The sequence below is a fragment of the Parasteatoda tepidariorum genome, chromosome X1 (genome assembly GCF_043381705.1).
Source record: "Parasteatoda tepidariorum isolate YZ-2023 chromosome X1, CAS_Ptep_4.0, whole genome shotgun sequence".
In the NCBI taxonomy this organism is placed as follows: Eukaryota; Metazoa; Arthropoda; class Arachnida; order Araneae; family Theridiidae; genus Parasteatoda; species Parasteatoda tepidariorum.
Window position 1 is genome coordinate 18624227 of NC_092214.1, and position 72089 is coordinate 18696315.

General features: G+C 28.0%; 2 protein-coding genes across 7 annotated transcripts in view; both read right to left on the bottom strand.

The window, feature by feature from the left end:
* Positions 1–11727: 11727 nt before the first annotated feature.
* LOC107443974 (uncharacterized) lies at positions 11728–38875 on the bottom strand. Its single transcript, XM_016058004.3, has 2 exons — positions 38773–38875; positions 11728–14537 (listed from the first exon to the last, which is right to left on the bottom strand). Exon 2 carries the CDS (start codon positions 14366–14368, stop codon positions 13907–13909), a length of 462 nt encoding a protein of 153 aa, XP_015913490.1. The 5' UTR covers positions 14369–14537; positions 38773–38875; the 3' UTR covers positions 11728–13906.
* A 14743-nt stretch (positions 38876–53618) lies between these two features.
* Positions 53619–72089, bottom strand: part of LOC107443980 (oxidative stress-induced growth inhibitor 1) — a 39830-nt gene continuing 21359 nt past the window's right edge. For 4 of the 6 annotated variants that reach the window (XM_016058013.3, XM_016058014.3, XM_071187605.1 and 1 more), the window contains 4 exons: positions 69748–69881; positions 66664–66855; positions 63565–63656; positions 53619–56915 (listed from right to left, as the gene is read on the bottom strand). In XM_016058013.3, coding sequence (XP_015913499.1) covers positions 55943–56915; positions 63565–63656; positions 66664–66855; positions 69748–69881 — 1391 coding nt within the window. In that variant the 3' untranslated portion in view covers positions 53619–55942. Of the gene's footprint in view, positions 56916–63564; positions 63657–66663; positions 66856–69747; positions 69882–71462; positions 71516–72089 lie in introns of all 6 variants that reach the window. The other 2 variants (XM_071187607.1, XM_071187606.1) reach the window with 1 other exon arrangement.

Genomic DNA, 72089 nt, shown 5'->3' on the forward strand with positions numbered 1-72089 from the left:
AAAAAACTAATTTCTGAGTAAGGTGCCAGTGAATATTTAATTTATTAAAAGAAGAAGATCTTTATAAGATCGCTCAATCCGCAAAAAAGGAAACACGAGAATAAAAATTTAAATTTCTTTAAATATGGATGAAATTCTATATATTAACTGTAACAGTGTGAACTATTTCATACTTTACTGAAAAAGAATGAAATTTTGTCATTATTTTAATTCATAAAGTGATATTATGTCTGTGCAAAAAAGGCTTCGGTAAAAATTATTTAGGTTACATAGTCTCGTACTGCTGAACAAATAATTCTACAAATCTTTAATCTTAAATATAGTATAATCTGAGTGCCATTAATTGAGAGATTTTGACTGAAGATAATTTTTTACTATTCTTCGTTACAAAAGGTAAGGATATCAAATTTAATTCTTAATTATTGTCACATCCGGAGCAAAAAATTACATTTATATCTTCACAAAAATACTTCTCTGCTTGTAAATTTTGAATTTTTTTAAATCAAAAATAGTTATAAGGATACTTTGAACTACAGACATAAAAAAATATAATTAATACTTTAACTAATGTCATTAAGTGTTGCGATGTCATTAATGTCAAATCTGCAAAATATTTTTAAATTGAACACAAATGCTATCTAAACAAGTTATAAAGTAAATTTATTTAAAAAATATCTTGCTGGCAAACATGTAAATGGAAAAAACACCCTTTAATTTAGTTGTTTTAACCTCTGTTATTAAATCAACAACGTTTGTGCATATGACATTATGTGCAGTTTATTTATTCAGATTGAATTGATAAATTGTTGCTTCTATGATACATGAATAAGAAAAATAAATTAAAATGTATGAATTCTAAGGAAATTGAAGCAAACAAGACAATTTTTTTCACATTTTTTTAAGAAAATAAATGTAATCTTGGGGGCAATTTTTTTCTCTTTTCACACAAATTAAATAAAAAGAAGGAATAGAACGATTAAAATTATTATTTAAATGTTTATTTAGTTATTATAAATTGTAGATATTTAGAGTTTGAAAAACAATTTATATAACTTTATTTAAGATTAAAAATTTCTAAGCATTTCTAAAATAAATATTAAGAATTTATAAAATATGTATTTCTTGGATTTTTAGTGCAATATTTATTGAATTTATACAATTTTTTTCTTTTTTTCAGAGGAATCAATAGCACAGAATAATTCCAAAATCTTAAATATACAACTTAAACAAACTTTTTGTAACCTTCCGAAATTCTAATTAAACATTCTTAAATATATAAAATATCAAAAAAAGCGAAAGTTAATAATAATGAATGAAACAAAACAAGAAGGGGAAAAACCTAGCATCAACTGACAAGAAGTAAAAACAATTAAAGAGACAAAGAAAATTTATGTTATTACCTTTTGATAATAATTCTATATCATTCATTAATATGTTAATTAAAAATATCTGCTTTGTAAATAGTCATTCAATCATTATTTCATGGGCCATATAGTAGATCACATCCGAAACAGAGGGTATCACATCCGCAAAGAAAACCTTGAATATTTCCCTCACAACCAAGAATTGAATAAGTAAGTAATTTTTACATAGATAACTTACTTAAACATTATTATCTAATATAAAAGAACACATTTCCCATAGTTTTTATAATTCACAGAGTTTTGAGCTTTTGTATTTACTGAATGACGTCCTTTTTATGTCACACTCGCAACTTGTGGAAATAATTTTTTTTTTTAAATAAATAAAATAACATGCAATTTTCAGATTTGTATTAATGTGCTGTAAGTGTTTTACATTGAAATCCATAAAAATATAATCTATTGCTCTAAAATCTTTTAACTAATGGCTAATTTAGCTTGTGTTAATGTCACACCAACAACTTTGGATTAGGCGTTTTGAAATCGTAAGAAAACATGCTAATTGTTTCTCTTTAAAACTAATTTTTGTACTTATCATTCCGCTCAGTTTCTTAAATAAAAATAATATATTTCAATGAAAAATGCTTCGGTCAAACTTCACAACTACTTGTTTATAGACCTGTAAATTTCCACTGTATTTTATTAAATTGTGTCGTAGTAATAAATCTCTAAACGCCTCTGTTAACGATATTATGCAAAAAATTTACATCTGATTCCATCAATTGTAAGACATGAGCTATATCTTGAAAAATACCAATAGGGAAATTTCTTACAAAATTTAAGTTTAACTTTTAACTTTTCTACTTTTTAAAAAATACACTTGTTCAAAAATATAATTCTGATAGTTTTTTTTCTTGAGTTTTTGACTGAGAGTCAAAACTATCACAATATTTACCGTGATTCTGCCTCTATGGGAGCACCAGAAAGCTTGGCAAATTTTATTGAATCACATCGATAATGATTTTGGTAAAATTTACAATAAAATATTGTTTAAGAATATGTGCTAAAATTTGGTAAGTGTGGTAAAATTTCGTAATCTTGTCAAGATACTTTGGAGCATGGCATAAAAACCATTTAGTCGGCTAAATTTATTATCAGTTTTGCATTTTTGCTAAATGCGTGATAACAAGAACCATAATTTCCGGTAAGCCATTACCACATGAATTGCTTAAATATGGTATAATTCGATTTTATTATTATAATTATGTTTTTTTTACCAGATATGTCAGCACGGTAATTTTATCAAATTTTTTTCTCCGTGTAAGGTTAGTGTTTATTTTCATTAAATAGAAATGATAGAATAACCTGTTGTTAAAATATTGCTAATTATTTCAAGACATGGTCTTTTGCTAAAAGTTTCTTAGATATGAAAGGCACAAGGACTTATTTGAATTTTTTATAAGAATCAGTTCTGTGGTTCAGTTTAGAAATGCACTCAAATCAGAATTAATTATGCTCGTTGGAGTTATGTTCTTTTGAATATCCATGTTTATATAAAGGAAATGTTTTCTTAACTATAACTTTTTTTGTAATAATTAATAATTTAATCAAATTTTAAAATTAGACTTCTCAAGAACTATTCGACCAGTTTTATTTAAATTTCGTATTTTTCCTTTTAAAATTACATTCCTTAAAATGCTGTGAAAAACTTTAATAGAAATTCTAATTAAATTTCTTCTTGTAAAAATTGTATTTAAATATAATTAATAAAATGCTTACAAATACATTGTGCAGGGAAAATAATTAATTTCCTAAGAAAATAGTTTTTTGATTGATATATTTTAAATAATAAATATAGTTCGAATAGAGCGATTAATTATTTTTACACACGCTAAACAAGCTTTGATATACGATAACTTTGATACATGTAAAACAATAAACAATAATGTGATAGGACAAGAATATAATTTTGGAATGTTTTTAATTAGAAATAAATAAATGATTATTTTGTTAATAATTGCATGAAATGGAAATTGACTCAGAGGTTATTACTCGTACAAACCGCCAATTTTGGGGTTTAACCACTGTTGTCTAAATCGCTGAAATAAATTGAAAGAAAATGCGAAAAATATTAGTTTTGAGAATTAGCATAAATGGGTTAACCGATAGTCTTTCTTTTTATAACCATATTGATTCATTGGAAAAGAGTTGCGAAAACGTTTCTCAAGCTTTCTGAGAATGAGCAGAAAATGTCAAAAAATTCTTTTTTCAAATTGGATAAAAAAAATTTTAATTTATTATGCTTAAAAGAAAAAAAATATTCCAAAAACCTAAATTTGGGAAGAAACGTTTAAACAGTTACCAATAAATAAAATTTTAAAAATGGATTTTTTAAAAATTGTTATCGAATTCTTTTTCAAATATCTTTCCTTGGGAACTATTTTTTTTCAAATTTTGGGTTTTAAATTCAAAAAATTATCTAGATCATCAAAGTTTGAAACTTTCGATGGGCCTTAAGCTGCAGATCTTTTATGGATTTTTTGAAGATATTTTGTAACTTTTGGGTTATAAGCATTTTTTAATAACATTAAAGTTTCGTAAACATTTTTTTACTATATTTATTCCAATTTTGGTATTTCATAACACGTTTTAAAATTTAAATAACAAAAGCATAGGGAATTCAATTCAATAGGCAATTGCTTTCATAGTTTTTTTGCACTATTTAACTATTTAAGAAAAATATTTAAATGATACTTTAATCATCGGAAGTAAAATATTAGTATAGCAAACCAGAGATTTATCTTTCCCTCTTGGTTTAATGGCATGAGATCTCTTGAATTGATGTTTTTTCACTAATTAGTAGATAAACAGAGTAACGCAAACAAAAGCAAAATATAGGTCACTTTCAGTTTATTTCTAAAATTTGTAATGCAATCGAAAAGCGTGACTATAAATCCAAACAAATGGTGTGGTGGTGTTCAAATAGTTCTTTTTTCTATAATGATATAGATAAGACCTTCTATAAATGATTTTTCTTCAAATATTTTTATTTTTGGCCGGGGATCAGTTTCAAACCCGAGAAATTCATCTATCAAAACATCAAGAACTTTTCAATAGACAAATTAAATCGATTTAAAACTAAATTTAACTTTTTATCAGAAAGTTGAGGAAAGCATAAAATAAATTAATTTTCTGATGTTACAAACGATCTGCAATAGATGTTACAAACGTTCCTCAAATTTACCTCATTCCCACTTTGAAACTAAGAAATTCAACCCTGGTTCCTCCTGTCCTAAGCAATTGGATTTTCAGGAAGAAGAAAAAAATTCCAGAGCATAATTGGAGGAAATTTCACTTGCTTAGTTTCAGTATTTTGAAGTGATTTGTATAGAATGTATTCTAAGTCATGTATGAAAAAAGATCTTGTGTCATATTGACTCAGCGCATTGTTTGATAATGAGACGGCGAGTCACATAATTTTGTCAAACTTTTCGTAGGATTCACCTGATACTCTACAAGTTATTGTCGATCTCTTTAAATTAGTTTGCTATTTTCAATATAAATGTATTTTCAACTAAAATTATTTTTCTGTTTTAAGCACAAACGGATATTCAATTTATATTAATTTTCTGTTTTCTGTATGATAGTGTTTTCTATTTAAACTAATTTTCTGCTTTCAATGTAAACATGTATGTCGACCGATGAGACTTTTTAACGCAAATGCCATTTTAACGCAAATGCAAATGCTGTCATTTGTGCTGATAATAATAAATCCCATTGGCCTGTTAACACATTTAGGCACAAGATAGCAAGATTCCTAATTTCCGACAAAATATTTTAAATATTATGTGAATTTCAACATACAAACGCTCGGGTAAGCTTGCTATTAAACAAGATAAAATATTTTACATTTATTTTTATGGTATCTTTGACAACTTATTAAACACGAAATGCAGCCTAATCATAGATAAACATTCTCCAATGTTTAAATATTCAATAGGAGATTGTGTTTGTTGCAAAAAATGATTGTTAAAAAGAATAGATTTTATTAAAACCCGTACTGAACTGGAAATCGCAAGTTTTTAAACATTTGCTTTCAGTTTGAATAATTGTAAACACAATAAGTCCAATTATAATCAATTTTTAGGTTTTAAGGGACCAAAAACACATCAACCAAATATTATAATTTATTATTATCAAATTAATGGAGATATTAAATTAACATTTTAAGAATGAGAAAACATATTTTCAACTGTTCTCGCAATCATATTCAGGTTTATGAAAACCTTAAATAATTTATAAAAATAATTTTAATTTTGGAAATTTCTGTATTCCACTTGTTTTTTAATAATAAATTTGAAATAAATGGATAACCTACGACATATTTTGCTCCTGTGCAGAAATTTAATTCAGCGAAACTTAGGTAAAGGGGACAACTTTGAGGTCTATCTTTTGTTTCGGACTGTTTTATATCTCAATTGCAAGATAACGTTGTAGGCTTTCCCGTTAAATTAATAAATACCATTTTACTGTAACTAAATACTATCTTGTATCTAGTTTCAGTAAATTGTTAATTAGTAACGTGGCGATGTTCACCGTACGCAAGTTTAAAAGGTTAACATGCGTAAAAGAAACTGCAGTGGGCATACTTTATTTACTATTTTAACACAAATAAATTCATTGTAAATCGGATGTGTAAAACACATGACGATATTCATAACGTCTTTTTTTCATAAAAGTGTTTCACAAAACACACTTATTACTAAGCCTAAAATATGAAGTTTGAAGTTTAATAATCTAACTAATAATAAATTCCCTAAGCTTCCTCAACGAGTTCATTCGTGTTTTAATTAACGAATACCTCGTAATCGTAAAATTACTTCCGACAAATCGTTTCTGATAATAAATTTATTTAAATCAGAATATACCAACCATTTCCAATCTAAATAATTTATAGTTATTTGAAAATAACCGCATTTTTAACGAAATGAAGTACGCGATGCAATTTCTTGAGGGTATGTTTTCCCCGGTTTCCGAGACCACATTTATGGCCAATAAGTAGTGAAATATTGTGGTATTGGACAAGCACATTTAAGATAATGTTAAGTTAGATTAAGTTATGTTAGATTCAGAAAATGTATAACTTTTTTTACTAATTTCCTCAGAACATTTTTTCCTTATAATTATTTTAATTTTATGCTTGAGTATGATAGAATTTTGGGAAATTTTTGCGATTTAGCTACTTTCGCGTAAAGAAACTTAAACTAATATTTGATCTGATAATCGGATTTTTATCGGAATCATGAAATAAAAGGCAATTTTAACTCATATCAAAAGTGAAGCGAATTTTATTCAAGGCAATATTTAACACCACTGATCGTGCATCATTTTTTATTTTAAATATTTATTTGATTTGAAAAGTTTGTTTTTATTAAATTAAAATGAGAATTGATTTGTGTACAAATTCATGAAAAATCAAAATTTTAATCACTATACGAAATTTTTAAAAAAGAAAATATTGTCAATTATTTTGTTTATTTGAACTCAAAATCATTTTATAATATGCGTGTAAAATACCTATGTGATTTCTTTTCTTTCTGCAAATTAGCCTCAGTTTTAGTGTTTTGCGGGAACTGAGATTACCTTAGCAATCAATCGTTTTGTAATGCTCACTCAAATTGGCTAATTAATTAATGTAGATGATAATTTCTGTTAGGAAATCGGATACAAAATATATTTTCGCAGGATAAACAAAAGTGATAATTGGTTTTCTGTCGCTCAAAATATAAGGAAAGTCTGAAATCAACCGTTCATTAGTTAAAATAGAAAAACAATCGAATGGTTAAAGACACTTAATGCTTAATGTAATTTTTATGTTTTGCGTTTTTCACTCTCGTTTATTCAAAGTTGATACGATGCGAAACATCATTTTTAACAATTAAGGTCAAACTCGTTTATTACAAGATCTGATTGAACGAGATCCCGATCTTACGATCTAAAAAATCTATCGATAGGGGGAGATTCAAATTTTAATTTCAAATTCAATCAAATACCAGTGACCTTGGAAGGGGTGGGAAAGGCTGGAGATCAGCCGAAGAGCCAGATTAGGGGGGCTATGACTTACTTGAAAAATATATTTATCTATATATTTATTTTTTTAGTTAGATATTCAAATATATTCATTTTTTAATTAGATATACAAAGTTGATACGATGCGAAATATCAATTTTAACAATTAAAGTCAAACTTGTTTATTGCAAGATCTGATTAAACGAGATCCCGATCTTACGACCTAAAAATTCTATCGATAGGGGAGATTCAAATTTTAATTTCAAATTCAAAATCTATCGATAGGGGAGATTCAAATTTTAATTTCAAATTCAATCAAATACCAGGGACCTCGGAAGGGGTAGGAAAGGTGGGAGATCAACAGAAGAGCCAGGTTAGGGGGCTATTACTTGCTTGAAAAATATATTTATATGTATATATTTATATTTTTAATTAGATATTCTTAGATTAACTTTCCACATGGTTAAAATTCAATGAGTAAAAGTTTTACTAAGGATGGAAAGAACATCATGCAGCAGAAAGGGACACTGAATAGAAAGAGTTTCACATTTTCCAATGGGTTAGGTGGGCTATAAGTTTAACGCAATATTCTCAAAGGACCGTGGTGGCTCAGGGGATAGAGCGTCGTCCTTCCAATGAGGTGAACCGGGTGGTACGAATCCCAGCGAGGGCTGGTCAATAAGAGTTCTGCATCTGACTTGCATATACCGCAATGCTGACGTAAAATATTCTCAGTGGTAGACGGATCGTGGGTAAGAGTCCCCTTGCCGTTAGGCTTACTGAGGGAAGTTTTCGTGGTTTTCCACTCCATGAAACTTAAAGGAGATTTAGTTCCATCAAAAAGTCCTCCTAGAAGGCAAATTTCTCCTAATACTTGATCCAGGAGTTCTCTTATCTTCTGAATTAGGTTCAAAATTACAAAGCTATGGAGTTGAACATGAGTTCTCAAAAACACAAAAAATTAAGTCGGCTGTTCAACGACTGTTATAAAATAGAAAATATTCTCAAAGAATGAATGCCAAAAACAGGGAAGAGGGCGTTTAGAGAATAACCTCGTAAACTCTTCATTCATTCTGTTTTATTTAGTGTGTTATGTTTTGTTAATTAATTTTACGAAAACAGAGGAATTTTTTTTTTGAAAAAAAAACATCAATTTAAAATTCAGATTCACAATAAAAAAATTTTGTTTTGTATTACTTTAATTTACTTTTTAATCAAAAAAAAAAAATGAAGAATGACTTTTTTTCGACTTTATGTTTCGATAATAGGAATTTACATTCTAATAAAAAACACAGTTGCTTAGAGAGAAGTCGAATTTAAATTTGAAATCTACGACATGAAAATATCCGTGATTTGTAGAAAAAAAACTTATGTAACAGGAAAAAAAATTGTTCTCCCCGTAAATCATTTAATATTTTCCAATTACTATGGCGATAGTCCGTTCTCTTGTAAATGCATTTTATACCAGGTCATTTTCAATTAATTTTAAAAAGTTATTTTTCAGTTAGTATACTTCATAAAAATTTTATTACAAGTTCACTTCGTAAAAAAAACTGTGATCATGAACGATTTTAGATATTGCTTGTGAATAAAGTAAGAATACGACAATAATTTTTATCGAAAATGAAATCGCAAAAATAATTGATTTTGAAGAGTCTATCAAACTGTTTGTCTGTCACTGCTTATAGCAAGAATGAATAAATGTTTATGCCTTGTATACTATATATTTCATACTATACATTTGTATGTCCTATTACATTATGCTCAATAAAAATATTACATGTAATTAATATTAATATATGACTACTTGAATTAATATTCTCATTAATTAAACTAACGGCTGTCTTTTTTAGCCTTAAATTCGTTCGTTAATTGTTATTCATCTTATTCATATGTTTATTAACTGAGTATTTAATAAACATCGAAAAAAAAGAAGATATAAAATGAAAAAAAAAAACAATTTTCTACAACGTTAGGACTACTCCGGCAAATCAAATTACTAAAAAATAAAAATCTGATTTCTTTAAAAAGAGTTTTATCAGCTCCGTTTTTAGTATCACCCGGGGAATACTATTTTATTTTAAAGAAATAATTTTTCTTTAATTAATTTGTTATGAAAGTATGGGGGGGGGTGAACTTTAACCGTTTGAATTCTCTGATTAAAACTGGCATTGAAACGTAGAAACCTTTTGTTCTACGTTTCAGTACCAGTATGAAACGTACTCTTTTCAACTGGAATACAGATTTGTTTTAAATACACTGATATTTTGTTTGTTCGAGTTCAGTGGTCAATATTACTTGCAATAATTTTGTTTGAACAAACACATTTTGTTTGAAAATATTTACACCGTCATTAAAATTTTTTTCAGCTAAAGAAATATATTTTAAAGTATTTGCAGAATATTTCAATAATTTTAGCTTCTGGAAAAAAAAAAAACTTTCTACTACTGGGTTGTTATGAATGGTGGCGTCATCTATGTTATAAAACACGAACTAAACAGATTATTACATTACTGCTTTTTTTTTTTTTTCTCTTCAGTTTGAAAAGTAAAAATTTTCTTGAGGGAAAAAAGAAATCCTCGAATGAGTTCTCTTTTTATTTAACAATTTTGTTTTGAATATTTAATTTACACTATTAAAAAATTTAGAATTCTAATTTTATTAACTTTTTTTTAAAAATATCTGTTAGCTTGATTATAGTAGTTATAATATCTTTTAGCTTGATTATAGTATACAAAGTTATTACGTTAACGGGTTACGATGGTTTTAAGAAGTCATGTCATCAAACTTGGAGTGGCATCAAACTTTTACAAATCTATTGTTAGAGAATTGTGGGAAATAAAGGCAATAAAATTTTATTTGAAAACAAGCTTCAGTTTTTTCCTTTTATTAATTACTGAAAATCCTAAAACTATGATAACTAACTTCTAATTAAAAGATAAAATTAAATGGTCAGAAATTGTTTTATAATCTTTACTCAAAATTATAATCAAGGTTTGTAGTTTGTATTTCACTTCATTGCACTAAATAACTCTTGAAAAAACCTATTTGTTTTAGCTTCTCCTAATACTTTACGCTTAGAGGGTTGAAGAAAGTTTTTTTTTCCCTCAAAAAGTAAGTTAAACTCTCCTTTTTAAACCTGACAGAATAGATTTAGATTAATATTAATTGTTAGCTATGTTTTATGCAAAAATAAGCACTGATAAGGGGGAAATGATTAATCATAAAAAATTATTTAAAAGATTTATTAAAGACAAAAAATAAGAAAAAAATAATTTTATTTAAAAATAATATATAAAAACTAATTTGTTTCTTTTATTAAATTGTTTCATAAGTTTAGGTTTCTACATTGTTCATCCCCATCAATTATTTCCTTCAAATAAATTCAGGTTCCATGAAATCGAGTTGCTGGAGGGATAATTTCTGTATTTTACTAATGTTCTTCTTTTTATCAAACTTCGTTAATAACATCATTTCTTTTTGTTATACTGCGCATGTAGTTTCCTTCAAATTTGACGCAGTATAGCTACTTCTGGCTCTTTAATTATTAAACTTTACTTTAAATCTAATTTTATGTTGTTCGTTTTCAGCAATGGTTATTGCTTCGATTTAATATAAAGCTAATACCAAAAACCAAAAGAATTACCTTTATTTTCAGCAAATTTCATTTTATAAAAGAGAATTCCCAAATCTTTCAAATTTTATGGTTTTAAATAATGGGGGTTAATATGGTCTAAAAAAAGAAAAAAATATTGAAGGTGTTTGGAGTTATAGAGAAATAAGGGATTCCACTGTGATTATTTAAAATAATAATTTAATAATTTCATTGTTCTAGTTCTGGTTGTATCCGAAACATTATTTGAAAATTATACATTCTAATAAAATGATAGTTCATTGTCAAAAATCATGAAAACAATGAAAGGAATCATGCTATGGATATTACATTAATAAAATTTTTTGACATTTACTTAATCAAAAACAATTAATAAAAAAATGAAACAGGAAATGTACAACAGAAACTACCTGTTGTATACATATTGTAAGGTTTTCAAATGATGTAAAGAGTTGTGTGAGAGAGAATAAAAAATTATCTTTTGAAAACACTCCATTTATTAAAATTTGCACATGTTGGTATGTTGGTTGATATGTTGGGAAAATGTCATAATTATATAAACATTTTCATAATGATGTCTAAACTAAACTTTAAAACAAAAGGAAACTAATTCGTATTGTGGTAAAATTGTTGCGTAAATCTACATTCTCTCATAAATAAATAATAAGTAGAAATGGTACAAACTTAAGAAAAGAAATTTATTAATAATTTATTTAAATCACACGTTTACATAAAATATACAATTAAATAAATACAATTGACTTTCACGAAGATCATATAAAAATATGGAACCACATAATAAAATAGAATAAGGTTTTCAGAGTAAACTATTTTTCTTTGAAATGAATGTTAAGTTACAAAACAGTACATAAAGATATAGATTTGTTAAAACATAGATATAGATAGTTAAACATATAGATTTGTTTTAAAATGTCCACAATATGTTTCCAATTCAAGCTCTACATTAGCTTTTGGAGAATTTTTTATTTATATTTTATTTAAATCACACTTTAAAATAAGTTTCTGGTCGATGAAAATGAATTTACTTTTCGTGAAAAACTCTTTAAATTAAATTAGAAACTTTAAGCATTTAAAATTGACAAAAAACAAAAACAGTTGAAGCTATAAAGAAAATGTGATGAATTTATTAAATTTTGGATGTTTCATTTTAAATTCATAACATTAATCAGAATATACTTCTATATTTTAGAATTATTTCAAAAATATAATTTATTTACCTCTGCAAATTATTAATTTTTACTTAAATAAAATGGGACAATACTAATTATCTATAATTCTGCGTGCGTTAAAAATATCCTTGTAGTACTTCATTCATTTAAACAAAAACTATAAAGAAATTATGATGTGTTCTATAAAATAAACGTCATCTCTATTAGATTTTTAATTTTTTGAATCTTTCAATACATTAATTATTTTATTTCCGTGTAATTACTATTTATTATAATTATTTTTTTAAACTTAAGATTGAATTCAACTAAATATAAAATTGCAATTGCTCTGAATAAAATGCATAAATTGAGAGTTTTTATACTGTACAAAATATCTACAAAGCAGTTTATTCCTTTAAATAACTATTAAAGCTTTGAAAAATGAATAATATGGCTTTTAAAATAAAAATAATGGATGCACAACTTTTATACTAATAAAGTCCTTTTTTTATCAAAGTATTAAATAAGAAATATTACAAAAATATTAATTCTATTTTATTTTTCGTCCGGAAGTATCTTAAATTACAGCTTAATATTTAAAAATAGCATGGAAGTAATTTAAATGTATTCGTTGAAATATTTTGAATTTTTTTTAATTAAAAAAAGAAGTGATTACAATCACAATGCAATCACCAAATACGTCAGTTCATTTTACAAAAAAAAAAATAAAAAATACTTTTCTTGAACATGATTTTTTAAACAAATCTAGACATAAAGAGTTATTATTATACAGATATTTTAATTTGCAGAAATACTTCAGCTTATTTATTAACAAAAAAAACATGTACTTTTAAGGAGTATGATTTCTTAAACAACATTGCTCTGCATAGAAAGAATTATTATTGTGCAAACACTTTTCTTTGTACAAATACTTCAGTTCATTTATCAAATACAAAAATTACTTTATAGAGTACGATTTCTTAAACATCATTGCTCTACTTAGGAAGAGTTATTATACTGCAGATTTTTTTTTCTCTTTCGGTGTAATTACTTCAGTTCATTTAAGAAAAAAATTGACTTTTATAAGTCACGATTCTTTAAATCACATTGTTCAACATAAGAAGAATTATTATTGTACAGACATTTATATTTGTGCAAATACTTCAGGTTCATTTAACAAAAAAATTAAGTTTTATAAAATACAACTTCTTAAAAAAACATAGATCTACATAGAAGGAACATTATTGTACAGTGTGCAGATATTTATATTTGTGCAAAGATTTCAATTCCTTAAAAAATTTGATTTTGACAGGGAACAATTTCTTTAACAGCATTGCTCTATATTGAAGAAATTATTGAGCATAATTATATTTCTGCAAATATTTTGAATTTTGCTTAATTAAAATTGAATTAATAAGGATCAAAATGTAGTTAAAAAATACTTCAGTTCATTTGACAAAATAAAATTGCATTTTATAGAGCACGATTTCTGAAATAACATTGCTCTACATAGAAACAATTATTACAAGAATAACAACTTTACATTAATGTTAAGAACAATACTTTGATCAAGAAATATTAAGAATCAAAGTGATGCATCTTTATACACTTCACGCATAGTAAATATTTCTTTTTAAAATACTGAAACATCACATATTAAACAATGGAAACACCAATAGAGTATAAAAATTAGTTCAAATAGACGTTTCACGAGAACGGTCAATCCGTTTTAACTGATCTATTGATTTCTGTTGCACCATTAACTCGTCATTATTGTTGTCATATCTTTCTTTATCTCCAGTTGACTTTTCTGTATCTCCCAATTTGGACTTTGGGAATCTGCGTTTGGATCCCAAAATATTAGGAAAAGCACAGATTTCGATATTAAATTTTGATGCTGGGAGAGAAGCTGGAGCATCATCAAAACTTGGGTTGTCTGGAACAGAATTTTCTTCATCTACTTCTTGAATTTCATCAAATGTAACAGGTTGAGTGCGATACCTGGTACGTGGACGATTGTTGCGTTTGCTACGATTTTGGCTTTTGGGGTACTCTACAATCAAATGACGATTTAATCTTGAAAGGTGCTCTGGGTAAGGAATATCCATGTCTGATCTCACATTTCCCAAAGAGTTTCTCGGTGAACTTGAGGCCATTTTTACTGAAAATTGTTTTGTCAATTATATAGGCAACGCCAGTGGTAATGCCTAAAATTCCTTCTCAAACAGGTTTTGTTAAAAAATTCGTGATATTTTCTAGTTTATAAACTTAAGCACTTGCTAGTTCAAATGAGATGAATGATTTGAATGCGAAAATTTGAAATATCTGAAAAGAAACAAAAACAATTCTTTAATATTAGAATTATTATAAGAAATTATTATACTAAACCACAACTAATGCAGTAATAAAAGATGTAATTCTGTGCTATTTATAAGGTATACGGGGCACTTTTAAAATATAGTGCAGTAAAAAAAAAACGTATCTTTATTACAACTTAACATTCTTGAAACTGTCTAAACTGAAGCTAGAAATTTAGCATTTACAAATCTTAGAACATAAAGTCAAGTCAAATGTTCAATCAGACTTAATCGGATTAAATTATAGCTGTAAAAAAATTGTGTCCTTCTGTTTATAAATTGGATAAATATCTTCCTAAATTACAGTATTTATGTTTTAAAAAGCAAAGATTTGGTGTTAATATTAAAAAATAAAGGCGCATATTAAGTAATTTTTGTTTTGACTTTGCTATAATCCTTTTAACAGAAAAAACAGAATGGCTCGAAAAAGTTCATTAAATAGTCACAGAATATGTGCTGTCACTTTTAATCAGAATTAAATGCCAATTATGGTTAAAATAAAAACGCTTTAACGAACTGAATCAAAAGTTAGAGACAAAGTATATTAAGATTAGTTTAAGAAAAACTCTTGGTATTAATTATTTGGTACTTATATATCACACAGTAACAGTTAATATTTGTATAGTTTTTTTCATTTTTTCATTTTTTTTTAGTTCAGGAAAAATTCGAACGAAAAAAGACAGTTAAAATACATAAACTTTCACGATATATTTTTTCTTCTCTCACATTTTTAAAAATTTTATTTGAATGACTTTTAATACAGAAAATATGAAGCATACTTTTCTTTTCTTACAAATAATCTTTGCGTTAGTTTAATAAAATTCTCGTAGTGCGAGGAAAATAGCATCTAAATAAACTGATTTCCCCCACGCATCATTATTCCATGACATCTTTGTTAAGGTAAAATGATGAGAGCTCTGGTAATTATTTTGGACTCAACAAATACCATTTCTAAATCCCACTATTTCTGTAATCCTAATTGCCGTTTTTATTAAGAGAGTTTACTTGATGATACGAGATCTTTTTTTTCCCTGCTGGTTAAAGCTTCAAAATCTTTGAGCTATAAAGACTAAAAGAAATAAACAACGCGAATAAAGCATAAATGAAAGTACAGAAATGGACATACTATAGTTTCGGTTCTATAAGCAATAAAATGTCTGTATACCAAATGATGGTAGAGAAGTAAAGAAATAAACGCATGCAAAGTGGTTTAAGCATTCGTGGGTTCTGGTTTCCCAAATATTGAAGTATCCGGATCCTTAGCCGACACCCTTGGTTCTATACTAGTTTTAGGACTTGAAATCTTTTAATGACTTTTTTTAAAAAAAAAAAAAAAAAATAGTCTTCACGTTGCAGACAAACAAAAATTTTATTTAGACTAAACATCTGTCTTTTCGAAGAATATTAAATCTTACTTATACCGTTTATAGTTCATTATTTAAAGTCAGTGTAAGTAAACAGTAAGAAGGAAAACGAAAGGGTTAAAAGAGGATTCTTTTAATAGACAAGAAAATGGCTGGCATTACCAAGTTTATAACGCATGTTTTAAGTAAGACTTCATATCGCGTAAGCTGGGGTCAAAATTTATGACTGTTCCTGTCTCCCTTCCGTATTATATTTGACAGATTGGAAGATGCTAAGAAAAATATAAATAAACGAGAAAATACCATCATTTTAGAAAGAAGAAATTATGCGCTGAAAGTTCAGGAAAATTTTACCTGGTTCTTGTCATATTTGGAAAATTATCTCATGCGAATCATGTTTCTAAACGCCTAACCGAAACTTTTGGTATAAATCAAAACAAAGATAAGACTGAAATCGCTTTAATAATAACATGAATGTTATTATATTTTAAAGGCAACGATGATCTAGATAAGCGGACGCTAGCTACCAGCGAGTGATCATTTCATTGAAAATGACTATCAAAAGTTCAAACCTTAGTCATTTAAAGCAACCATGTTATACTCTGACAAATAAATAAATAAATAAATAATAGAAAATACCGAGTCACTATAATACACCTCAGATGTTACTCGAAGTCATCCCTCGCTTTTCTCAAAGATATGACTTTTAATGACGTAACCATTACATGGAGAACTTTTTTTTATCTCACTTCGCAGGCGTGATAGTATTGCTTTATAACCTGGAAGTGTGGGCACTATTTGAGCCATTCTCTTGTTGAAGAAGTGCGCGGAAATGAATTCTAATCGTAGCAGGGCTGAAAGTTCTGTATTAGGTTTACCTGAAAATTCGGTCGCGAAAGAACACGCCCCATTATACAGGGATGCAGAAAGGCCTTAAAATTAGGGCATTTACCTTTAAATGTACACTGTTAGAAATTTCTGAGAAAAAATTGCCAAATAACAATTTATTGAATGGTTATTTTACCATATTTAATCAATACAGTCAAATACCCATAAATAAAATGGTAATCAAACTGTTAAGTTTATGAAAAACTGTTTATTAACTGCTTTCACCTAATACGGTTAAACAACCACAATTTTATCGCATCAACTAGAACCACCTAATGAAGCTACTTAGTTCTTTGTAACAGCGTACATATCATAGCCGAGTGGGCTTATCTGTCAATCTCATGACCGTCAGAACTGGAGTTCGAGTCCTAGTGTTGACACTGCAATATTTCCTCCATTCCGTTCAACACTTGAAGAATTTCTAGTGTCCGGCACTCTCTAATTCCCATTACCTTACGAAAAGCCGAGCTTCTATGTAAAGTTAAAAAATTATTACGTTTTTGAAAAATGCTAGTTGTAGATGGTTAAAAAACAGTATAGTTTTGGATTCATGGCTTCATAACCATATTTTTGAAAATGGTAACAAAACCATAAATGAAAAAAATTTTCTTTTCCGTAAACTTTACAGTTAATCGGATTGACAGACAGCTGCCAGTTATATTNAAAATTTTAACAGTGTATATATCAGATATACCGCTTAGTTCTGGTGGACACTTACGTTGCATGTTTGAATATGTATGAACATGGTCTGTTTTGCGCCATGCATGCTGTGTTTCTTTTAGCAAAAACAATCATTTTTATGGACACCAGCGAGGGAATGAATTAAAGTAAGTGACATTTAGTCATACAATTCAAGTATGAAATATTCTAAATCAAGAAGAAAGGCGAAAGTATTTATTTATAAGGAGCGAAAGTATTCAAGCGAAAGTATTTATTTATTAGGAAATATTTTTTTTTCTCAAATGAATGGCACTGAACTTTATTCGTTTCGCCTTAGAAGATGCCAGAGGTGCTGCTCATTCCGCGTTACCTAGTGGGCACCCGTGAACCAAAGTCACGGAGGCGAGTAACATTGCCCACGCCACACTGCCACAAACCCATTCATAGGGTGGGTCACATTCACTCATCACACACAAAAGAGGACAACACAAGAGAGAGAAACATCCATGTCCAGAGCGGGATTCGAACCCGCGGCCATTGGCTTCGCAGTCAGGCTCGCTAACCGTTTGGCCACCTGGCCGGCTTATAAGGAAATATAAAAACAGAAGACAACTATTTTCTCTAATTTTTAGACAATTATGACATCTGATATTGATACGCATAAGAATCCATTTAATCAAAAAATTGTCAAATACTTTTACACAAAGTACTAAATGTGTGCGTTTTAATTAAGTAACAGCAAACTTTTTTTTAAATAAAAAAGAGCATTACAAGAGAAATAAAAAAACTTTAAAACTTCGTTTAAGTAGTTTTTACTAAGAAAATTAAATTAAATTATCTTTAGGTCTTATGAAATGTAATCGATTTTATTTTTTAATTTCCTTTGTTGTAATTGATTCGAAACTTCCAAGGAAAGGAAGTCTTCAAAAATTGAGAGAGAATAGCTGAATATTTACATGCTTGGCCGGGTATATAAGGGTAAAAAATGTATCTCACGGAAACGTCGGGCAATTTAATTTTCGAGTCGTACTCATAACAGTACTTCCTAAACACAATTTTAAATTTATACATTCATATTTAAACAAAACCCTTATCACTAAAAAAAAAGTCGAAATTGAAATTACGAGGAACATAATTTCATATCATTCAATAAATTTTTCACTCCATTCTTTATTTTAATTCAAACATTTGGCTAGATTAGTGACAGTTTATGAATTATGAATACTCATAGTTTTTTATACCCTTTTATTTGTCCCTTAAGTATCAATTGTATGGTTATGAGTTTCTCTCATAAAAGCTTTAACTTTTAAAGAGTTTAATATCAATAAATTATTATTATTTAGAGTGTATATATATATATACTATATACTTATCTGACGAAGTCTGTTGGGCGAGCTGGGCCAGGACTTAAAAATAGCAAAACAATTTTTATTTAACCTTTGAAAAAACACAATAATAGTTTCATAATCTTATTTTGTATTTACCAAATAAAATAAGAAACGATCATATATTGTACTGCATACAAAAATTATACAGAGAATATTTTAAATCTCATATTATTTACTGTATCTCATATTATTTATTGTATTGTTACAAAATCTTCATCTCCATAGAGAGAAATAGAGTGCGTAGCGATTTTAAGAATATAAAGTTAAGGAAATTTGTTTTAAACAAATATTATTAAATAATAGCTTTTCTTAAAGTTATATTTTGATCCTCAAATTTTGCTTAACATTAGTACTTGTATAATAAAGAAGATGGCATAAATTATTGTTATACTATTTAATACATAAATGAAATGGATAACAAATTTTTTTTAGTTCTATCAAAAAATTGGATTCTCTTAATAGATTATTGGTTTAAATTAATAAGTTCAATAAGTGATACATAACTATTTTTCTCGTATATAAATTACAAATTATGTTAACCAATGGATTAAAATAGTAGACACAGTTGCAAAAATGATTGTTAACCGAATGAAAAATATCAGCATTTTACACAGTTAAGGAAAGAAAAAAGAAAAATGGGATGAAAATTATCAAAACGTGATTTATTTTTAATAGTAAGCACCGTAATTTTTGAAAATGCTTGGCGAATATTTAGTTACTACAGTTTAAATAATAACGTTCTCTTAAATCATGTTTAGTACTTAAACAAGAAATGAAATCTAATTCATACATTAAATTATTTTTTGAAAAAATTCTATCTCTTTTTCTTTTATTTACAACTTTTAAAACAAATCAAGACATTTGCATGTATCGATTTATATGTTCGAGCAATGATCAAATGTGTTGTTGTACCAAGGATATCGATGATTCGAAATTTCCGAGATCACTCTACTACATATTATGATCGAGGTTCGAAGAGTTGAAAATGCAAAATCTAGATTCCAACTCGCGGTTTCAAATAAGGTTCAGAATACGGCCGTTTTTATCAACTGTGGATGCCGTAACACAGCATCAATGTCCTCCTTCCTAGAGGTGACTCAAGAGGATACTAAAATCTCCATTCATTTTTCCTGCATAATTTTGCTTTGATTTTTTAAATCACTTACATATTTTTATATTTCATATCCGTCGTTGAACTGCCGACCCAATTTTTGGGTTTATGACTACTAATGTTCAACTCCGTAGCCTTATAATTTTGAACCAATCCCGAAGACAAGGAAACTCCCGGATCAGTACCCCCAGAGGTATTGATTTGTTATGGGAACATGCAGGACTTTGCGACTCGACAGTTTTAACATGCATCAGTCACCATTTACTACATNGCAATGATCAAATGTGTTGTTGTACCAAGGATATCGATGATTCGAAATTTCCGAGATCACTCTACTACATATTATGATCGAGGTTCGAAGAGTTGAAAATGCAAAATCTAGATTCCAACTCGCGGTTTCAAATAAGGTTCAGAATACGGCTGTTTTTAGCAACCGTGGATGCCGTAACACATCATCAATGTCCTTACGTATGTAAAATTTCGCTTCATTCTGACAACTCTTTCTAAGTGCACTAATTTTTATGCATAATGTATATAAAAATTATACATTAAAAAATTTTCAAAATTTACCTCTGTTAAAATTTTTCACGCATTTACAAATGCGTGGAATAATTGGTATTTAAAAGAAGTGGCATTCTTTATTTTTCTTTAATTGAAAAACATAATTGGGAATTTTTAAGGTTATAACGTTTCTTTTGAGTAAATATTTGAAGAATTGCCAACAAACTTTGTCTGAAACAAATAGAAATTGAGAGAGTTTAGGAATTAAAGATGATATTTCTGTCTGTCTTCTCAGTAATATTTTAGGTGTGTTTTTGAAATCTGAAATGAAAAATAATCTACAGATGCTCTAATAAATCTGCGCTTCCGTCATACTGGAGGATTTCTGCTACCGAAGTAAAAAGTGAACGAAAATGAATAGTTTACAATCATGAAAAATAAAAGCTTGTTCGACCTTTTCCCAAAACCATTCAAAATCATTGAATTCATCATCAGAAGTAGATTTTAAAGTTTGCATATGTTCTGTGTTTTTTTTCTCTATTTTTAATTACAAGCAATTTCTTCTGATTTCATAAATTTCATTAACAGGGACCTTTATTTCAATGGATCTTTCCATACATTAAGATTATTTGTCTGCTGTGAGGTAACGGATAGTAATTTAGCAGAAAAGCAAAAGTATGTTTTTTTGCTACGATCCCAACAAGCATTTCAATCTTTAGAACTGGAAAGTGAGTTTAAAAAAACTTCGAAAGGCGAAACAGCAGAAAGGTACTACTGCAATGAAGATAAATAATAATTCTTTACAAAATATTAATGAAAAATTAGGGGAAAAAAACAAACATTAGCCATATTTATGAAAAATGCATTTTTCAGGAACGCAGACGATATTTAACCAGGAAAAAAACATGAATGCAGAAGATTTTTATTCTCTATTTCATTTATTCTACTGCCAGATGTTCTCGATTTAGTTTGCTTAAGTTTCTTTTTAATTCTAATTCGTCACAAATTGTGCTGCAAATTTCATGTTCATCGCTGAGACAGTTTTTACAGTGAAGTTTGAGAGAAACAGAAAACACCGTCTTCTCTATCAGGAACAACAGGTGCAATTATTTTTTTATTTTTTTATTTTACATCTTACTCCTATTTTATTTTGATAAAAGAAGCATGTCCTATTGTTTTGCAAATCATAGGTTCTCAACCTTTTTTGGCTCACAACAATTTTCGATTCCCTCTTAAAAAACTTTTCCAATAAGCATTCATCACACAATTTATATAAAAAAAAAACATTTTAAAATTCTTTAATATTTGCAATTAAATGCACTTTTATTAGTTTTATTTGCATTATTAGCCCCAACATATCAAGAAGTCAGAAAAAGAAAAATAATTATAATTTTTACATTTAAATCTTGTTTAGACATAAATAATAACCAACCTTAAGTGCATACTGTGTAAATTTAAAATAATCTAAATCTAAACTATTATTTATTCGAATAATTTTTTTTTAAATTTCGATGAAAAACTGGTTTTTAATTATAAAAGTAACGGGGCCAAATAATACTACAAGAATAATGAACACAAAATTCTTTTTTCTGAAAGTAAATATAATTCACTTAATGTTTTAGAAGTTTTAGCTTTTTTTTATCAATAACCTCGCAATTTAATTGACACATGGAGGTTGTAGATAATTGTGGAATTAAAAGGAGAATTAAGGATTATGTTCTCCTTGCAAAAATTTTCTTTAATAAGAAATAATAATTGCTTCAGTTTTTAAAAATAAACCAATAACATTGAAAATCATGATGTTGCGTAAAGAATGCAATACATATTTCATACTTTTTTTAGAAATACTTTCATAAATACATACTTCTTTCATAGAATCTCTCTATAGCCTTGTATTAACTTAAACTATTGAAATTATAAAAAGGGCGTTTATAATTTTTATTTATTTTAAATCTTCAGCTATTTTTAAATAATAATTAAAATTAGAGATCCATAAAAAATATAAACATATAGGAAGACTTAAAAAAATTTTGGTTTTCAGATAAAAACTGGTGAATAAGCAGAGGTGTACCGGGTTATTAAATTTTACCGGATCCGGGTACCTGGTAACAATTTTATTTGTTACCCGGTACAAATAAGTTTACAATTTATAATTTTGTATTTTTTGTACAATTTATGATTTGCAAATAATTTATAATTTTGTATCGAACAAGTTGTAGTTCTAAGGAAATTTATTGCACGCCCTTAAAAATAAAATCATGTGCTTTTATTTTTAGATTTTTTAAAATAAATTTTTAAAAAAAAGTTTTTCTTCTAAAAGAAATTTCTTTGACTGATAACGAATGCAGGTTGATTGCTGTAAAGTGGGCACAACTGCTAATAGTGGACTTTATAATTAATTGATTCATTTTTTTATTTATTTAAATTTTCATTGCTATGTATTAATGTTGCTTCTGATAAACGTAAGATATTTTAAAAATATTTTAATAAAATTACGGTACATTAAACGAAAAATGTTTTATCTACCAGAGTTAAATTTTTTATTCATCCCATGACTATAAACGTAGTTTTCGTGCAATGAGATCAGTTTTAATACATTTTCTTAAACTTTTCTTTGATACTTGGAAGGAGGGATTTTTTCCTAATTACCGATATTTAAGAGTCAATAGCGGTTTTACTGTTCTTAATTACGTTTTATCTTTGATTCCTAATATTTTTGAATCTCCAAAATATAAAGTAACACCCACATCTAGCGATAAATTTGCTTTCTTTAAAAAAATAATTCTGTGAAACTATGGCGTATTTGTGTTATACTGAGAAAAATAAACACGAAAAACTTTCTTGGTAACCTTTCATGGTTCTAATTGAATCTATTGAGCTAAATTGAATTGAACTAACGAGTAAGAAATGCATTCTCCAGTTCAAATTTAGTTTTTATTCATACATGTTTATTTCAATAAAAATTTAATTCAACTTATACTGAAAATCTAATAAAATGTTTCCAAAATAGTCCTTCTTTTGTTGAGTTACTTGAAGATAAAAAGTTTTTTCTTTTGGTTTTTTAAATAAAAACTTCCTTTAATGTATTTAGCAATTTTTTTTAAAAAGATTGTCTAGGTTTCTGCTTTTATTTAGAAGTAAGAATTTAATCTTTAGTAATAGTTTTAGAATAATATATGTGTCATTTGTGAAAAAAATATTTATGTTCTGTTTGCAACTGTTGTTTACTATAGTTTTCTCAAATGTTATGCATACGGAATCTAAATAATAAAAACAAATGATTACATTCCTTCATTTGTTGAAAGCAAATTTAGTATGAGAGTAATACATATATATCTTATTTTTCAACAGTTATCTTTGAATTTTATACATTACGATTTTATTAACTTAAAATATATATCACTGTAATTTCCTATTTCTAGTTTTGACTTAATTTAACTATCTTATTAATTTAGTTAAAACATTTCTGTACATGCATGTCTTTCTCTTAAGCGTACACCTCTCTATAACGAACATATTTATCTGTCCCAAAGGTGACCACTTTATCAAAGTTTTCCTGAATTAAAATTCTGCACAAAAGAAAAATCTGTCGTACTTAAACCAGTTATTTTTACTTGATTATTCAGAAACTGATAATACATAACTACAATTATTTAAATGACTATGGTCACTGAATATGATTGTTGTTACATGGCACTAGATACCCGATAAAAAAAGACAAAATATTTATAGTTAATAGTTTCATTAAAACTTTTATTATCAGCATAAAAATAAATTCATAGCATTTTAATTTTTTAAGTTGTTGTTAATTTACGTCGCACTAGAGCTGCACAATGGGCTATTGGCGACGGTCTGGGAAACACCCCGGAGGATGATCCGAAGACATGCTAGCACAATTTTGATCCTCTGCGGAGGGGATGGCACCCCCGCCTCGGTAGCCTGACGACCTGCGCGCGAAGTCGAGCACTTTACGGTAGCACAGTTTAACGAGGACCAATACCGCACACCCTCGGTCCCTACGCAGACTGATCCAAGTGGTCACCCACCCGCACACTGACCGCAGTCAGTGATGCTTGACTTCGGTGATCTGCTGGGAACCGTGTCTTAACGATCAGTCCACTACGGGACAATTTTTGAAGTAGAGAATTTAATTCAGAAATAGAGCTTGAATCTAAGTCGTCTATCTCATAATCCTTTAAAATATTCCAAGATTCCGTTATCTGAACTAAACTTTCACTGGCATAGCCGTCAGTTAATTTGCGCTAACACTTTTGGTCTGATGCTCAGATTTTTAGTTAAAAAAAGCTGTTTAATGATACTCAAAACTAACGACACCCGAGATTGAAATTGATTGAACTCAGAAATCTGAGTTCTCTAAAATTCTATAAGGTTTCAATAAAGAGGATGAAATAATATTACGAAATCTCAGTCTTCTGAAAGTTGTATTTTCATATGGTGAAAAAATTTTCCTTCAAAACTTAAAGGTTAACTATTAGCAGAAAAGGAACTAAAAAATCAAATAGTTCTCAAAAAAAATATTACATCTAAAGATTTACATAATAACTGTTAAAAGGTAAATGCTAAATTTTTAATACTTGTTACGAAAAAAATGTAGAGGTTTTCTATTAAAGTTTAATTAAAACAATTGACTATTTGATTGAAAACTTTCTTTTAATATTTGGCACCTTTCAATACCTAATGTTAGCGTAGAATTGTTTCGAACTAGGTCTCTCACCGCATCTTAATTAAAATGCACAGATATTAATAGGTACTCATCCGGCCTATCTCTTTACTGACAGCTGTTGTAAAGAACACTTTCGGTTAGATAATTTATTTATTTCTGGATCCTCTGCAGACAAACGGAGTTTTAACTCTAAACACTGGCCTTATTTTTCTGCAGTTGACATTTCACGTTTAGTTTCTTAAAACGACTAAATGTGTGTTTCATAGAATATAATGTCAATCTAGATGTTTGGCTTCGTTCAACCTTCACAATTGACACAAAAGGTCTTTTTTGATACAAAAGAATACAGAAAAGATCAGATATGAATCTAGCAATTTTCAATCGTTTTCTTCAGAATTAGTGTTATGAGGTTCATGTTTTTTTTTCTTTCTTAAATGTAGTTAAAATAAATATTTTATTAAAATTTTAAGCGCATCAGAGAAGAATATTTGCTCAATATTTTTTTAAAAAAAATTTCTTAATAATTTTTAACAGTAAGTCGGTAAAAACTAATTATTATATACACCGTAGGAAAAATTAGCCTTGCGGTGGACACGATTTCTCAAAAGATGCACTGATTAATTTATACTTAACACACTTTTTTGGATAGACTTAACAGGGTAAGAGAATTTAAGAAAAAAATATGTATTACAGTGTTGTATGCATTATTGTATGATTTTGATGTATGTATGATTTACTGAATGTACGTATGATTTACTCAGAAGTATGATTTACTAAAAATTTAGACTATGATTAACAATCCTTTTCGCAATTACGTGATAATGTGGTTGAATTTGTCACTGTATATGACTCCTAATGATTGCAGTATTTGTGAACTACATTATAGTTCAACTCGTTACGAAATTTCTAATAGATTCATTGTTTATTTGAAACAGTCAAGAAATCTTTAACTTATTTTTTACTTTAAAACTGTAATAAATATAATAGATAATAGTTTTTTTTAATATAAAAGATAATATACCGAATAATATGTTTTAGATATTTTACAGGCATTTGTATTCATGATATGAATCAAAATCTAAAATATATTTTACAATAAGTACTTTTAAAAGTATTAAAACAAATAAATATGCAATTTTAACAATATAAATTTTTAATTACTTTTTAGAGTTAATAGGAAATACTAATTTAAGCATAAATGTTTTTATTTAAAATACACGATAAACTACTAATTTTGAATCAAATTATTATAAGCTGAATCAAGAATGAAAAACATACTTTTTTAAATTAATCATATTTTATAAACTAGGTAAAGCATTTCCGCAATAGCCTGTTGTGGATCCTGGGAGTCATAAAGGAAAAGTCTCTACAATTTCGGGACTTACGGCATGATTCTGATAATATAGTCAGCTATCTTTAATTCCAGCTTTAACTTTAATTCCTTTAACCACTAAGCCAGCGCTGGTTTCATAAACCAACTTTGGAAAATACGAAGTAAAAGTATATTATGGTAATATTTCTTTCAATTATGAGAAAAGGAGAAGCAATTTATTTATACAGATTAATTTAAATACTAATTTAATAATTAATTAATTTAAATACTAATAAAGAAATTTAAGGTCTTAAATATATCTTAATTTTTGAAGAAAAAAAACATTTCAGATTTGCTTTGAATTGTTAAAATTGTTGCTTAAAATTGTTTTTAGGTCTTACCAATTTAAACGGATAGCGCAGATTATAACATAAATGAATTCAAAACCAGTTTTTTTAATCATGCAATGGTATTTAAGTATATTGATAGTAATTTTATTAGTTATTGTTTCAGTTTTTGTTATCTTATTACTAAGCAGTATCTATTGGACATTTTGCTCATTTATACTTGTGACCATGATAAAAGATTCTCAAACTACGCTTTCAGTTTAAATTTGAACCTAGTTTTCTATAAATTTGAGACTTTTATCAAAATGTTTCAGGTAATCATAGCTTCACATTGCAGGTAAATATAAAATTTAAAAACTTTCCTTACAGTGTAATCAACGATAGCCACACTAAGAAAAAAGTATGGTCAAAACTATCACAAAAAAAAACCCTCTTAATATCCATATACAAAAAAAGCTTTGAATGAAAAAGCGAAAAACTTTGAACTTTTAAAATATTATTACTACTGCCTAACAACAAGATAATTATCCAGATAGTATATATTGTCACTGTGACGCCATGAAAAAGTAAAAAATGGTCACAATAGTCAACTGTCACAGATGTGACCGTTTTAAATTGTCCCATTGAGTTCATAATGTGACTTTCATGTTACTTCATTTTGTAATATCACATAAAAATTTCATTGGCCATTTATTGTGACTTTTGCAGGTTGGTAGTTTCACCTATATTTTACTGAGATTAAAGTCACTGAAGATCTTTCTTTCCACTTATTTGCCATTTCGCAACTTTTCTTTCTAAATTACAGGGGTATTTTTTGCGACTTATCCCACTAAAGTTAGGCCAGTCCCTTGAGTTATATTCATGTGTGATCTTTTTTAAATGGCTCCGAAGTCCTCTCCATATGATTTTGAAACAAAAAGTATTTCTGTAAACGTGTGTTTCGTAATAAATATTGTTTCCGTTCAATATTGCTCTATTTTCTTAGTCTTACAATGTCAGAAAAAAGATTTTAAATATTAATATACCCCTTGTCGAAATTACCGAACATTATTTAAATCTATTTTAATATTATCTTTTTGAATAAAGAATTTAGATGCCTTCTTCTGTTTTTAAAATAGAGGTATACATTTACATTTCTTTTAAGATTCATGTTAAAAATTTCAAATTTCATACAACTGTTATAGTCGCAAACCATCTCGATAAGATTTATTTTATTCAAAAATATTATTGCAGAGAAAAATAAAGTTTTGAGCGAACAATCCCATAAACTATGCATTTTTGTAATCTTTTAATTTTGAATAAAATTCTTTATTCTATTTGCGTACAACTAGTTTTGATTATATTTGTGCTACTAAGATTTATTTTCAGTTAGAAATGGAGACAAAATTTCATTAAAATATCAAGCACTTTGCATTGAAGTATATAGTATGTTCAGTTACTTTTAGGAATCTTAAAAAATACGTAATTTAAAATGCAAATAATAATGTGTGTAAAATTTTTAATTTATTTTCACAACTTATAAAAATGTAAATGAAGAGATCGTCGATAAGTGAAAATCATTCAAAACAATAAACATCTAATTGGCATTTGTTATCAAAAAGAAAACGATTTTAAATCAAACACGAACTACAGCTGCCACCATTTTTTAATCGTCAGCATATTTTTTTCAAGGTGTCAAATTCAGAAAGTCGATTTGTTGCTATCACTTAAAATTTAACCCATGTCGTCAGTAAAAGATATCTTACAAGATGAAATTTCAATGAATATCATTGATAAAAATTTAATCTGTTGAAAACGATTCTATATGTAACGAACTTTCATAAAATGTTATTTGTTTGCAGTTGATTTGATGATGTTTAGTTACTTAGTTGTTACGTATTGTTTGGTGAAAAAGAACAAATAACTGGATACTCTATCCCACATCTTTAAAAATGGTAGTCCCTTTTTACATTGTTCATTTCAATATATAAACGAAGAACTCATATGATAATTGTAGCAACTATGATGTCCACCAAAAATTTAATATTTCAAAAAAGTGATCACTTGTGAAGAAGATTTGATACTTTTATGGTGTGGTTCATAGCCATTGCATATTTTTCCCTTTTCGAAAAGTGTTTTGTATACAGTCGAACTCGCTTATAACGAGCTCGGATTTAACGAGAACTCGGATTTACCGAGGGAAACGAGAATATTTGGTTGGATCAATGTTAAGTCTATGGAGCAGAAGTCGCTTTTAACGAGCAAGACCCGGTTTTAGCGAGCTATATTTTTCTGTCTTGCAATCTTTTTTCTCATCTTTCTAGTCTTTCTGTCTTATCTTTTTTTCAAAATGATATGAAATGCGCGAGTTCAAAGTAAGCTGACAAACTATTTTAAATATGCAGATTAATGAAAAAAATAAATGTTTTGGTAGGAATCTTTTCCTTTATTTATCTTTCCGTTTATATTTTCTTTCCTTTAAGACTGTAGCGCAACTAGAAATATTTTGCTGGTTGGGGGGTTAGTTGTCATTAAATTAAGAAAACTATTTAATTAAATTAATTACTGCGATTAAAGTAAGTAAGTATTAATTAAATTTTAAGTCAACTCAATCATTAGACCTCCCCCCCCTCTTCTGGTTGCACGTCTGCCTTAAAGACCCGTTTATTACGAGCACTCGGATTTAACGAGTACATGCTACGGTCCCTTTGTGCTCGTTATAAACGAGTTCGACTGTACCAAGCATGTGATTTTAAGAAGTTTTGAGCTTTCGTAGTGGTTATTTCAAAAGCAGAAAGTGAGTTCTCAACTTCGTTAAATTCCGTTTTGTTCGCTGATGCAACAAAAAGTTTAAAATCATATGAAAGGGGTGAGTCCTACTTATTCTTTTTTCTTGCATAGAAGTTCTTGTAATAGAGAATAAATTAGTATTTATCATTTAAGTTTAATTAGAATAAGTTAGTGTTTTAACATTGATGATAAAAGAAAAGTTAACTTAGTTTGTTTTGAGTTCGCTTTCATTATTCACTATTCTTTGTTTATAGGTTCTTTCGTTTTTAAATACTTATTGGGTGCTTATTTTCGATTTCCAAGACAATGGCATTTCATTTGGATTACATCGTTTTAGTCTTTGTTTCATTGCTTTAACAATGCACCCTAATCAACAAAATTTTGTATGGTTTCTATTTTCTAATTAAGAATGATTAATTTTGTAAAGTAATTAATATGTTGTATGGTTTGTAATATTTTAGGCTTTTTGTTTCACTAAATAAAAAATTTTTGAACAAATAAAAAATTAAAATATTTTAAGTTTTATTTTAAATTAAAATTTTGATTTTTTAATAGCAAATGGTCCTTTGTTTAATAGAAAACGGTCGTATCTTTTTGGGTCCTTCCAAAATTATTTTAATGCTTTTATTTATAATTTTCCCTATACACAATTATTTATTTAATATTATTATAAATAAATACATTTTTATCATTCCCAAGTCAAAATTCTTGATGGTCCAACATCATTTGATATTCACCATCATCCAACATTTTCCATTATGCGTTCATGGTTTTTTATATGACAACAAACTTACAACTAAAATACTACTTTAATACTGTGATGATTAACCATCAAGAGAAGTTTGATTCTCATGGACCAACAATCCATGTTGTTCCGTGGTGGTCCATTCTGGTTGCAAGTATACATTTTCATGATGGCTCAGTGGAAATTCTTATTGGTTCCCATGAATATACCATCAAAACAATTTGCTTTTTTTATGTTGGACTATCATAAATCAGTCTGAATTCCTACTTTGGGATGATGGTTGTTCATAATCGCACCAACATTTAATTTCTAAGATATTATGAGGGAAATTCGTGATGGTACAATAATGCTCTATCCATGATGAGCATAGATGTTAAGCAATCAATGATGGTTTAATAATAATTGTTGGTTAAACAAGAATATATCATCAAAACAATTTTATTTTTTTTTATCTTGACCTATCATAAATTAGACCGAATTCCTACATTGGGGTGATGGCGGTTCATGATCGTTCCAACATTTGATTTCTAAGAAACTATGATGGAAATTTCTGATAGTCAAACATAAACAAACCATCAAAATAGGTTGCTATTCTTATGTTGGACCATCATAAATCAGTCCGAATTCCTACATTGGGGTGATGGTTACTTATGTTGTTAACCATCAAAAATATAATGGTTCATGATGGAATTATTGATGGTTACCATCAAGATTATGTTGGGTCATCAATGGAAAATCATCAAAAATTTTGACTGGGGTTATAATTATTGATTTTTAAAAATGAAATATGCTCATTAAAATGTAGTTACTGAAATCTATACATTAAAGATATAATTTTTAAATGTAGTAAGCCTATCTGTCCCTATATACGCAAATAACTATATGAAATTTGCATCTTTTAGCAAGTGGGTTTTGGATAGTAAAATATGGTAGCTTTTTATAAATACTAATTTTTTGCATTTAGAATAATTTCAATTGATGTATTTTGAAATACAGAGCTATTAAATTATATGTGAGTTAACACAATAAGAAAATGTAAATATTTCTGTAAATTCATAATAAAATTTTATTTCAGATATTAAATACTACTTAATCTTTGACTTAATTGAATTACATTTGACTGAATTACATTGAATTACTTTATCATTTATGATTGTTTTCTATATGTGTCTTCATTTAAAATGACGTTTAAACCAAGTAGACAATTGATAATAAAAATTTATTTGAAATATGAAATTGAGACTGTATGCTAGTAATTATTTATGATTGGGCTACATATCTATGCAATACATTTCGATATTTGTGCTAACTACACATGAAGTTCTTGGAGCAATTTAATGCTAAGCCACATTTTAAAATTTGTCAAGATGACATTTTAAAGAGCGTTTTTAGTGTAAAGCACCACAATTTCTATCTTTAAAATAATATGTTATTGTGAATTGAAGTTTTATTTAGTGGATGTTCTAGAAACCTGTGAAGTATTTATGTGTAAACAATGCTAAGTTACCGTTTGATGTAAAGATATCACCTTTGGAAAAAGTGTAGTTTACCGTTATGTTGCCCAAGCCCTCTGTTGAAAAGAAACATTTCACATACATTATTCTTTAAAATTATGCTCGAAAATAAATTATTTTCATTTAAATTTGATGATTTTTAATATTCACAAAATTTTTTTAAATTTTTATTAAAACAATATTTTATTCCAAATACAACAGTTATAAGTGAATTATATTGTTTAAATCATCACAGCAAGAGAAAACATTTTTGTTTATAGTCCATCTTTAAAGGCATTTATGATTAAAAATCTTATGACTCAGAAATGATTCCACCAACTTCTCTCAATTTTTTATTGTCATTTAATATTACCTAGTATAAAATGGCGCAAAAATTAATGTATCTTAAAATTCAATTTTCGCTTACCCTTATTAAAAAAATAATAAAAGCTAGGAAAAATTATTTTTTACTTGAAATTATCTTTTGGTAAACGAATTTTATAATTGTGAATTAAGTTTTTCGATTTACTTCATAACTTTTCGAAATGTAGCTAAATGCGCAGAAAGTGAAATTATTAAGGGTCTCTCTCCTCTTGAAACTATTTAGATCATGTTTTCAAGATTGCGATATTTGATGATCAAAAACCCAAATCCGCTGGGAAAATGTATGTTTAATTCAAAGAAAGTATGTTTTAGTTTCTGTAATTTAATCAATAGTTAGCACTATTTAAAAAATATATTTGACAACGCATATTTGACCACGTCCATTTGAACCATCAAGATTGGCACTTAGTCAGATCACTAGAAAAAAAGTTGTTTAAGGCTATATCGTTTTTTATTTTGCGCAATGTAAAGAACGCCAGAAAAAAAAGAACGGACCACTCTGCATAACTTTTTATCTAATGATTAGATCTTCACGTTTTTTGGACTCAATCTTAATGGTTTGTGGGGGGGGGGGGACCTCAAATATGTTAATTTATTAGTGCAGACGATATTTTAAGCTGTGAAATTTGACTTTCTCTGGATAAACATACCTTTCTTTTTTCAACGAATTCGAGTTTCTGTCCCCCTCTCCCCCTCCAATATATATATNTTCAAAATTTTTCAAGAGAGTGATCCAAAGTTTGGACCCCTTAATGTTAATTTTACTTTTTGCGCATTTCACATACCTGGAGAACTTTTTTAAACGAATTGAAAAATATTTGCACGCAATTATAAAATTCATTTATCCAAAGACAATTTATTGCAAAAATAAACTTTTGTAAGACTAGGTTGGTAGGGCGTCACCTCAATGTCCAAGGGGTCGTGAGTTCGATCAAGGCCAGCCTAAACTCCATGTGTAGTAAATGGTGCTGCTCAAAGTTTGAGAAAAATCGGTTGAAAAAGTCATATGGTTAAAATTCGATTTCTCAGGAACTACTTAACCGATTTCGCTCAGAATTTGTATCTAATTATGTAAAATTACATACTTTAAAATAATGTAAAAAACTGTATAAGTAGCAATTCAAAACTTTTCCGACTATTATTTAATAATATTATAAAAATAATAAACATTTGGTAAAATTTGCTATGGGGACAATATTTCCGCGATTGCGGCTACTCCCTGTATCTTAGGGGTCAGAATTCCTAATCCGTTGGAAAAAAAAAAGGTACGTTTATTCAGAAAAAGTAAGTTTTTTTGTCTGATTTTGTTACTTAAAGTATCCTCTGCACTATTTAATTAGCATATTTGAGGTCGCTCATTTGAATCATTCAGACTGAACATGAAGATCCGATCATTAGATCAAAAGTTATTCAGTGTGGCCCCGCTTTTTTGCGCACTGTAAACCTCATCAAAAATTTAAAAAAACAATTTTAAATTTGTTAACTGTTTCTGAAAAAAAGAAAAACCTTTTATTACGCATTTCTTATAATGACCAGCGTTGATCTGTCGATCTATATAAATTTTTTATCAATGCCACAGCTTTACAATTTTCTACTCAATCCAGAAGCATTTAAGGATTTTATCTTGGAGGATTATTCCCATTTTCGTTCGTCGCTGAAGAAAAAAGTATGGTCAAAACTACAAGAATATGGTAAAATGTACCCCGTTTCTATCTATGCGGAAGCACCAAAAATTCAGTAATTTTTCCCGAAGCACTTTGGTTATGATTTTAGCAAAATTAACGACAAAATATGGTTTTATAATTTGCGATAAAATTCGGTAAACATGGTAAAATTTGGTAATTTTATCATTATACTTTAGAGCATGGTATTAAGACCATTTATTCGCTTAAATTTATTTTTCAGTTCTGTATTTTTTGATAAGTGTGTGGTAATAAAACCTAAAATTTTTCGGAAGCTAGAATTTTCTTTAAATAGCTACCATATGCATGGAAAACTTACCAAATGAATTGTCTAAATTTCATATGTTTTAGTTTGTATTACTAGAATTATGGAATGATATTACCATACAGTACGGATATTACCATACAGTACCAGTGTTTTTTTTTCTTCTCCGTTTGAAGAGTTCACAAAGTTATCCTTAGGGCAAAGATATTTAATAGAAACACCATACATCTTATTGCATGCTACTTTTATTATATATATTTTACATGCATTAAAAATATATTTAACTTTATCTGGTGACAGTGTATATCAAGCCTGATCTGAATTTCATTGGAAAAAATGTTGCTTTGTGTCCGGTGAAAGTAAAGCAGAAATGTAAGCAATAAATGATTGTCTTAGGAGCAACTTATTTTAATGAATATTGAAATCCAAGAAAAAACTATTAACTTGATGAATCAAAAAAGAATCAACGTGTGACGTTCAACAGATTGCAGAAACGTAAGGAGAAATCTTTTGTTAATCCTCAGTATTCATATGACCTTGTCAATTCACTTTTTCCTACTTTCTATTCACGTGAAAGTATTTTTTCAAGCATTTAGTGCCTATCTTAAGGATTTGAAAGTTTTATCTCAGATATGCTAAGTGCCAATAATTAATTAAATTGCGACTCAAATATGCACTTTCTTTGAATAAATATACTTTTTTTTTTAACAGACTTAGATTATTAACCCCCAAAGTAGTTAGATATAATTCTTAGTGTAAATTACTTTACCTCCAAAACATATTAGGGCACCAAAATAATTGTCTTCTAAAATAATCTGACAAATATAGTTCCAACAGTTAGGTTGAAAGTTTGGGCACCTTCATGTTAATTTTACTTATTGCATATTTCGCATACCTCGAAAGTTTTTTTAGCGAATCAAAATTTTCGCACACAATAATAAAACTCATTTATTCAAAGATAATTCTACACTATAATTAAGTTTTAACAACCATTCATTATTTTGTTCAAAAATTGGTGATAAAAATTGAATGAAAATATAAACAAGTTTTTACATAGTTTTGAACTATGTCATTTTAAATGATTAAGTACGAAATTAGTGAAAAAGTTATAAAGATATAGAAAGTTGAAGATAGACGTTTTTAAATTTTTTTAGCTCAACTATTCCATTAATTTTATACAAATTTTGTATAATGTTGTTTATACATACAATATTTTAAATAACCATAAACTGTTTTCAATTACATAGTTTAAATAATCATATAATTACAATTACGCAGTTTAAACTTTCATCATATTTTAATAATTATAATGAATAACGATTATTTAACTATATGAGTTAAAATAATAGTTATGTGCTTACAATTACGTAGTTAAAATTTGAATAACATACCATTAAAAAAATTTATCAATAGCAAATAAAATTACAAACAATATTCATAATTATGAAGATTTGATTTTTGCATGAAGCTAACTTTGAATAACTGAGTTTTATAAGTGCCTCCGCTCTCTTGACAAAACTATTAAGACCAAATTTTTCTGGATAGTTGTTCTATTTTGTCATTTACATAGCTTAAGAAATACTTAGCTTAAGAAATACTTAGCTCTAATAAATTGACGTATTTAAGGGCAACTCTTTGAACCATAAAGATTGACTCTTAGTGCCAGAAAATCTAATCATTTGCGCAGAAGTTATTCAGGTTGATAACCTCTTTTTCAGCATACGGTAATTTTTTAGGAACCAAAGTAAGTAGTTCGAATTATTTTACATTGCTTAAGAACTATTAATTTTGCTTAAACTTAAAGCTATGCATATGCTTTTATTTATTTCATTTAAATAAATACAATTTTATAATACACTTTTACAATAAGTTATTATATTATTAAAATTTTTCTCAAAGTAAATAGAAGTTGTTTGAATGAATATTTATCTGACATTTAAAAAGTTAGCATGATTTCTTTTTTAAAAGCATCATTGTGATTTCTAATTTAGATCTCTTAATGTCGATGATAAACCATAACAGAGAATTTCGTCTGATGATAGGGGAGACCAACCCACATTTTTCAAAGTTGAATTCTAGTGAACAAAAGGTTACGTCAGAGACACACATCAAAAAGTGTCTCCTGATACGACAGTTGTGATGCTGTAGTGAGGGATTCTTTGTAAAAAGATATAAATATATCACGAGAGCTGCCAAGAAAAGATCTCTGCAACTTTGTTGACGAAATACCATTTCAATGTTTTGTTTGAAATAATCATTGGAGCAACATTTTATTTTTAAACAGTTATCAAATATTTTATTTGATCATTACGTAGTTTTTCGTGAGAGAATATCTTATTTAAAAAAATATATATGTTTTTTTAAAAAATTTGTCTATTTTTTTTTTTAAATATTTGTTTATATATTGTCATTCGAAGAATAAAATAACACAACTTATCGAATTTTTAAAATCATTTAATATACCTCTTAATTGTTTATGTTTAAATATCATTCATATCAGATGTGAGAAATGTTATCTAATTAGCTGTTACCTACAAGGAACGACACAACAGTTATGCCGGGACGCAGCCATTTATTTCTTATCAATATGGCATGCTGCTCATCTGTTGTATATTACATCACATAGTTACACATTCATAGAGATTTCTTAAAATTATGTGCATTTTTTAAACAAACTAATATAATATTAAGTTGATGTAATAAATCATAATTCATTCTAGTAATTAATCTCATTTTAACGAAACATGAAATTTTAAATCATGTAAAGATTAATTACGTTTATGTAAAAATGTAAAAATTAATTACGTATTAATTATGTTTATCTATATTTTGATTGGTAATATGAACACAATGATTTAAGTAACGATAAAACAAATACTCATCTCCCTCTATAAGTGACCCAATGTCTAATTAGGCCACTAAGGCAATGCGCCGCATGTGGTCAACTTTCACAGGTTTCAATGTATATCATATTTTAACTAACTGAGGAAGTATCACTACGCAGAGAATAGAATGGAAGAAGACCTCCCATGGATTGTTGAATCAGTAGAAGAAGATGCCATATTTAATGGATATTGAAAAACATTTATCATTTTATAACTTGGGTGCAGGAAACTGATTTGTTTTTACCTGTGTTTTACATTATTTATAATTCTATTTAAATATTTGAAATTAATTATAAGATAAAAATTGAAATAGTAACGTGCATACGGATAGCTAAGTTTTTTTAAGAAATGCAGATCAAAAAATCTAGGATCACCATTAAAATTCAAAACTAGTAAAAGGAAAATTAAATTGCGATATAAGCAGTTAAGGAAACATAATATCTTCAATACAAATGGTATATTGTGTAAATTAACACTAGATTTTTAACATAATGTTTACATGCTATATATTTGAAAAAATAAACTATATTTCAAGGTATGTAAAAAAAATATTATATTTATTAGGAATTTTTTATTAAATTTTATTTTTTCTCTTTTTAAACTTCATTTTTCTTAAAAATGCTACTTTAAACCAATAACTAAGTAAAAGCTAACAATTTTCATCAAGAAGTAATTATATGAACTAGGCATTTGTCAGCTATTATGTATAATGTTATTATGCATTAAAAAGATAAGGAAATAACTTGGCTCTATATGTTGCTAAAATTTGATAAAGTAAATAAATATTTTCATATATATTAAAAATTATTAAATTAACTTAATTTATCTAGAATATATGATGAAAGTGTAAAAATATTTCTTTCCATGGAAGCGTATAAAAAAATTCAAATGCCTGTAATACAATTTATATCTTTATATACTTTTTTAATAACATAATACATTTTAACAAATAAATCTAAAAAGTACTAGATATCAAAACTGTCTAAATAATACTTGCTAAGTTATATAATTCATTTTCTAATTATTTAAGTTTTATTTCAAAATTTTTTTTTATTTACCTTTAAATCATATTTAATTACATAAATTGTATTTATACATTATGTAATGATCTAAAATTAATATGAAAGCATAATGTTTTAATGCACTTTAAATATAATTTGCATTGAAACTTATATTTTTAATATTTTAAACATCTGAAATGAAAGTTTAATTTTAAAAACATTAATGTTAAAAAAATAGTGTGCATTAGCAAGTTTTTTATAAATTATTATAAAACATTTATAAAGGTACCAGGACGCAGATCTTTAAAGTACACTCCATTGTGAATAGTAATTATTTAGTATTGGTTAAAAATATATGCTGTTATTTAGAGAGAATTCCTTTTTTTTTTATATAGAATTAAATGTCCATATAAATGCCGAAATGCTCAATAACAGTTTTTTTATGCTCAAATTTTAGAATTACTATTGCATTATTTATTATTATTATTATTAAGTAAAAATTTTATAAACGTCTAAAAAGTAAACCATTCCTATTTAGGTAATAATTTTGAAAATGTTTCGCCGCAAAAGTTTTAAAATTTACATATTGCACAAGTTAATACAACATGCGCACATGAATTTATCATATGTTCTATTAAAAAAGGAAATTTAAATGTACTATGTGATACTCAATTTTAACAAAAAATGCTTTAATTATAAATGAATTCTGAGAAATATTAATTACCTTGTTTTGCTCTGTACGAAATCAGAAAAATTTTAAGATGCGCAAGAAGAACGTATTCTCTTTAAGAGAAAAGTAAGATGCTTTAACACACGTGGGTAGGGTTGTCAAGAATCGTTTTCGCCAAATCCACGCGATTAGACTCCTTTGAAATATTAAAACATTCGCCAAATGTTATTGCTTTAGAATTGTTTAAAGCAGTGAAATAGAAATGAATAGCAGGTTTAAAGAATGTAAAATTTTGCTTCCATGATTTGACTACGTTTTAGTTTACCCTTAGATAAAAAATTAAAGGTAAACTTAAGACGCATTTAGACAAGTACCAATAACATATGATCAAGGCACGTATTATCTTAAATAAAGGGTTTTCTAAAAGGCCAACCTTAATATATATTTTTAAAATCAAAAATGAAGATAAGAAGAGTTTAGAATTATTTTCTCCTTGAATTTTTCCATAGCACACGGGGACATAAAAACCTGATTGGTTGCGGATTAAAGGTGCTTCCAATAATCACCTCTTCTTATTGCAATTAAACAGGTTTCGTACATTAACTGTGGAGCTGTTTTTTTTCCCTTTGCTTTATTAATTTGTGTCTCTAAATTTAGTTAGGATTTTAAAAACAGATATCCTGTTGGAAAACCTTGTATAAAGGATGACTGATACATTAGGTAATTTTTCTCCTAGAAAAGAGTGTACTACATAAAATTTAGGCTTAGGAAAATATAATGATAACTATTTGCGTTTCATAGAGAGGAAAATCACGAAAACCTCCCATGGTTATCCTGGAGGCAAGGGGACTCTAACCCATGATCCGTCTACCACTAAAGATATTTTACATCAGCACTGAGATCGGTGCGAGCCGGATTCGGAATTCGTATATCGACCAGCCCTCTCTGGGATTCGAACCCGGGTCATGCCTATTGGGTTTATTGCGTGGTAGCATCAAAGAAAATAATATTTTAAATTATTTCTTAAAATTTTTTTTTCTAAATCAAGTGACTAAATTTTGATTGCTACACTGGACTTTCGAATGAACATAAAAATAACATTTCGTCTATGGAAAAGCAAACGGGACTTAATACATAAATTGTTATAATGGAAGTTTGCTGTTATGGGAGGCTGACAAGAAAAACGTAAACTGTTTTTGTATTGCTTACGGGGCTTTTTTTTATTTGTTTTTCTTTGTCACCATCAATGAATAGCCTAACAAAGTGTAAGAGAATTGCCGACAATAACTTTCCTCTTGCAAATTGGAACCTAATTCTGAAGAATCTGAAAAAAATTTTGCACTTAAATTTATGGACAAGGGCGTACAAGACCTTCTTATGACCACTAAGGACTATTTTTAGGCACCATCATGTTGGAATGGAAAGGCGACTGAATACAATTTTCAAACAATTAAAAACATGATTCATTAATTTATTGTATTCTTTGAAAAGTAAAAAGATTATGAATTATCACAAATTACGACCACTTAGGACTAAGAATAAGAATTTAGGATAATGTCCCTTATTCAATAAGGGATTCAATGTATTTAACAGTTATTGTGTGGTAACATCAAAGGAAATAACATTTTAAATAATTTTTTGGAACTTTTTTCTAAATCAAATGGCTAAATTTTAATTGCTACATTGGAATGAACGATTACGTGTGAATATCCTAATGAGCATTGGAATAACATTTCGTTTGTGGAAAAAGCAAACGGGACACAAGCCGTTGTAATGGAATTTCGCTGTAATAGATGGCCGTACTGAAAAGCATAGACTGTGTCTGTATCGTTTGCGGTGTATCTTTACCTTTTTTTTCCCATCAAAGCCTGCCAAAATGTAACAGTATTTCCGATGATAACTTTTATCTTACAAAGTCAAATCTGAAGAACCTAAAAAATTTTTTAGACTTATATTTATGGGCCGGGAAAGAACTATTTTTAAGAACCATCATGTTACATGGAATAGAAAGGTTATATCTTTTTGCTTTTATGAAACTACACAAGAATTTTTTTTCAAAATTTATTATTCTTGAAGAGAATACAAGTTAGAAGCATGATACAAGTTAGAAGTAACATTTCATACCTGAGGAATATTGAAATATACTCCTTAGTTTTTAAGGACTAACGCTGTATAAACTTTCAAAAATGATAGTAATTAACTAGATATCGGGAGCAGACAATTTTTTAGGCATCGTGGTGCACCAGTCGTTTGTTAAACCCTGTTTGGTTAAAGATGCATCGTAAGTTAATATTACATTTAAATTTTAAAATGAATGATATGTAAGGTACACAAATGCTAATTGTAAAAATTAGAAAATTAACTTATTAAATGTATTGTTATAAAAACACCTCAAATTAGATAAAGTAATAATGTTCTTCAAAATTATAAAATTAACTTTTTCAAATAAGAAGTTTATTTTATTTTTCAGTGATAAAATATAACAATAAAATTTTTATTCAAATTTTTGGAAACAATACTGAATACACTTACCAATTTTTTAAAAAATATATGTATAGGACACAGGAATGTCCCCAATTAAAAAATAATAATTTAAGAATACTAATCATGTAACTATTTTTTAATGAAGATTCTCGGTACTCTTCAAAAAAATAAACACAAAAATGCTTGCGCATTATCGGTCATAAATTAATACTCTAATTAAAAAAAATCCCACATCATGTTTATTCATTACTAAGGTAGGGAAGATCAAAAAATTGATTAATTAATCAAAAACCACTTTATTTGTAAAAATAATCAGGAAACTTCTTACCTTTCTCCTGCATCCTCCAATAAATATCATCTACAAATTAATTCATTTTAATACCCCCTTGCATTTTTTGTTTAATTTTGAACAGTGATTGGTCGGAGTTCGAAATTTTTTTTTTCTTACTTAAATATTTATTTGTGAACCTAATGAAATAGTTTATTCACTTCATCCTTTACCAAGGTTTTAAAACTATATATTAAGGTTGAGCATTATGAAACACCCTGTATATAAAGTGTTTATCATTGTGTAAAATAAGAAAACGTCTTCCAGTTTTTGAATTTTAATATCTTCCAAACATCAACATCATCAATACAAAGAACGGTTTTGTTACGAAGCTTATTTGTATGTAGTGTAAAGATCAACAAAATTTTTTATGATAAAAATATTTTACAAAACATGTGATGAAACAAACCAAAGACTTATAAATTTTGCGATTATAATATCCTTACAATATGTTTGAGAAGTGTATATTTAATAATTCCACTTGCTTCAACGTTTCAGAATGAAAAGAATGAAAGAAAAACAAAAAAAGCGAATGCTTGAATATTTTGTCAATCACGGACATTTTAGTATTTTGGAGGCTACTATTTCAAAACAACTTCAATCAAAGCTCAGAAACCATCGAAGTGTTTTTGAGAAACACGACTTCCAACAAATAAATAAAAAATATACGTCGCAAACAATTCGGATGCCTTACGTGACTACGCAGAAAATGTTTTAAAATAATACAATGTAAAGCTAAATCGTATTGAGAATTTCAGATGTATGTTCTTCAAAATTATTTTTACATAATATGCGCAAAACTCTTGCCGCATATGTAATATTCCGCAAGAATTGATTGTAAAGCCAAATGAGTACATTTTTGACAAATTTAAATTCATTAAAAGTGATTTTAATAAAGATTAATCAAAATAACTATAATTGCAAGTAACATATTTGTAGTTTATATATCTCATAAAAGTATTTCCTAATTTCCTACAAACTCGAATATTCATGAGGCGTTTATTTGAAAATCGTTCAAACTGAAATATTGATTACATTTTAAAAAGATAAAACTAAATATCCATACAGGATAAAATAGAGTAAATCTGAGCGACACAGCATTTCTCATGATTCACGTTCAAGCTTATTTTAATGACCGGCGATTTAAAAATTCGATTTCAGAGAATCAAGATGCACGGGTTGCTGCTTTTTATTTAAGAAGCAAGATTTATTTTCGCTTAACTTTACAATTAGTTACAATGGTTATTAACAGATAGAGCTGCAAAAAAAATATTTAAAAACTTTTTTCCTAAAAATAATCACTATTTGAAAAGACAACGTGGTGTTTTACGTGATGTCTGTGGTCTAAGCACAAAACTAGTTGATGCACTACCCAAACATTTTAGTTGTTTAAAATGCAACAGAGAACATTGCGCTGTTAGCTGTTGACAAACTTTTCAACAATTCAGTGGGAATGCATTCTCGTTTCTTAAGCAGAACGCAATAAAGCGTACATTTTTTTGAAATTATTTTAGAAATTGTCTATTATTTTTAGAAGAATTAGGTTTTGTATCTGTTTGGGATTCGGTTAATTTCAAAATGATTGAACAAATACTCAGCAAAAATCACTTATAAAGATTAGGCAGAAATAACCTCTACTTACTGATTTCTTAGATTTAATTGATAATCATAAATAAATCTAAAAAAATTAAAAGCATGTTGTTCAAGTAAAGAATAACCATAATAAAGGCATGTTCTTGATTGTATTATTTTATATATTAAGTAAATATAAATTTAAAAGCTTCATACAGATCACAGAACTACTAGGGAAGTGTGACTCGCCAATTTTGAAATAAACTGGTGGGATGTATGCTTTATGAGGAATAATTTTAGGGGGCAACATTCGTTTCGGCCCATAGAAGGTCCTATGAGAGATTAAAAATAATTCAATATATAGAAAAATCGGTATTTTATTACTTCAATGCAGACTATTAGTTATTGTAATTGTCTCATACTCCAATTAATTTTGTGGTACTTTCACGTACTATATAATGCATATTTATTGTCAAAATTGATTTCGAAAATTTTATATATCTGTAGTTTTTCAGAAAAACCTGTTAGGTTAATTTAAAAAAAAAAAATTGACATCAAATTTTTTTACTTTTTTTTTCAAAAATTTTCCAAATTAGTTGGAGTATGTGATTGCAAATCAATCAATTAATTAATAATTAATTAATATTTAATTAATAATTAATTAATTAATTTGCTAATTGATTTATTAATTAGAAAATTAATTAATTAACCAATTAATTACAAATTAATTGGAGTATGAGACAATTACAATAACTAATAGTCTGCATTGAAGTAATAAAGTACCGATTTTTCTATATATTGAATTATTTTTAATCTCTCATAGGACCTTCTATAGGCCGAAACGAATGTTGCCCCCTAAAATTATTCCTCATAAAGCATACACCCCACCAGTTTATTTCAAAATTGGCGAGTCACACTTCCCTAGTCTCCCTTGTAAGTCGTAAAAAGAAAGAAATTGTCTTCAGAATAACTAGATTCATCAAAAAGCGAAATCAGATGTCTGATGCCATTCGGTGATTATTTCAAAAATATTTTTTTCTTCGAGGTGTTAGAGACTTTAAACCATTTTTATTATTTTTTTATATATAAAATGAGCATTGGTAGATACGTTCAAATACAAAAGATACAAAGTTATAATATATTATTTAAGAAAAAAAATGATATATGGCCAAGAAATCGGTTGAAAGGGATCTGAAAATAAAGCTACCCGAAACCTGAAATTTTTTTCTCAGAATTACATTCCAGCAACGAAATTTTTTTTTTGTCATATTTAAGATTTGTGTTAAATATTCTAAACAAAATTCGAAAAATTTCATAAAGAATTATTAATAAAAAAATTTTTTTAACTAAATATCTGAACTAAACTCAGTGACTCGACTGCCCATAGAGGGCCAAGGCCTATTGCATCCATCTCAGTTTTCTTGACCTTGGACTCTAGGGTGCAGGAGCAGATGTTCCAGTTCGGTGGTTAACCAAACGCATTCCCCCTTGTGTTTAGTCCCCAAGCATGCTTAGTACTCATTTTATCGACTCACTGAAGGGAGGAAAAGTTGTGTCAACCTTGCACGGCTAGAGGGTCGAACCCAGGACCCGTGGCACGAGAGCGCTACTTCTGAGCCACCGGGCGTCTAAATATCCCTCACGGTTCCCAGCAGATCACCGAAGTCGAGCATCACTGTCTGCGGTCAGTATGCGGGGGGGGGGGGNGCGTAGGGACCGAGGGTGTGCGGTATTGGTCCTCGTGAAACTGTTCTACCGTAAAGTGCTCGACTTCGCGTGCAGGTCGTCGGGTTACCGAAGCGGGGGTGCCATCCCCTCTACAGAGGATCAAAACTGTGATGGCATGTCTTCGGATCATCCTCAAGGATATTTCCCAGACAGTCGCCAAAAGCTCATTGTGCAGCTCTAGTGCGACGTAAATGAACTACAACTACAACTAAATGTCCCTATCTGCAAATTGATATCATGTTTAGTAAATTATAAGTATGAAGTTTAGGTATGGCAACCTTTTTTTAACCATTTAAGAAAAAAGAGTGAAAAAATTATAAGATTTATTTTAAATTAAAGAAGGATATTAAGGAAAGATATATAAGCAGCTATTTCGAATGCTATATGTTTGGTTGATAAGGCAGAAGCTTTTTGAGGTTAAGTGCTTTTCAATGCCATCTCTGTAACAATAATTAGAATTGAACTTTCTGATTTTTTTTTAATTTAAAATGTCACGTCCTTTATAACAACTGATAACATTAATTGCAAACTTGATAATAAACACGTTATTTACAGGTTTTTTGTAAAAAAAATTCAAAATTATACACTTACTGTACATAATATTAAATTTTATTCTTTTCCTTGATTAACGAAGAAATAATTGGGTAACAGGCATGACAAATTTTTTCTTGTCTGGAGAAAAAATATTAAAGGAAAGAACTGTATTAAAAGGATTTAAATGCTGTAGAAAAAGTACGTGTGCATTTTAGAAACCAAATATTTTCTTTTTTATCAATATCTTAATGACACCTGATTTTGAAACGACATTTAAACTAATTTAGTCTAGACTTTTAAGCAATAATGTGCCCACAGTGCGCAATAAATTTTAATAAAAAGTTTTATTGTTATTTATATTACTGTTACTTTTATTCGAAAAATTTAAAGAATATATAACATATATCATAATCCATACAAATAAATAAAAATAATGCATTAAATGTAAAATAAAAGAATAAAATTTTTACTGTTCTACCTTTTTTTATTTTAAGTGTCAGGCTTAAAATTTATTTAATAATCTAATAAAATATTTTCAAACAAATTTAATTCAAATATTTGAAATTGTATCGTCATCAGTAATAAAAATGCGTAATTTGTTTCAAATGAAAAATTACTGGTTAGAAATAAAATATTCTGGGTATAAATTTTCTGTAACAATTTATACTTTCCTAAAAATTTGCAAATAAATTTCAAATTCAAAACTTCCGTAAATAGTTTGAAAACTCTGAAATAAAAAACAAGTTAAATACTAAAGAGTGTTTGGCAGAAAGTTATGTTGAAAAAAGAAATTATAGCAATAAGTGTTTTGTAATCTACATTAAATAACTCCTCACTACAATTATATAACAGTAACAGTGATTAAGTTTTGCTTTACTGAAATACGTTCGAATGGAAACAATTTTTATTTTTAAAATCTTTGAATGGTTTTGTGAGATATAACTGACATGAAAATTTTTTTGACAGTAAATTTTTTATATTATTACTTATTAACTAACTTACGAACAATCTTACTTTTATTTGCTTAAAAACAACATTAAGGGGAAATGTAATTTTTGGAAAAATTTTAGTTTTGAAAGTTATTGGAGGAGGGAAAACTAATACTGATGATCAATTTATTTGTTCTCATTTTTTTTAAGAAATGAAATTACAATCTTTTACAAAGAAGTTTTCATAGAAAAAAAATTATTATTATTACTATCATTAAAATGTATATTTTCTTATACCCGTAAAAATTTCTGTTTCATTTGGTTTTACTACTTTTAACACTAAGAGCAAGAATTACCACAAAAAAGCAAATATTACCTCAATATAACCTTATTCACACTGTTAAAATTTGAATGAACCTAGTAATATGAAAAAGAAAGTCAACAAAATGTTTTTCACGATACACAAATTGAATTTCTTATTTATTAATAATCTTAAAAATTTAAATTAAGGTTTAAAAATATCTGTTTTTATTCATTAAGTAATCAATTATTTTTAAAAATATAGGGCATTAGTGGTCGTCTGTAATCGCAAAAAAATGAATAAGTTTATTTAGTTTACAAGGAGAGAAAAACTGGAGAAGCTTTATTTTTGTGAAGTGAATTCTTCATAAATTCTTAAATTTTCTCACTGAAATGCGTTAATTAAGATTCCCCTTTCTAAAAACATTCTTTAAAAAAATCTCTCTCCTGATCACTCCAAACGTCGTACAAACTTTTATTCATTTTCTGTTACTGTGGGAAATTTGTACATAAAGAAATAGCAGTGTAGAAACAGTAAAAAAAGAAAGAGTTCTTGGAAATGAATTTCTAAGAAAGTAGAATAATATTGTTTGCGAGTCACAGTTTATGACCAAAAAAAGTTAAATATATTTCTGAATTTTAGAAATATTTCTGAATTCTTGATGGAATAAAAAAAAGTAAAAAACAAATCTGTTTCTTATTTAACAATAAATTTTTCACGTTCATTCACTACTATAAAAGTTCGATATAACGAATACTGCTTATTACAAATATCCTCGATTACAAACAGTTTCCAATTCACAGTCAAAAGGCAAATATTATAGATACAAAAATTATGCGTATATAGCGAGATTTAAATTACTAACCTACTGCTATTGCGACATTTTTTTGAGAGAAATGCATTTTTCTGTTGCTTGAGTGAGCAATATTATACGATAAAAGGCACAAAGTAGAACATCTTTTTTTTGTAAAACTAATCTCTTTTTCCTATGTTTCCTCCTTATAATCCTAACCCTTTATGTTTCTAAAGTTGTTGTGAACAAGTACTGGTCAAACGCTTCCTCCTTACGAAAAAAAAAAAATCTTTAGCTTGTTTTCATGAAATATATTACTTACTTAAAAAGGATGCTCTTTTCGTTGACCATATCTCAACATGGAGTAAAATATTCTGGCAAGATCACCATACTTGCATGGTAAAGACATTTCGAGTGAAAGATACCACAATTCTTAGAATTGAACTAAAATATACCGTATTTAAATCATTCATTTGACAATATTACCGTTCGCTGTTGTTATGGTTTACCGGAAATTCTGCTTTTCAAAATTGTAGTTTTTATTACTATACATTTAGTAACAAATACAAATCTCAAAAGTGAATGCAACCAAACAAATGATTTTCAAGCAATGCTCAAAAGTATCACAATAAAACTACCAAAATGATCTTCAAAACTATCAATCATTTTACCATTTATTTGGTATTTTTAATCTATTGATGTATTTGCCTCTTACCAAATGGGAGGGTATAATCAGTTTACACTTCTATGGTTTATTTAAAATGGTAGTTTATTTAAGTAGTTGATAAGAGCTAGATGACTGTTAATTATTTTTTATTCTAATATAGTTTCTAAATTATAACAAGGAGAAAAGGAGGAAGAATGATATTTTCAAATGTTTAATTAAGAAAAGGAGGAAGAATGATAGTTTCAGAAGTTTACTTAAGGTGTTTTAACGATACTAAACTCAGATATATTATACTATGGTGACTGTTTTAACCATGTTTAATGAGGAAGTGGGACTTATTTATTTCTGTAAATAGGTTTCTTTGTAAGCAGCTCAAAATATCTTTCCAGTTTGAAAAACAGACAGCACAATTTTACGAAAGACAGCAATATTCATTAAAGAAATCAATATTTATTTTTAACAATGACATCAAAAAGCTATTGCGCACTATGACAATCGAGTGTTTTTTATTGCTATTTTATCATTAAATATGTCTATTTGCTTATAAGGACAAGCTCGCTATAACGTCAATTCCAGTTGCCATTACGAATTGTCATTATAAAGGAATTTTGAGTGTACTTTTTATGAGTTTTAAAATGCAAAATTTGAAATTAATAAGTTGAAGAGTGTAGTGAAAAAATAGCTCGTTGTAGCCTAAGTAAGGAAACTGGCCAAAGCATAACAGCTGACCAACACCCTGTTAGTCAGAGAAAAACATATCTAATAGGGTGTCTAATAGCGCCTTTAACAGCTACACAATTCTCGTATCGGCGTTTCATATTGTGTACCAGGGTCTTTATCAATCCTTTTGGCAACCGCACCCACTCTTCGTGCTGCAATTGAGCTTCCAAAGGCGTCGCTTTCCAGACTAAATCACGACTCATCACAGGAAAGAACTCATCCCAGTCATCCTCCGTCTTTGGACAGGTGTTCTTGGCACCATGCTAGACGGTCCTTTTTGTGGTTCACAGTCAAAGGGATGCAGGCTACAGGCAACACCTCCTAGAAGTAGAAAGGCCTCAGCACGGATCAATTTAGTAGTCAGATGTGACGAAGTTAACTGCGCAGTAGACGAAAAATAAGAAAGACGATGCTAGGGGTACTAAGCTGCGCAGTGGTTGAAAATACAAAATATGACACTACGTTTGAACTACTAAGGGATATTTATGGTAACCCGTGCTGAGGCCTGTTCTTTCCAGGAGGTGTTGCTACAGAGCGCCTGGCATACAGGCTACCTACATTAATTCTCTAGGCGACTATTTTTCGTGAAATGATTGTTATTGTTGCATAATACAAGTTGTGAGGCAGTTTTGTCACTGTCGTGGACCTATCCCTTTCACCTAGATGTCTCAAATAACGGTCTTCAGTCGATGTCTTGCTCTTTTGCGGCCTTGACCGGGACGACAGACCACTTTTCCTGTGTCTTGTGTACATCGGACACCACATTTCTCTAAACCTTGAGGTCTCTACAACAGATAGCCTGTTATTGGCTTGCTTCGAGTCTTACAACTATCCGCCATCTTGTAGCATCGTCTAGACGATGACGACTAGCGATACTAACGATGGACAAACAAAGAAATTTAAAAAACAAGTATTGGGCTATACTACTGTTCAACTCCGTAGCCTTGTAATTTTGAACCAATCCAGAAGACAGAGAAACTCTTGAATCAATACCCTCAGAGGTATGATTTGTTATGGGAACGTGGAGGACTTCGTGACTAGACAGATTAAACGTGCGACAGTCGATATTGACTACACGGGGAGTCTTCAGCCGGCGGGGACCGAACCCACGATCCCTACCAACCCTATCCCGGCCCTCGGTTTTCCATAGCAATCAGAGATTTTGATATTTTCAGTTACGTTTTCCTCAGTGGATTCATTAGATTTCGATAGCATTTTTATTTTACGTTCGCTTAGTTATTAATTTCCAGTAACTCATGCGCACACTATTTTGATATCATTTTTGGTTAGGATTCCAAATGGGGTGTTAATTGAGGGATTTCGCAACAAAGTGCCTTGTATACATTGCGCATACTAAATTTTTAACGATTTTTCTCTTTTGTTTTCGTACTTCACATAAAAAGATGGAAGATTTTTCCTCACATTTTTATATACTCCATTTTCTAAGTTTCTGAAATCGAATATTAAAGTTCGAATTTTAAAGTTTTAGTTTGTAATCGCCGTTGAAAAGCTGGTCTATATCAGATTTCCTACTACCGATATTTCACTCGGCAACCTAGAAAGTTTTATCCCAACCCAAAAGACCAGAAAATTCAGGGGTTCACTGAAGAAAGCTAGTTTCCGTCGTGGCAGACATTTTGAGTTTAACTTACCGTCCTTTGTGTTAAGAAAAAGAAGCAAAAGTTGAACAAAAATAAAAGGGAAAATTTACAAAGAGAAAATATCAACTTTTTAAGTTTCATTCTCAACTAACTTAATTTCGAGATTTCAAACCATTTATTGATCTAATTAGTTATTACTCAGAATACGAAATTATATTTGTTCTTTTCACTTATTGGTCTTTCTTTTCCAGTAACATTGCGTCATAATGATTTTTGGTTTAAGAACGATTTTTTTTTTTAAATAAATAATTTTTTTAAAAATAAATTTACCACCTAAAATTAATTTGATTTGACGTTTTTTTTCCTAGTAAGAAGGTGGAGGTAGTGGTGGAGAAGGTGGAGGTTTACCTACTGTAAATTATTAACCCTAAACTTGAACTTCTATGATTATGAATAACCGCATTTTAATTAAAAATACGGTTATTATTAATACTAACCGGTCAAAATTAATAACGAAAGCTTCTTTTGGTCATAGTGAGAAATAAAAAGGGGAGATTTCCGTATCACGATCTGTGACAGAATAATCGCCAAGTCTTGGCAACTTTCGGGCAGCGGTAGGCAAGGAACTAAAAGGGACCAACTCGAAGGGTATAACTCGTAGCCACCACCCGGGCAAACATCGAAATATTTTTTTTTTTTTTTAATTTTTCCATTTTGAAATAAATTTGGCACCTTGGAGATTGTAGTTGGCGTAGCAGATCCAATACAGAAATAACCCCAATAAAAACGCGGAAGAATGACAGTGACCAAAACTTATAGATTATAAATAATAAATGGTTAATGTTATAAATTCGCTTAAATTATTCACTTTCACAGGCTTATTAGGTTATTATTAGTATTGACCGTTTATTATTAATAATAACTAACTATTCACATTGACTGTAACACATTTGCAATTTACTGAAAAATAAAGGCAATCATTTTTTAAATCTATTTTATTAATGCATCGATTTTTTCTACATTCCTGTATTTTTTCCTGAAAGTATATAATATTTTTTGAAACTATATTTTTAAAAAACGTAGTCATTTTTACAACATAAGATTTAATTATTATAATTTTGAGAAATTTAGCACTTTACTAATATCCATGAATATTTTAATGAAATAAATAAATGTAGAAAACTATATATAAACGATAAAATTTAAGAAAATATTTTGAGTGCAAGGGACTGTTGTTCATGATCCTCAAGTAAAAGCCAAAGATTTAAGTCTATTTTTTTAAGGACAAATTTTGCTTAACACTGAAGATTTTTTAAGATATAACCATCTTGGAAGATATTTTCTCAGCAATTCTACATGATTCACACTGGTGTTAAAAAAGTAAAATTTTTTAATTAGAATAATTAAAAAAGCATAAATTTCAAAACCATTCTTTAAAAATCAAGCAATTCAGTTAAGAGAAAATTTAAGAAAACTTTCTTTTCTTTGGAAAAAATTTAACATAACATGCTGAAAAGTATAAATAAATAGGACACATATTCAAAATACTTAAATCTTTATTTCTATTATAATACTGTAAAAAGAGGCAGATCTTTAAAACAAACGCTGCATACAAGTAAAGTTATATGATTGCATTCTTAGACTGTCATGAAATAAAGATACAGTGTAGATATCGCACTAATATATTATTCACTAAAGCTATTATTTTTAAAGACAATGTAGAACATTTTAAAAAACATTTAGTGGTTTTATAGTTTACAAAACCAATTTCTAAGCTAGTGACAACCATGTTCATTACTACAATTATGATAAATGTTTTGGAAGACAATTGTTTTAGAAAGTTTAAAAAAAAACAAAAAATAAATTAATTAATATTTGCTCAAAATCTGTCAATTACTTGTTTTGAATTTGAATTGAAAGAAAATTAACATTTATTATTAACACAAATTTAAATAGGATAAACTAAATTTTCAAAATATATAATGTTTAGTGGCATATGCATAACTGAAAAAAAATGTCAAATAAAATGTCGAAATATAAAAATTAATAAGTCAATTCAAAAAAATTAAAATGTATATTCACTAAAAAAATAATAAAAATATGAATGTTACATACCGAAGTACTCAAAATAGACCTTTAAAAGTTGTACATAAAATTACCCATTTAAAAAAAAAGCATATTTTTAAAAGGAATTTATGTAATAAGACAAAGTGGCGTAGTTGCTACTAGGTTTTGCAATTTTTTGTTGATCTAAAAATTGTGGTATTACTCCAATAAAAGAATAATTCATTATTTATTAAACTGTTTTTGGACTTGCATTAAGAAATGAAATTGATAATACTGCAAAAATTATTATTCACAAATTATGAAAGAGTTGGTTATCTTTATACAACAACATCAAATAATGATATATTTAATTAACCCCTTCTCTGTTTACATTGCATCTTAAACGTTCGACATTATGTGCCCATATGGTTGGCGTCACATGCAATACGATGAAGAAAAATTTGCATCATTGAAATTGAATCTGTCTTTACTTGCACATCTTTAAATCCTGTGATTATTTTTCAGGGTTGCCACTCAAATCTGGAAAAAAAATTCCCTGTGTTTTCCCTGAACATATTATGCACAATATATTAAGAGAAAACAACAATTACTGGGCTCTTGAGTGAGTTATTGTTGGGTTAACTATATTTATTAGCTTTAATTGCTGGAAAAACAGCTGAACATACTTAAATAATGCTATAGTAAAGGAAATAGTTTATTGGAGCTGAAATCTCCCATAGATTACGTTTTGAGTGGTCACCATTTTTTAAAAGACAAAAATAAGAAACAAAATTCCCTGTATTTTCCCAGTTTGTAAAGAAAAAATCAAAATTCCCTGCATTTTCCCTGTTATTTTAGGTGATTTGTAAATTCCCTGTATTTTCCAGGTTTTCCTTGTGGAGTGGCAACAAGTATTTCTAAATATTGCAAAGAGATGGTGCAAGTATTCCCATTTTCTTGACAATTTTCGCAGTGAGATTCCTCACTATGAATTGAAATCAGAATCATTTTGTGCTTTCTGTAATTTTTTTTTAATGATAAATGTGAGCTTCTACGCTTTAATGCCCAAGAATGATTGTAAAGCTGTTTTAACAATATGGTTAGCAAATTATTTTCCAAAATATTTTTTACCAAATTTTAATAATTATTTAATGCAGATACTTATCTTAAACACCTTAAAGCAATACAGTTATTAAATATGTTATCATAGCGTATTTTTATAAGATAAAACTTGCGTGCATTACAGGGAAAACTGGAGATCAGTGGGCAGGACATCACATAAGTCACCACCAATAGGTCAAGCAAACAACTGCATGCTGACAAAAATATATTTTACATTTTCAATTTTAGTATAGAACATATATTAATTTTCAGCAATTAAAAAAATCCAACAGAGAAGGGGTTAATGATGTGGTCATCTTAGGAGTTTCATCAAATCAAGATATCTTATATATCAGAGCAAGAAAGCAATAAACGTAACATATATAAGTTATTTTCAAATACATTAATCTTATTATTATTAAACATCTTATAATGAAGTTATATAGCATATACAAATGCATCTTGAAAGACAACATTGAACAAATATACAGTCACAAAACTTTCAAAACAGAGAAATGCAAAATATGTATATTCAGCTAAATTCTTTTTCATCACATAACATAAATAAATACAATAAGATCATCCCAAGTATCAATTACATTAGAGATTTAAAATCAAAATCTTTAAATTTTAAAGTAATATTATATTGTTAATATTACAGAAAATTCATATCTGCACACATTAAGTAAGGAATAAGTAAAATCCAAAGCACCATTAGAAAACTAATGTAATAAAAATAAATTCAACAATGTTACACCAATTAACAACTAAAAAGTTTTTTTTTATTAAAATATTTTACTTAAATTTAGTCTTAAAAACTCATTTGTGTACCTTTTAATTACTTTATTTTTCACATCTCAGCAATATTTTTCATTAACATTACATAGAGTCAGAGCAAGAAATTGGAATAAAAAACGTGAACTAATAGATAAAATAGGTAAAAATGCATTAAAAAACTGTTACATATTTAAGTTTAAAACACAAAAATTTGAAATTTGTATGAATTTTTTAAACCACAACATTTTGAACTAAATTTGCTTGGTCCGATTAGAGAATAACTCTGCAACAAATGCAATATGCTTCCTGGACTGTTTGATTACACACAATATAGTTTATAACAATAAAAATCATGGAGGCAAGTTAAAAATGATCTAAGAAATTGAAATACCCTTCATACGAACACATGTAATAAAAAAAATCATAACATTATCTCAAACATAAATTCTTAAGACCCAAAAAAATAATTATGCTAAAGCTCATTATAAAAAATTCTGCACAGGAATATAGATAATTGGTAGAGCCTCTTAAGACTTTTTTAAAATTTATTACGTTTCTAAGTAATTCAATCAGGAAAAATAATATTCAAAATTTGAGAAAAATGTGTTTTATAAAATATGTATATATATAAAATAAACTTAATGTAATTTTAAGTGGCATATATTATGAGTAACAAATCAAGATTCAGTCAAACCTCGTTAACATGAACTAATTTCTTGTTTCCTGTTAAATTGTATACAGATATAATACTTTCCACACATCTTAAGTTACAATTTTAAGCTGTTTTTTTGCTTTAATAGATAAGAGAAAGTGCCTTGCACGATTTTTATTAAAACTGTTCTGAACTGATAACGTAAACAATTTTTAACGTGCAGTTTTTGCCACTTTCATTGAAGGTCAACAAGGTTTGACAGTATAAGTTGTAAGGTATTATTTTTATATAATAAGAATTCGAACAACCGCAGATGTTTACCAAATAAAGACCAACAAAAAAAAAAATTGCTATTTTTTTTTAAAAAATCACAAATTGAGATTTATCATAACTTAAAACAATTTAAATCAAATAGAACTCTATATTGTAATAAAAAACTTCCTTCTTTTGTTTAATCTCAAATATTTTCAATAGAAAAAAATTCATCTAATGGTTGGAATGCTTGCATCAATAACAAAAACAGACAGAAGTATTTTCGCAAGAGTTAATGACTATTAATATCACACAGAATATATTTTGAAAAAAAAAAATCTGATATTATTAGTAAAGTAGATAGCAAATATTTTAAAGGACATAGTCTTGAAGCAAACAAGTGTAAAATAACAGGTTCAGAAATTTTTAATAACTGATTATAATAACATCTATTTACAAGACTATGTAAAGTTTATTTGTGGATTACACATCTATAAAAACATGTAGCTGCATATTATGATACTGTGCATATATAGCAATACAAATAAACTTGATGAAGTTCTTGTTCATGGAAGCATATGCAAGTGTCTAAGAGTGAAACAAAATATAGTGAAATATATGTAAGAATTCAAAGAAATAACAAGAATGGTAAGTTATTTTGAATAGATATTAACTTCAATATTTTTGGTACATAATATCTCTGATAAAGTAATGCAATTAAGATTTATATCAGTGAGCGTCATTCAGATAAAGTAGCACAACAATTCAATAAACTTTCATATTTTGTTTTAACAACATGACTAGCAACTGCAAGACATCCTCCTTGAACAAATCTAACAAAATTATCACCAACAAGAGGACCAACAGCAAATATTCCAGGATAGAAGACACTTTCGTGATTATATAAATTTATATCAACAGGATTCTTTTTACAATCAACAGATTTGTCTGGATTTATACCAAGCTTTAATGCTTTATGCGGTAAATATGACAAATCAGGCTGCCTACCAATGAGAACAAGAACGTGTGAAACATTTACTACTGATATTTCCTTACCATGTTTGCATGAATTAATCATTACTCTGCCATTGGGTTTAATACATTCAATTTTTGAACTAGAATATGCTTTGTAACCTTCATAATGGTCAGAATCTTGCATCATTTGATATACTTTGTAATATTCAGGGTACAAGTCTTGTGGAATTTTATTGAAAATGAGATCTGGATCACAGACTGAACGTCGAAATACATGAATAGTTGGAATGCCATAAAAACGAGCTGTGATTACAGCATCTGCAGCACTGAGCCCTGCTCCCACAATGAGTAACTTACTAACTTTATTAGGTGATTTTTGGTTCCTTATTAATGTTTCTAAATTTGATGATGAATGTGATACAAATGGTAAATTTTCCCCTTCAACATTTAACATATTAGGTTTATCGGAATTCCCAGTAGCTAAAACAACATGTGGAGTTATGTACTTAAAATTTTTACATGTAGATGAAGAATCAGAGACAAAGGTGTAGCCATAAACTCTCCACAGCTTATCAAATCCTAATGCTTGAGCAATGTCTTGTTCCACAGGCAAAACTGAAGTAACAACAGATCTATTCAGAAAATATGGGCTTAGCCCTTGTGATTGGACATATGAATGGTAATAATTGGCAACAGTTCTTACATTAGCTCTTTTCTGCTTTAAACCAGATTGTAACCTAAAGAGAACAAAACATATAGTAGATAATATTTTAATAACCCAAAACTAAACACAATATAGAAATATATAACATCAGAGCATATTTTCAGTTTTTTATACAAAGTTAAAATAAAAATATTTAGAAGCTTTCTGGATGTGAATCTGGATATGATAGGAAAAAATTCAAACAGTTAAGCTTAAATACTTCAATCTTATATATTACAAAAAATATTAATTTAATAAACATTCAAATATTCATTTGATCCCTGAGGCAGAATTTTTTCGAGCTACCTGTGACAAAACTCTCTAGCACTAATATCTTTCTGCAAGATAGTTTTAATAATAACAAACATATTTGTTACTAATTTAAAATAAAACAAACAAAAAAACTTTTTTTAATAGAACATGTAATAATTCTTTATTCTCATATTATGGGGGATATTCTTGCATTTTGTTGGGAGGGAGGGGGGGAGGACAAATTATTTCCTTTGTCTCATTTTGTAAATAATTATCACAATTAAAAAATACTTAAATCATGAAATCTGTAGTAGTAATTGCCGAAAAAAAAACATCTCACGATTAAGGATGACAAGATCACATGAATAGGGCTCCTAAAATGAGTGTTTAGTTTCGAGATTAGGTTGTTGTAATAAATAATAACGTATTAAAAATATCGGATTTAAAGATTATGGAGAAATCACTATCAAACTGAGATTGTCAAAAAGTGATTATCTACATGCATGATTCAATATTATTTATGAGATTCTGTAGAAGAGAAAAATAAAATTTTTTTAATTTTTCAAAAAAAAATTTCTGCACGAACTCTGTAACGTTCTGCGACAATGTCATTTTTTCGACCATTTTTTAAAGCATGCAAATTTTTTGCCTTATCCGTAACTAAAAATATTGTTAAATTATTTCATTATTAACGAATTACAGTGGAAAGTCGCGTATCCGGAATCGGCGGGACTTTCTGAAGTCCGTATATTTGATTTTTGCGTATAATTGACTTCCAAGGTAAACAAAGCTTAAAATGATCTGAATCTGAGAAGCAGAAAATAAATAAACATTATTTTTCGGGCAATAATGTTTTAGTATTAGAATGATATCTAATCAATCATAAACAAAATATTAGAAAAAAAATAATTATTGCTATTCTAAAAATAAATATAGAAAACGAAAAAAATTCCCAGTTATGAAAATATTAATTGCTCTCTCCACCATTTTGAACTAGAACGATTCAAGCAAGAAGGGGAAATTCCCGTCATTCAATAAGGTGGGTAGGTGGAGAAGAAAAATTCATTTCCTCCTTACTTGTCATTCAAGTTGAGGGCGGGGTAGTGACAAATTCTTATTTTCTCTCCCATCATTGGCTATCAATCAAGCATAAAGGCGTGGCATGCTAATTGGGTTCTCTTTATTTTTTCTTGTGTGACTAAAGGGGATTCCCCCTCCACTTTAACATTCAAAAAGGTTCCAGGAAATGCCTCTTTTACTAGCCAGCTGCATAGGAAAGAAGGGGGAGGGAGGGGACTCAGTTGTGCTCTTTTGAAAACAAATCTCCCCTCCCCTTTCCTGCATTCCAGAGGAGGAGCGTCATGGTCTTAGTAGATCTTCTGTTCTCTTTTCTGTTGATTTATGGGTTCAATGCATAGATCTCTAGAAGCTGAGAGGGGGGAAAACCTGTCAACAGACTTCGTTTTTTTTTTGTTGTTTTTTTTAAAGGAGAGGGAAAGATGAAGAAATGTTTGTTTATTTTGATTGTTAAAAAGTGTCCGGGAAATCGACCCTTCCGGAAAAGGGACGTCCGGATATGGGACGTTACACTGTAATAGTTCTTCTGTCATCTTCTTTTATCTTAGCAAAGAAAGGAGATAAAATGATGCTGCTTATGTGAAATATTTTAGACAACAGCATCTTTTGAACTTTTCCTCTGAACAACACAGGTTAAAAGTCCCCACAAGTTGAAAAGACAAATTAAAAACTCAAAATTCCCTTTCCCCATGGAAAATTCTTTTCTTTTTTTAATCAATTTGACCCTTGCACCAGGGTTTGCAGGTTAAAATCAAATGTTTTTTTTTCCCTAAAAAAAAACAAAGTCTCGTTTTTCTTAAAAAGTAATCTCTTTAAAAGCTTACTTTTTTATTATTTATAAAAATAGTTTAGTTTGAACAGTACCAAATGAATAAATACTATATTTTCTCATAAAAATTTTTCACTTTTAAGTTTAAATAGTTACTGCATTCCTTTAAATAAACATCAATATGTTATTTTTAAAAGTTTAGATATCATAACTTTCATGCAAAAATATCCATAAATTGATGTGATCATAATGTTCTAAAAATGCTTAAAATGAAATATAGCATCAAATTCATTTTCTGAACACATTTAAAATTAGTTAAATAATGTAATTATTGAACAAGTTAAAATAAAATGTTAGAGGAACTTATTTTTTTTTTCCATCATGTTCAACACATTTTATGCTTGTTATAATGAAAAGCATATATTAAAATGAAGTGCTTGTTTAAGTTTTAAAGACTAAATTTTAGTTACTGTTATCAAAGTACTATTTTCAATTTGTATTGAATTATGATTTTACTCATTTTTGTAACATTTTCAAAAGACATTTTATGCATTAAAAAATACAAAAAATTCTAACAAAAAATATTCAGAATTAACTTACAATATTTTTGTTGTATTTTATTTTATTTAAAACTTATGTAGGTATATTGGAAATTTCAGGTACATTTTCATTTTTAGTGAAAGGGATTACTGCACAGAAAGTTTCAATAAAACTTGTTGATTTACAGTGGAAAATTTGTAAAGTTAACAAAACAAAATATGGCCATACTTATAATAAAATAAAATAAAGCAACCTCTCTTTACTAGGCGAAGACACTACTATATTTTCATGACAAATTTTCAATATTTTTTAATGGTCAGAGACTGAGGGGTCATTCGGTGTCCAAACAATCCCAGTCCTAATGCCAAGAATTTTAAATTACCAGTGAATGAATATTTCCAAATCAGTATTTACACTGCAATGCAGAAAACTCACATATTTGTTCCTTTTCTCACATTATAAAATTGTTAACATGAGAAATTCAAGCACTCTCTAAATAAATTTCAAAATGAGCAAATATCCCGTATTTTTGGAAAAATTTTCAAATTCCACTATTTTTCATTCTTTTTAATGTTTATTTCACTTATTTAGCTTCCCTTGTCACTCGCCTTGTTCAGACATGATTTGAGCGGAAGAACAGCCCTTCTAAACCAAGAAACCCCTTTCAAAACACATGAGATTGAGATCCCAATACGTTTAAATTCATTATTTTTACATGAATGTAAGATGGAAAAATATCTAAGAAAACACCTTCCACATAGAGAAAAACAAATAAAAATTAAACAAATGCCGATAGAGATGAACAAAACAAATATAGACATAATTCAGCCAAATGGAGAAAAAAAATTAAGATCGAAATTTAGAGAAATGGGTGAAAATGGAAAATCAAATAGCATTATTTACATGCTCTGCAAACTTTGCCTTAAAGTGAAATAAGAAGAATCCTTTTAGAAGCGGTAAGTAAGCCGAATCAGAGTAGGTGGAACCCAAAAAATCGCCAGCAGCTGATTATATATCAGGTGGAATCGACCATAACAGTCACATTTTTTATGTTTTTAAAAAATTCCAAATATATTTATCATTTCTAGAATATATTTACAATGTGTATTTAATAAGTTTAATTCACCGTACATTAAAATTTTGTAACTCGAAGTAATTAAGTTCTTTCTCTCATGAATTTTCATTATCTGTATTAAATGAACTGAGATATGACAGATGCTTATAAAAATTTGCCTAAAACGGTCATTACTACAACTGCATTTCAAAAACTACATTTATTTATGAGGAAACTCCTTACATCAGCAAAATAAAAAAAATAACCATGAAATCCATAAAATAGTCTATAATCTCTATTCACCTTTCTTTTGCGTTGAGGTAAAAAAAAAAGGGTTTGGTTGACTTCATTCTTTTCAGTTGGTACTTTCTAAAATGCAGTTGAAGATCAAATGATCGCCGCTGTGTTTTTATTTAGCTTCATGGTATATATAACATTTTATCCAAATTATTAATTAATTTCCAAACATGTCTCTCTTCTTCTTTTCCTCTGTTATTGTATTTCAAAGATTTTTGTGCATTTTGCTTTTCAACTGAATCATTAGTTAAGAAATATTTTATTTCAGCAGTTTGGATGAATTTTGCACTGAATTTGAAGAGAATAACCCCCTACTCTCATTTGTACTTAAACGATTTCAATAGGAAAAATTTTCCATTTTAACCAAATTTTTTACATTGCATTTTATTTTCTTCGTACATTTGCTGTTTGGATATATTTTGCATTTCAATTGAAGAAAGCTTGCATTAGAACTGTTTCCTTCATTAGTATTTTTTTCACATTTCATGATTAGGACGTATTTTCCATTTTAACTGAATTATTCTATTAAAATGTGTGTTTTTCACCATCTTAGAATTGGATATATTTCAACTGAAGTAATTGCTTAAAAATACTTTTTTTCCTTTCCTTACCTCTAGCAATGTAGATAAATTTCGCATTTTAACTGAAATAAATTATTTTATTTTTGTATTTTGTGATTTTAATACATTTTGCACACTGATTAAATTAATCGTTTAGAGCAACGTTTTTTCCCCCCTGCGACTTGAATGTATTTTGCAAATAATTAGTTAAGACCTACTTTTTCCTTTTTCGCGTTCAGATCTTGCAGTTTCGCAATTTAGTAATATATTTTGCACGTTAACTAGATTAATAATTTACAACTTGTTTTTTTTTCCCACTTTCTTTTAAAAACCTCAGTAATTTGGATATATTTTCTCACTGAAGGTCCTGATATAATAAGGTTTAATAGTATAAGTGAAAACTACTATTCAGAAGCAAGAATAGTCATTAAAAAATGTATACTGATTACACATTTCCAAAAAGGAATATCTGAGTGGGTAAGTTTAGGTGCAATTAATGTAGCATGCTTTCACTTTAACTTATCTTTATTAGTTCATAGTATGCTGAAATTTCTATTTTATATTAGAAAAATAAGTATTTCCTTGAGATAATGAGGCAAAAATATTTAATGCATCAAAAAAAAAAAAAAAAAAAAAANAAAAAAAAAAAAAAAACTATTGAAAATTTTTGTAATCGCATAATTAAAGAAATAATTTTCTTTGCGCCTATTTGTGTTCTCTTATAATTTTTCAATCTCAATTTTAAGAAATCTCATTCTGTTTTTGGAAAAGGGTGAGAAATTCTCCCCCACATTTTTTTTCTGTGATGAAAATCCTGCTAATGGACACTTAGAAGAGTAGGATGAGATTTAGAGTTGGCAAATTAGCAGCAAATAACAGACAAAAACAAAGCCAGCATTGTGTTAACATTAAGCTTTAAATAATCTGACTACAGTTTAATCACTAAAATGACCGTGAGAATTTAATATAACCTTGTAACAAAACATTTCTGGGGTTAGAGAAATAAAGCAGCTTAACCCACTGGCGGTTATGGAAATGGGCAAAATTGGGAGAATGTTTCTCCCCTACACACAGTTCCCCTATCTATTAACATGGGAAAACCGGTTTTGCTATGCAGAGAAGACTGCAGGTTAAAATGCGACTTTTTACGTGCAGAACCGTCAGTGGGTTAAAGTTAAAAATAGTTTTTTGATATTCAAATAGTCCCAACACTGAATTAATGACTTATACACTTGTATTGAATTAAAAAGTTAACCATTAAATTGATTGCTAAGAACATAAGTATTTATATTTGCTTTTCATAAATTGCGATAAAAATTAAATAATTGATTTAACTTAATTATATTAGAATTAAGAACGATAAAAAAATTAAATTTAGGAAATCAAAAAAATTTTACAAGTTAGGAAATATATAATGCCTACAATGGTATCACAATGCTCCGTTATGTTAAAAAGCAAATTGCAGACCTTGTAGTTGGTAAAAACAAGGACATTATTTGTAAAATATACATACATTAGACTATTTTTAAAAAGGGTAAAGAACTAAAGAAATGTACAATTTTCTCTGGCAAACGAATATACAACTGAGCATTTAAATTTGAAATGATAAACTTTATTTTAAACAAATTTTCCCACAAACTTTCAATGTATGGTAAAATGTGGTTCAAATAGCCATAATTACTTCCCATTTACAATTGAGCTTGTAACTTATAAAAATTATTAGAAGTTTTATAGTGTTAACACATAAAGCAGTAGATAGTCAAGCGGATGAACATAAGTCATTTTGTTTTAACCAGAAGTTTATATGCATAAATTGAAAAAAAAAAAAAAACATCTTTTTTAATATTTAAGCCTTTTATTAGGTATTATGTCAATGCAAAATTAGAATATTTTAATAGTAAGGAATATTAATATCTCACAAAGACACCGGAGACTACCTAATTTAACTATTTTATAACAATTTACGACTATGTTCTTGGGTTTAATTTTAATATCTTATGAGAAATGAATAAAATATTGCAATTCTTAAAATAATTTTGTAACATCATATAAATAATAACAATATCATTAACATACATATAAGTAATCAAATAGTAATTTTACGCAGGAAGCAAGAGAAATTCTATCTACATACTTGATTCGATTTCTGTCCCAGTCTTGTATATTGAGACTGGGAAGTTCCATCCAAGAACTGTGACTAAGAGTTAAAGCAGATTTATCCATTTTCTAAAAAATAAAAATTTTTATAAACAGCAACCAATTTGTAACGAATATACAAAAATTTTTTTTAAAAATATTTTAATTAAACTCTCATTAAAAACTCAAACAGTTTAACAAAAAATAAAATTGCTACTGCAAAAAAAAAATTACTGTTACCATGTGCTGTAACTTCTACAACATAATTTTAAGAAATTGCTCATTTGAGGTTAGGTCTGCCTTTAATACTACATGTGCAGTAGCACAAAAAAAATATAAAATATTTAAACAGTTTAGATAGCTATGAAACACACGTTTAAAAATCCTCGACAAAAACAGCAAAATAGACTTTTTAAATTGTATTTAAGAGGTCCATTTAGATAAACATTAACAGATACAAGTGTAGAATAATGACTTTTTATTACTAACAAAAATATTTAGAAAGTAAAGATTATAGTGAAAATTTAAAAATAAGCTACTTCAGATTCTTCTTTACTTCTAATACTTATTCAAAATGTGACAGAATCAAAATGAAGTACAATGAAACCTGTCAAGTTGACCACCCTTGTATGTTGACTACAAGTCGACATAAATTACCAAGAACCATATTTATTCCTCAAAAAAAAAGAAAGAAAGAAAAAAACAAATGCCAAACTTTCTGATTTTAACCAAGGTTTTTCTAAAATGTTGACCATTGAAATAAAAGTTTTATAGGAATTGTTGGATGGGCTTCCAAAATAATAAGTTAGTAGGAACATATTTTATTGTTAAACATAATGAAGATCATAACAGGAATATAGGTAAACAATACAAGGAGTTATTGCTGTAATGAGGGCTGGAACATGAATACATATAAAAGAGAAAAGCATACATCAGAAGAGCAGCCACGCTTGAGCATGCGCAATTGGGGGGAAGGGGGATTTTTTTTTCTTTAAATATCAATCACAATTTGCCTTGTGATACCAATAGATAGCATATAAATTTTTATGAGATTATATTAAATTCTTTCAGTTTCTACGAACATGAGAGTTTTACATTTACACTAAGACATTTGAAATTTTTAAATAATAAATTAAAAATTTATTTATTTATTTAAATTTTTTTTTTCTTGATCTAGTAAAATTTTAATGCTAAATTGAATGTCATAAGTTATTTAAAATCAGATGTTTCTTTTAAGTTATTCACTAAATAACGATACCATAAAAATCATTTGATTTTCATTCCTATTTATTTCATTTTGAAAACATTCTGTGATCAAAGATTCTGTGTTTTGGGCAAGAAAATTCGTTCGAAAAGTGTCTCCTTTCTTTTACTTAAAATTAAATATTTTTTTAACTTAAAACTAAATAATGAGTTTGAGCAAAGTTAAAGTAGCTAGAACTTTAACATTTTGGCCTCTTTTTGACTCACTATTAGAATTCTGCAATTCTATACTACCAACTTATGATTAAGTGTTCAATATGACCTAGAATAGTATTTATATATTCAATATGACCTCAAGGTCTTGGCCACTAGCTTCCAAGCTTTTAGTTAAAAAGATTCATATTTCTCCTCTTTAACTTTCTTCCTAACTAAATTATTATGCCTAGCAAGTGTTTCATTAACACTTTGGTTTGTTTTTCAAACATCAGAAATAAACAAATTATTTTAGTTTTCTATTTTTTGTTTGTTAAGTTTCCAGGTCTTTCCCATACGTAAAAATCTTGTCCTGCCAAAAACAGGTTGTGTTATTGGGCTAGACTTTATGTTCAACGGTGGAGGAGTTAGGCTTTCGTTTCCAGAGCTCTAGGTTAATATCACATCTTCCTTAGTTGAAAGAGGTTCATTTTTTGCATAAGGAGGAGTTAAACTAGTGACTGGATTGACGTTAGTTTGTTGTTGCTTCATGAAGTCAAAGTTTGAAATAGGCTTGTAATTATAAAACTCCTCTATGAATCTGATGTCACAGTTCACAATTAATTTTGTTTCTTTTTATTCTACAGCATATAAGCTTTTGTTACTGTTAAATAACAAACAAAAATATATTTACTTGATCGGGGATCAAACTTTGCTTTTTGTTGTTTGTTTGAAATATTAGCTTACTATTCGAAAATTTTGAAATTGGATACACTAGGCCCGAGTCAGAAATTAAAACAGTTTATAAGGAATTAAGTTTTTAATAACACCTCCTGTAGGAGATTTATTTCTTATGTAAAAAGCACAGTTCACACCTCTAGCTCAAAGACTAGGGAAAAGTTCAAATTGTAAAAGGAGAAATTTGGCCATTTCAAACAATGTACTGCCTTTTGACAATTCGAATCTGTTTTGGGCTTCAAATAGCTGATTTTTCTCACCAGATAACATGCTCTTGAGGGTGTTTAAAATACTGCACCACAATATTCTAATCCGTTACCCACACAGTGTTTTGATTTTCATTCTGATTTGTTTTCCTACTTGAGCTTTAGAAATTATCAAGCTTCTTTGACTTTATCTTTCATTTGAAGGAAATTGATCACTGTACAGGGTGATTTGTCGACGTCATTACATACGATGATTTGATAGACCACAGACGTCAGAATGAACATGATTTGGTTGTTGCTTACTTTTGAATTTGGATTCTTTGGAAAATGATGCTGCAGTCTGTTTTAATTGAATATGAATTTTGAAGTTCTTTATGGAATCTTTACAGTTGAAATTTAATCATTTCAGTGTTTAATTTCATTAGATCACTTTCATTTAAATGTCAAAATTTTTCTGAATATACATTGCGATGCCAAAATCTTAACCTCGCCCAGTCCTAGTGCTAGTAAATGATTAAAAATAGAGCTTAAAATAATGAAAAGTCGAATAGAATTAAATTGTTAAGGTTTCAAGTTTTTGACCTAGAAATCTTTATAAATCAGCATTAGTTTTGATGGAAAACTAACAGGTTTCACCGCATGAGATAAAAGTTATACAATTTTAACAAGATACTCAAAGCTTGAAGGGTACCTCAGCAGTCGGTGAAAGAACAAGTCTAGTATGATTTAAAACAAAATACAAAAACTAAATAACTTACTTGCCAGGAACCTCCAGGGTCATCTCTGCCAATTACTACATGGTTAACAGCCTTTAGGGGATCAAATTTCCATGAGATAACAGATGGAGTGTCAATACCAAGATCTGCTTGTGGATGCACTAATGTGTCATATAATACGGATACTGGATTTAATGATCTTCCATCTAAGCCTTCGGCAAGATAATCCAAATCCTAAATTAAAAAAGGTGCATAAAATTTAGTTTTCTCAGACACATAGGTGGCATTTTAAAAATATTTATTTACAATCACACATCTTGAGCAAAACCAGTTTAGATAATTTAAAAACCTCTATTTAACTTTCACTTGCTTGTATGCATTGCAAGTTCAAAAGTTATGTACAATAATGAGAAATAAAAACATAAATAAAAGGTTACTTTGCTCCAATAAAAACATAATACAAAGCAATATTATCTTAAAAATCAAATCTACCATGATTTTTTGTGATAGATATACATCTCTATTCCTATTAACATGATTTAAGATCGTGCACCGTGTTTCGTATTTTCATGATTTTATATCAAATATCAGGCTTAGTATTCACGTGATTTAAAAGCCACTATTATGATTCGAGTTCAAGTGACTTAAAAATTATACATCGGAATTCGTATTCTCACGAATTTAAAATGAAACAGAGAGATTCATACTCGTGTGACTTAAAAATCATTTATTGAGATTTGTATTCATGTGATTTTAAAATCTAATGTTGATATTCGTACTCACGCGATTTCAAAACCAATAATCGAGATTCGTCTTAACTCACTGAATAATAAAATCAACCACTGCAATTCAAATTAACATTATTTTAAAATTAAATATCGAGACTCATATTCACATGATTTAAAAATGGCGCATTAATATTTTTAGTCCAATGTTTATGAGATTTTATGGATAAAAGCATCCTACATACACATTTCTCTTGTGCAATTTCTGTTTTTTTTTTTTTCAATAATTTAAAAAGTGTTTTTGCACAAAAAATTTTTGGATTCCTATTTCAGCTTTTTTGGTTTTTTAACAAACTTATCCCTGTGGTATGGATCAATATGGAGTTCTATAATAATGAAACATTTAAAAAAAATCCTAGATTTTCAAACAATTTTCCCCCCTATGTAGGTGGCGACGACAGAGTTAACACTAGTTAGAAGAGTTAATCAATGTGCAGAAAGTTTTTAAATTGAGATTTTGCGTTTGTAGATAGTTTTTCATTTTATCTAAGTCTGATCTAGGCATAATTTTTAACCACTTTATTTACAATGATCAAGTTATAAATCTCGTGTTCCAATCACTTTTGCTTTGTTTTTCTTTCTTTTTTTTTACCATTTTATTATTAATACAATATTACTATGACAAGCAAAGTTTGAATCTGAGTTATCACTTTCTGAAGTGCTTGAAAAGAACATAATTTCCTGGCTTCATTAACTAAATCGGAACTTTTGTGATCCTCCTTCAATTCAGAGACACTTTTGTGACAATTACCATTTTCTTGATTGGCAGGCACCCTAGTGCATTTATTTAAAGCTGTTGGAATTAACTTCAGGCATCTGAATGTGTGCATTTAATCATAGCAAACATTTTACGCAACTGGTAACATAAAAACTTTGATAATTCTGTCGTTTAAGTAATATACCTATAATCCAGAAATTTCGGAAACCCGAACCTTCCCATCCCGAGAAGTCCAGATTTCCGAGGCTATATTGTATATTACAATTTGTTACTTATGTGGCAGATACATTATAATTAGTTAAAAAACTTTTTAAATTGCAAGAAACATAAGCTGAATTACCAGAAAAATCTAACTTCAATGAGTGGATAAAAAAAATTTATATGTCAAAATATTTTAATAAAACAGTTGTAAAATACTAAGGAGAAAAACTAACACTTATCAAATTGTTAAAAGTTATTTTAAACAAAATCCATCATGGAAAAAAAAGTTTCCAAAATGTATGCACAGTTGTATTGCAAAAATATGCAAAGAAAACCTTAGGTAGTGCAATAAAGGAAAAATGACAAAAAAATTTTACCAGTCTGGATTTTTATGTATTTTATTGAATAAGTTATAACACTCAGGACAATTTTTAACTTAAAATTTATAATCTGAACATCAGGAGAGATTGTGAGCCCAACTCAAAAATCCTGAAAATTTCTTGAGTAAAATAATTAATGATTCATTTCAAGAAATTAATGTCCTTATAAATTTAAATTATTGATATTTTCAAAACATGAAATACAAAATAAATTTATGCAGCATAATTTAAATGAATAATTATGCATAAGTTTACTTTTATCTCTAATCACATTTATTATTCTACCAGAAAAAATATTTACAAGGGAAAGAGATGCCAAGTATAAATTCTAGTTCTAATATTTTTAAATAAAATATACAAGAATTTTTATACATAAATGTGATCAATGATGAAAATAATGATATAATGAAAACATTTCTTTTCTCTTTTAACTCATGAAATCAAAAATTCTACTTCAAATAACAGATTTATTTTCGGACAATTTTGTAGCATAAAGATGTCTTTTCAGGAGGGGGTAATTTATTCATTTATGTTTCTATTCTGACTTGATTTGTTGAAATTGAAAATTAAATTATCTGCATGTAACTAATTAAAGAGAGTGCAAAAGAATGTATTCCAAGCATCTTGCTTTTGAAGCAAATTTCAAACAATAACTGTTAAGCTACAAGAGCAAAATGTACAGCAAACATTTTCTGCCAAGCAATGTTCCTACTTTATAGAAAATTTAGTTAATCCCAACATATCACTCCAAACACAGTAAGTAAATTAATATCATAAAAGCAATAAACAGATATGTAAATAAAACACCAAAATAAACATATTTTCCAATACAATGACTATTTTTTACTCTTTATAACTTTATTATAATAAGCATACGTACTAAAGAAATTTGAAAGCACCAAATTATTAAAATTTAATTAAGGTACTAAAATAAAAGAATTTTAAGGAAAAATTACCATTTTAGAATTGAAGTATATCACTACCTTACTACATATGCACATGGCAATAAAGCATTTAGCTGTATTAGTAATGAATATTATACCTGTTCAAGTATAGACTTTTCCTTATTTTCTTGCAATCTGTGGTTCAGAAAATCTATTGGATGTGTTGAACCATTGTAATATGGCCAGTTACCAGCAAGCATGTATGACAATGTTATTCCTGATGGTCCATTACCTACAAGATGAACATAATCAATAATTATATATTTTTAAGCACAAAAATTATGTTTAATGAGATTTTTATAACAATCAATGGAAAATCTGCAATCATTTGTAAAAGTTTGAAAAAATTTAATAAAAGTTTTGCATGTTTTCTGGTAAAAAAAATCTTTCATATATCTTGTTCAGATTGCTGATGCCATTTTTCAAAAGTAATCACTACGCCACTAGCTCACATTGCAACATAATCAATATCATTTTAATTTATTCCAAATTTTATTTATTAGTTGTTCTAATTTTCTACTCTGAAAAACTGATTTTTTTAAAAATTTAATTTATATTGTTTAGTAATAATTATAGATATACTATAAATAACATTATTACTCTAAAGTTTGGTTACTGCTGAGACATAGGAAAGCAATAATTATGTATTAGCACCGAGAAATATCTTAAGTTTCAAATAAAGTAGATATTAACTTGGCATTTTATTTATAAAATATCCTTGTTTCTGAAACTAAACTTAAATTTTCCTCTTCATGCATAAAGCACAGAAGTCAACATTCCTAGGCTTTATTCAAAACAAAACAAGTCTAAAACTAAAAATGATAGTCTGGTGCACCCAAATGATGTATTAAGATTCTGGGCATTGTTTTAACATTAATTTATCAAGGCAGAGTAGATAGACTGAAATATACATAAGTGCAATTCTTTAACCTTAAATAAATATCAGTATATTGGATTCGGAGCAAATCGCACTTCACTTAAAATAAACCCTCAAATGAAAATTTTGCGCATGCACATCACTTCAAAGTTAATATAAAAATATTGCTTTTCCACTTTCCCACTAAATTCCATCATACTTATTTGTACAAACAAGTACAATCAGAACCCCTCAATGACAATTGTTGCTGATGCTGTCGAGAAAAAACAATTTCAAAACTGGTACAGATGCTTAATAAATCAGAGCCTAATTTAATATATTTATAATAATTTATTAACTTAAAATACACATTTTGAATAGGTGTGCCTTTAATTTGAAACAAAGTTTTAATTTGTAACTATATAACTATCTTGATGAAAAAAATTGACTGACTCAGAAACTTATAAATTTTATTAAATTTTTTTATTTGGTTAAGATTGTTTAATCTAGCTGAAATCCTTAAAATAATAATATTCAATTTTTTATATTTTAATGAGCCTACACAATGCAGTGGTATAGTAAGATGCTTTCATATACAAAATTATGGCATTTTTTAAATATTGACTGTTTACACCATTTTCCTTTTTTCATAATCAGATTATGGGGCACTATCAGGCAATAGACAAAATTTAATAGTTATGAATAGATTTTACATACAACGGTTGTAAAAACAACATAATATTCATTAAAAGATTTTTCTTTGAATTTCAAAAAAAAATTATTACACATATATTACCTATTCAGATATATATAATTTTATGTACAAGTAAATGAACAGATGAAAATAAGCAAAGTAATTAAGTTACATAATTTACAAAGAGTATAAAACAGAAAATAGTAATTATATTTAAATACAAATCCTTTTAAAATAAGAATAAAAATTAAAAAACTACTAGCCTTTAATATTGAACCAAAAACTTTCTGAAAAACTGCATAATGGTGTAACGTTGCTGATAAATAAAACAAAATATTTATGTAACATGAAAACACTGTTTATTACAGTTATACAATAACACTATTCCAAACATAAATTAAGAATTTAAAGAAAGAAAAAAGCAAAAATTACATGCCTAGTTTCGTCAAAAATTTTAATTTCTTTAAAAAATTTTATAAGATTTCAGAAATTTTCTACAAAACAGGATTTTATCTCTATGTTACACTGGTCTATTAAAAACTAGATTCTTTGTTGTTTATCATTGTAAAGGCAGAAATCACAACAGAGGTTTAAGAGACTTAAAAATCACTTGGATCTAGAGCACAAAAAATGCTAATTTATTTAATGTTTATAAGAGAAACTAGGGTCATGCAGACTTGTCGGAATTTCAAAATATTGTCATAATAATTTAAAGTTTAACATTGTTTTAAAGTTGTTTATACTAAAAATTTTGGAAATTTATATATAATTATTTATTAAACTTAGCAAGAATAATTGTCTACAGAATCCAAGAAAATATTGCAAAAGAGCATAAAAAATATTATTCATAATATAAATAATACTACTGCTTCCTGAAAAAAAAAAAAAAG

Coding starts and splice junctions, on each gene's coding strand:
- LOC107443974 (XM_016058004.3), bottom strand. CDS start 14,368: ATGGCCTCAAGTTCACCGAGAAACTCTTTGGGAAATGTGAGATCAGAC.